This window comes from Culex quinquefasciatus, chromosome 3, assembly GCF_015732765.1.
Source record: "Culex quinquefasciatus strain JHB chromosome 3, VPISU_Cqui_1.0_pri_paternal, whole genome shotgun sequence".
NCBI classification, from domain to species: Eukaryota; Metazoa; Arthropoda; class Insecta; order Diptera; family Culicidae; genus Culex; species Culex quinquefasciatus.
Genome location: NC_051863.1, coordinates 151533232 through 151594179, shown reverse-complemented (window position 1 = coordinate 151594179; position 60948 = coordinate 151533232). Strand labels below are relative to the sequence as shown.

At 39.5% G+C, this 60948-nt stretch overlaps 7 protein-coding genes across 9 annotated transcripts; 4 read left to right on the top strand and 3 right to left on the bottom strand.

The window, feature by feature from the left end:
• The first annotated feature begins 3745 nt into the window (after window positions 1–3745).
• On the top strand, window positions 3746–5955 carry LOC6041337 (nascent polypeptide-associated complex subunit alpha). 2 transcript variants are annotated; one of them, XM_001850562.2, is made up of 3 exons: window positions 3746–3850; window positions 4299–4488; window positions 5055–5955. In XM_001850562.2, the coding sequence occupies exons 2-3, from the start codon at window positions 4350–4352 to the stop codon at window positions 5561–5563; spliced, it is 648 nt and encodes a 215-aa protein (XP_001850614.2). In that variant the 5' UTR covers window positions 3746–3850; window positions 4299–4349; the 3' UTR covers window positions 5564–5955. The 2 variants fall into 2 exon arrangements, with proteins under 2 accessions (XP_001850614.2, XP_038119666.1); XM_038263738.1 differs by lacking the exon at window positions 3746–3850 and adding an exon at window positions 3882–3899.
• Window positions 5956–16046: 10091 nt separating this feature from the next.
• Window positions 16047–16840, top strand: LOC119770516. The gene is made up of 2 exons (XM_038265519.1): window positions 16047–16189; window positions 16246–16840. Exons 1-2 carry the CDS (start codon window positions 16150–16152, stop codon window positions 16755–16757), a joined length of 552 nt encoding a protein of 183 aa, XP_038121447.1. The 5' UTR covers window positions 16047–16149; the 3' UTR covers window positions 16758–16840.
• Window positions 16841–16954: 114 nt separating this feature from the next.
• On the bottom strand, window positions 16955–18545 carry LOC6041336. Its single transcript, XM_001850561.2, is given in 4 exon segments — window positions 16955–17182; window positions 17184–17625; window positions 17700–18297; window positions 18362–18545. Coding segments are annotated over 4 exon segments (1212 nt in total). The 5' UTR covers window positions 18402–18545; the 3' UTR covers window positions 16955–17050.
• A 3707-nt stretch (window positions 18546–22252) lies between these two features.
• On the top strand, window positions 22253–25051 carry LOC6041335 (diacylglycerol kinase epsilon). The gene is made up of 4 exons (XM_001850560.2): window positions 22253–23090; window positions 23148–23692; window positions 23750–23915; window positions 23972–25051. Exons 1-4 carry the CDS (start codon window positions 22472–22474, stop codon window positions 24262–24264), a joined length of 1623 nt encoding a protein of 540 aa, XP_001850612.1. The 5' UTR covers window positions 22253–22471; the 3' UTR covers window positions 24265–25051.
• A 5104-nt stretch (window positions 25052–30155) lies between these two features.
• Window positions 30156–46265, bottom strand: LOC6041334 (NAD kinase 2, mitochondrial). Its single transcript, XM_038262713.1, has 4 exons — window positions 45504–46265; window positions 31020–31738; window positions 30560–30962; window positions 30156–30497 (listed from the first exon to the last, which is right to left on the bottom strand). Exons 1-4 carry the CDS (start codon window positions 45538–45540, stop codon window positions 30394–30396), a joined length of 1263 nt encoding a protein of 420 aa, XP_038118641.1. The 5' UTR covers window positions 45541–46265; the 3' UTR covers window positions 30156–30393.
• A 9506-nt stretch (window positions 46266–55771) lies between these two features.
• LOC6041333 (probable ATP-dependent RNA helicase Dbp45A) lies at window positions 55772–57474 on the top strand. The gene is given in 4 exon segments (XM_001850558.2): window positions 55772–56949; window positions 56951–56994; window positions 56997–57135; window positions 57137–57474. Coding segments are annotated over 4 exon segments (1542 nt in total). The 5' UTR covers window positions 55772–55903; the 3' UTR covers window positions 57450–57474.
• An 824-nt stretch (window positions 57475–58298) lies between these two features.
• Window positions 58299–59262, bottom strand: LOC6041332 (40S ribosomal protein S24). Of its 2 annotated transcripts, none has more exons than XM_001850557.2 (2): window positions 59141–59262; window positions 58299–58871 (listed from the first exon to the last, which is right to left on the bottom strand). In XM_001850557.2, exon 2 carries the CDS (start codon window positions 58859–58861, stop codon window positions 58469–58471), a length of 393 nt encoding a protein of 130 aa, XP_001850609.1. In that variant the 5' UTR covers window positions 58862–58871; window positions 59141–59262; the 3' UTR covers window positions 58299–58468. The 2 variants fall into 2 exon arrangements, with proteins under 2 accessions (XP_001850609.1, XP_038118376.1); XM_038262448.1 differs by having other exon boundaries at window positions 59138–59219.
• Between the last annotated feature and the right edge of the window lie 1686 nt (window positions 59263–60948).

Below are 60948 nucleotides of genomic sequence, written 5' to 3'. Positions count from 1 at the left end.
TTTTTTTTGTTACGAAAAAAAAGAGTTACAAATTAATTATAGCGAACGACACACTCAAATCAAGTGTGTCGAGCATGTTCAAATTGCTGCTTCACCTTTAGTACTTGCGTGCAGAAATCACGGCTTTGTACGCCCACCCCCCACGCACCTGGGCTTTTCGATTGTTCGTTCTTTTCCGTTGTAACGGGCGAGGATGACATTGATTAGATTACAGACAAACGACGACACTCTCATCAGATGCAAACCAGCGGGTCCATAATCTTATCTTTCTCTGTTTGTTAGGTAAAACATGTTATTTTTTGGACATCGGACTTTGTTTTTTGTTTCGTTTTGCTTTCGTTGTGACTCCCAGGAAACAAATGGAAATTTGGAAAAAAATTCTCGCTTGTTTTCCAACGAGTTGTTTTGGAAAACGAAATGTTGTTGCGACGAGCACGTGTTCGAAACAAGCCCCTTGAAGTGGGAAGACAAGATATTAATTTCAGTTTTTAAAATTATGTTATCATTATTTGGATTTTGGATATGATGAGGAGCATCAATGTAACAATGTAGGAAAGAGTATGTCTTAGAACAGCGAATACATCAATTTAAAAATTTAGCAATACTTTAAAAATCGATAGCTGTTAAGATTAGCATTTTTTATATTTTTTATATATTATCTTTTGGGTGCCATTTAGACAAGTCATTTAACAGTACATATTTTTATCACTTTACAAGTCCTTTTAGTAAGATCCTCTGTAATTACTCTTAATTTTAAGTAAAATGTAATTACAAAAGCCAACTCGGTCCTGATCAGGTCCCAGTACCGAAAAGACCTAATAAACATAATTTTATGAAAAAAAGTCCTTTTAATCTTTTCATCGATAAAACTTGTCGATAATAACTAATGTCGATGTTTGAAAGGTTTCTTCACTTTTCCAGACTGTTTTTGTTGTATTTATTTATTTAAATTTCCGATAAACAGAGCTGATTCGTTAATTCGAATTTCGCTACTTCGAATGTCCGCTATTCGAAATTAAAAGCACTCAACCGTCAAAACCAGTTGTAAAACTGATGTTTACGTTTCAACACTATTGTTCGATAATTTCCGAACACGTGGTGTCAAACTTTTGACAGCTGTTAGTCGTTCCAATTAGCGGTTCCGCTCTGTATATACAGCAATTCCCCACGAAAACAGCATGATTCGAAAAAAAAGTTCTCCGATCGGGCTCAAAATTTTTCAGGGGGTTCCTTGGCCAAAATATTTAGACCCGTATTATTTTGTTTGGCCATTTCCGTAATTTTTCGCAAAAATCACTTTTTTTCTAAAAATCATATCTCCGCGCCATTCAATCCGATTTTAGCGCAAAAGAAAGGGTATTAGTAAGGCTATTTGGGAAAAAAGTAAGAAGTTTCAAAATCTATCTAAACATTTGAAAAGGTCGTATGAAAACTTAAAATGCTATTTTGAAGGTCTCGGGACCAAAGAGCCTTTGTCTGAAAATATTTTTACCTGATTCCTCGGAAAATTTAGCATAACATTTCAAAAAATGGTGAAGTTATGTTTAAATTTTCTGAGATACGATTTAAAAAAAATAAAAACTAGGTTTTTCGAAGCGCCACGCTTTATGCGTAAAATGACGAAAACGGCAAAAAATCGACTTTTTTCACTAAAACTGCAATAACTTGAAAATTTCAGCGATTACCTATCCAGGTTTTTAAGCGAAGATGGCGTTCGAATTGTGAACGTCCGAAATGTCAAAATCGCTCAGTAGCACCAACATAAAAATGTGGCTGTCATGCCATGGAACACTTTTTTCGTAATGTTGGTACCACTGCATGACTTTGACATTTCGGGCGTTCACAATTTGAACGCCATCTTCGCTTAAAAATCTGGATACATGTTAGGGTTGCGTATTTCAATTACGAAAATTTTGATACCCTAACATGTATAGGTCATCGCTGAAATTTTCAAGTTATCGCATTTTTAGTGAAAAAAACCCGATTTTTCCAAGTTTTTATTTTTTTTTAAATCGTATCTCAGAAAATTGAAAACATGACATCACCATTTTTAGAAATTTTATGTAAAATTTTCCAAGGAATCAGGTAAAAATATGTTCAGACATAGGCTCTTTGGTCCCAAGACCTTCAAACAACATTTTAAGTTTTCATACGATCTTTAAAATGTTAAGCTAGATTTTTGAAACTTCTTAATATTTTCCCCAAATAGCCAAACTAATCACTTTTCTTTTGCGTCTAAGACAGCTAAAATCAGATTTAATGACGCGCAGATATGATTTTTTGAAAAAAAAAAGCAGAAAAAAGAGGTTTTTGCGAAAAATGACGAAAACGGCAGTTTTTTGGACCACTCCACCACGGCGTAGGTCACCCTAATGGCCAAACAAAATAATACGGGTCGAATTATTTTGGCCAAGGAACCCCCAGAAAAAAATTTGACTCCGATCGGAGAACTTTTTTTTCGAAAAAATAAAAAAATATAAAAATTGAAATTACAAGTCTAGGTTTCAACATTTGGATGAAAAAAGTGCTTTAAAATGCTTTTTACAGGCGAACAGTTGCTTTCCAATCATATTAGTTTTGAAAATATCGAGGTATATTGACGGATTTTTTTCCACCAAAAAAAATTTTTTTTTGTTGGACAGTAAATTGGTATTTCATGAAATTTTGAAATGTTTTCAAAGGAGTTCAAACATGCTAAATATGATTAAAAACGCGGGAAAATGCATTTTAACTGGTTTTCAGTTGGTTAAACTTTAATTTTTATTGAAATTTTGAAGTTTCGAAAAACAAATTTTTTTGCCCCCTGATTTTTCAGGCCAACTTTGAAGGAGGGGGGGGGGCGACATAACGGCCTTATTGTATGTTTAACAGAAACTTTTGATTAAAAAGCACAGTTTTCTTCATTTTTGTAGGTTAAATTAACAGGGGTCTACTTTTGGAAAAGTTTGAAATTTCGTTGGCCTATATTGGACCCCTCCAAATTTTTGATCGAAAATGAGCAGTTCTTCGCTTTATTTTAGTAAAGTTCCTTAAAATAACTTTATTTCGACTTGCTGAAGTTGAATGATCAGTCAAAAAATGATTGAATAGTTAAATCAATCATCAATCATACAATGAATGCAGTTTTGTTGTGAAAATGCTAGTGGCCACGGCTGATTTCTGATGTCGAACTCAAAACACTTATTTTGGTGAAAAGGATTCAATGTCAGTCAACATTGTTTTAAATGATGCTAAAGATGAAAGATTTGTATACGACAGCACGCTTGAAATTGTGATTTTATTGAATTTTTCATCAAAAACCCTTTCAGAGGGTCCACTGGTAGCGAAAGCACGCCAGAGAGTATAAAGAAAATCCCCAAAAATCGTTCTCCCTCTGCTGTTTTTTTGATTTCCCTTTCCTGTGGAGCTGCGTACTGGCTGTTAACGTTCCATTCAAACTTCTTTAGAAGCTGCTCTCTTTGTCCATCAGATGACGCTGCTGTCAACTTCCGTCTACACATCTAGAGAAAACCAGTCAATTTAAATTATAGTTTGTTCGCAGTTACAATTTCGCTTAATCTGCCTTTTGTTCTTTATTTATGAACGATGATTTTGACTTTATATTCAAAAGTGTTTTAAATTCATACAACGCGACACTCGAAACCGTCAAAAACCATTTAAATTGCAATAAAATTGCTTCTTTATGTTTGCCTAGCTTTTGCCCGAACGCGGTATTCGATTGAGCAATTTCCCCTCACCGTGCACAGTTTGACAGCTCGCCCGACATAGAGCAGTTTGCACGTTCTCTGTTTCCGGCATCTTGTGCTCTTGCTCGTACCGCATTTCGTTCTACTGCTTTGCAAAAAGTGGTGTAAGTTGGTGAAAAACGGCCGGCAATTTGCCGATTCTGGATGGAAAAGGTAGCCTGCGGTGTGTGGCGTCGAATTGAGCTGGAAAAAGTGGAAATTTCTCCGGGGAAGTGCGTGAAAATTACAATGTTTTCCCGGGCGCCAAAGTTCTAGTGAAAATTTTTTTGGTTCGCGGCACGGAAAAAGTGACTGAATTATAAATAGACTACTTTGATGAGGTTATGGAACGTTCTTTCGCTGAAAACAACAAAATCTGATTTTATCTCGGACGAAGATCTTGACCGCAAAACCACATCCAGAAGTTTGTTGCGGCTTGTCTTTCGCTTTGAATTGTGATTGGCCTTGAATTGCTCAATTTTACACACTCATCGCAGTCGAATAACCCCCCCTTCCAGGATCACCAAATCGATTAGTTGCCGTGACTAATTTGTGTGCTTTTTTCGCTTGCAGGAATTAAAATTGTAACAACACAATACCAAACAAACAAGCACCTGCAAGACAATGCCAGAATTGACTGAAATCACGGAATCTGCGGCCGCCGCCGTCCCGAGCACCTCCGCCGACAACACAGAGGCCAAGCTGGAGGACGCCCCGAGCGACACCGAGTCCGAGGACACAATCCCAGAGCTGGAGGATGCAGGTGAGAATCTGGGGGGGAAGACCGCGCCAAATTCGCTATTTTATGTGATGATCGCGAGCGGTTTGTTGGTAGTAGTGGTGCCGGCTCCAAAACCGGTTTTTCGTGCTTCTTCCAGCGATTATAGAGTTATCTAAGCCCGATCTCACGCACACTAGCACGCCATTTGTTTTGCTGGCGGGTACAAAATTTAACCTCACTTTTTTCCGTGTACGTACACGCAATACATGCGCACGTAGATAACTCTATTGGACTCACGTGCGTGCGCGCGTGAAGAAACGAAAAAGAAGCGCAATTTTTGATTAATTCCGGTGTAGGCAACCACATGTGAAGGAAATGCATCAGTTGAAGGTGTTTCAGTTTTACTATCAGTTGTAGATAAGGGACTGGGAATGTGTAGAAGTAATGTGCAATCTAAGTTAAATTGCTACACTGACCTACGGCAGGATTCGTTGTTGATAACTCGGAATATTGTTTTTTTTTTTGTAGCTGATCGAAGCAAAAAATTTCGATTTCATCAATAATTGACACAGAAATAATGTTTACCCTCTTTAATATTTGTTTTCCAGGAACTGGCGCCGCCCAGCTGTCCGCCGGCGGCATGCCCGACCTCGTCTCCAAGGCCAAGCAGTCCCGTGGCGAGAAGAAGGCTCGCAAGATCATGTCCAAGCTCGGCCTGAAGCCGGTGCAGGGCGTGAACCGGGTCACCATCCGCAAGTCAAAGAACATCCTGTTTGTGATAAACAACCCGGACGTGTACAAGAACCCCCACAGCGACACCTACATCATCTTCGGTGAGGCCAAGATCGAGGATCTGTCGCAGCAGGCCCAGGTCGCCGCCGCCGAGAAGTTCAAGGCCCCGGAAGCGGCCCCCACGGCTGGGGAAACGTCTGGCGCCACCACCTCCGTCGCACCGATCGCCGAAGAGGACGAGGAGGAGGTCGACGAATCCGGACTCAACGAGAAGGACATCGAACTGGTCATGCAGAACGCACAAGTACCCCGCGCCAAGGCCATCCGGGCACTCAAGGAGAACGCCTTCGACGTCGTCAACGCGATCATGGAGCTCACGATGTAAGGAGCGCGCCACCCCCAAACTGGTGGTTGCCTTCTTTCGTCACCGTGGTCGCGGCGTCACACGTTTCCCCTCCTTCTCTCCTGCTACCCCTCGGGAAATTACACACATCCATTTTTGCTTTCTTAGTAGTAAAACAAAAACAATATAATATACAGACATGGTGAAAAAACATCGCGTTTTGTTCTTACACACTCGAACGAACAACGATTTGAGCAGGAAATGACGCTGGTCTGTCTGGGTTGGAATACTTTACTCTTTATTTTTTACAACTGCCTAAGTTCTACTCCGCTATCAACACTACAAACACTCACATGTACGGATACTAAAGCTAAACATGTTTAAACCAAAAAAAAAATCTTCAAAAAAATAATAAAATGTCGAAATTGGAGAAACACTGCCTCTTTTGATTCCTTCATTAAATCCTGTGTTCGAAAAAATCCTGTATTTTGATAGAAAGATAAAAAGAATAATGCTCTTTTTTTATCGAACCCCAACAGGCCCCACTTTCACTCTGAATGCAATGAAAATTTCTGGAGTAACATTTGAAAAGGGCGGATAAGCATTTTGACAGCTGAAACTGTTTTGCATATTCCGAGACTACAGGTAACTATTTAACAAAACTTGCAGTATTGGAAGGTAGCTGTGCAGTATGCATGCCAGCTATCGATTAATACTTTCAGTTTTGTGAAAAAGTTACAATTAGCCTGAGAATTTGCAAAATAGTTCCAACTGTCAAAATGCGTATCCGCCCTTTTCTCGTGTACACCCTTACCAAAAATCATGATTTTTTGAGTTCCAAATCCCACTTTTCATACGATTTTTTGAGTTCAGGTACTGCAACCATAAAAATGGTTATATGGGTTGAACTGAAAAATTCGTATGAAAAGTGGGATTTGGAACTCAAAAAATCATGATTTTTGGTAAGGGTGTAGCTCCAGAATTTATTCATTTTCATCCAGAGCAAAAAAAAATCCAGAAATTTTGAGTGAATTTAGATTAGCGTGCACGGTTTTCAACATCCCAATCAAACCGTTTTCCGCATGACGGGTTCATTCCGCTTCGAATTCCGCTTCGAAAATTGCTTCGAAATTTTCTAAACGGAATCTCCGGTTCGACTCCGTTTAGATTCCGTTTGAGCCATTTTGGTACATTAGCGACACCTGCTGGTGTACGGCCGAACTTCAGTGACACTTCGCCGCGTTTCGCCGAAGCGGTTTTTCTTTCATTGTGTGAGTGTGGTCTGCTGAAGCAAACGTCAAACGTGCGTCAAACAAAGTGTGCGCTAGAAAATTTCGCGATCGCAGCAGTCGAAGCCCACGCGGAAGAAATCCTCTTCCAAAGGATAATTTTTAAAGTTTGAACTTGCTTTCAAGTGGAGAAATTATTATTAAAATATTAAAATTATTTTTGCTTTTGCAGAACCAAGCCAATCCAGCCAGGAGGGAAGTCTCAACGAACTTTTGCAGCACATTCTATCGGTGCTGTCGCACGGCAAGCAAAGTGAATTCGGCCTCGCCAACTCGACGTACACGCGCTTTGTGCAGCAGGTGTGCCGGGACTTTCAGCGGGAACATGCACCGGTAGTGCTAACGCCACTGCTCTACCCAATGGAATCGGAACTCCGTAATGGACACTGCCTGGGGCAGTCAGGTGATGGAGATCGGCTACACGTTGAGGGCTGCAAGAACCACCTGCTGGCGGCCGGGAGATATCGGCGCAGAATGTGGCCAAGATTATTTCGTTGATGTGCTTGACGTCGCTGTCGGAGAGTCCTCCGGGTAGAGCAGCGGCGATAGCACCACCGGTACATGTTCCCGCGGAAAGTCCCGGCACAGCTGCTGCACAAAGCGCGCGTACCTCGGGTCGTCGCCACCCGAGACGGACAATAAGGAAGTGGCTTCGTGGATGTCCCTTCACCTGGTGGACGTTCTTCTACCGGCAAGTGATGGAGATCTTCAAGTTTCCGATCCAACTCTGCCCGGACATTCTGTTTATGGCACTGCTGCAAATCATCCCGTCACGATGTCTCGCCAGGGGCTGTTCACCACATTGATTCCGATTTTCCTCGGAAATCACCCCAACTCTGGAACGATCCTGCACCACGCGAATTCTGGACGTGAGTATCTCAAGCTGGAGAAGTGGCTCGGCGACAAGATCCGCGAGCACAGAGAAGTGTTCGTGAAGACCATTATCATTTTTTTTTTGCAGCAACCGCCACCGGGAGTGCTGCACCAGCATCGTGGCATGAAAGCACCCTTTATCGCTTCTGCGATGGAGAGTCAGATCTTCCCGGGACCTTCTGTTGAATCGCTGTCCGGATTGGCCTCGAACATGGCTGGGTTGAACCTGGGAGCTCCTGGAACACTGTGTTCAGCTTTGGAAGTACCCTTGGCAATCTACTTCTATCAGTGCATGGTGCGGAACCTGGCCGCGATCCAGCGACCGGATGAAAGATCGACGATCGATGCAACGAGCACGACATGCGCTTTGTGTACTATACCATGCTGAACGACTGGAGACGCGTCGAGTGGGAAGTGTCCGCGGTTTCGCAGTACATACCACATTCTGGATTGCTGGTAGCGAATGGCGTCTTCTTTCGCCGTCTCGCGCGGTGAGTTGCGATCAGATTCTTCCGATTGGTGTCAAGTCCTCGACATCTTAAACAACTTCCGTTGGAGGAACAGCCGGAACTGACTCTGGTCTTGAGATGACCTAACAAGTTGTTTGTTTATCCATCCTCAATATAAGTGATTTTTTTTTATTTTACTCCATATTAAACAGGAAAAAAACGGATCTCTTTGAGTTGTCACCGGGTGGAGAAGACGTCCAGGTTAAGCCTCGATGCGATAACGGGGGAAATGATGAACACGACAACGACTGAAGTGACGTCGGGAGCAGATCCGGAAGAAGAGGTGGGCAAGCCGGCGCTGAAACCTACGGGGCACGTGGACCGGCTTGCCGATTTGATGGTGAAGGACGTCAAGAATGAGAAGTGCTTCCGGTTGGATCAGCTGATCAACGAACGCAACGAAGGAGCTGAAGGACGAGTGCGAGGACGCACAGGGAATCCTCGCCAATCAAAAGCGCTTGCCAGAGTTCAACCAGGAAAAGCTGCCGTTTGCCGCCGCCAGATTGGCAACTCGTTTCGTAACGAGATCTTGCCGCGTTCTGTGTTGATACGGGTGCGTGAGTTCACGATGTGCAAGATTGAGCACTTTTGCTATCCGCAACTGAAGGACCACCCCAAATTTTAAAACCTTCGGGACCTGGTGTGCTGTACACGGCCTGTAACCAGATGGACGGCAAGGTCGCAGCAAATCATGATCGGGGACAACGTGGATCAGATGTAACATCCCGTGCCGAAGACGAGCGAAGTTAAAAAGCAAGCAAAGCCCCCATTGACAAGGCATTCGAGAATGAAGCCAATGACGTCACCGAACTTCCAGCCAAACTGAGCCTGAGCGAGGTGAAAACCATCGGCGGGGGAGTACACTTAAAAACTGAACCACAATAACCCTGAAAACCCTGAAAAGCTCACCGTCAAATTCAGCTCCAAGACCGTGCACGAGGAGATCACTCTGTCGGTTATCGAACCTTGGTTCGGTGTTGGCCGCATCCTATACTCGTTCCTTGAGCACAGCTTCCGAAGCCGAGAAGGCGACGAACAGCGCAGCTACTTCTCGTTGACCCCGGTCGTGGCCCCGCTCAAGTGTTCAGTACTGCCGCTGAGCAACAACGCCGACTTCACCCCATTCAGGAAGATCTGTAAGTAATCTATCTCGCAAGCAAAACATCCTTCTATCCCAAGCTTTTTAATTCCAGCTTCATCCCTTACAAGCGTAGACATCTCGCATAAGGTGGACGACTTGAGCGGCTCGATCGGTCGACTGACGAAGCAATGGAATTCGAAGCCGTCGAGCTGGTTCAGAGTAATCCATGGCCGCCGATGTTTCCGATTGAACAGAACCACCACTGTGACGAGCGTGGCCGGCGAACCGGTCAGGTATGCGGAGATTCGTCACGAAGGAATCTACGCGGCGTCGTGCGAGAACTGCTTTTACCGGGTTGTGGTGCTGGGAAAGGTCTGGCTGGATTACTTTTACTTGTTTCTAGGGTTGGAAATAACACTCTCTTCTCTCTGTTTCAGACCGTCCGTCGTCGAAGATCTTGCGCAAGGTTCACCTGATCGATTATGGCAACGAGTTGGTCATTCCGTCAACGGAGTTGCGGCCGCCGCTGCTGTTGATGAAACCTTGGAAAAATCTGCGCGCGTTTCAGATGAAGATCGTCAAGTTGAGCCATCCGCTCGAGTTCAATGAGCGTATCCGGATTCGGATGAAGAACGCTGCGGAGGTTGATGGCCGTGAGCTGGTGGAAATCGTTCAGCCATCGGTGACGCCGTTCCTGTTCGACATGTTTCGTCCGCAGCTTACGACACCGCCCGAGCCAAATGATGTAGTTGATGAACGATGAGCTCGCATTGCCGAACCGGTCGTATCAGCAAACGCCGTTGAAATCCTCGATCTGGACAACAGCTCCATTAAAACGGTTCGCTTAGACAACATGTTCAACGACGTCAAGTTGATCGACCTGAGCATGAACCGCTCGCTGGGTGCCCTGCTGCTGGAGAACCACGACAAGAAGCTCAACGAGGCGGACGGAGCGGGAAAGTTCAAGCGCGAGCGGAGTTCGGAAAGTTCAAGGTCCCGAAGAAGGCCCAATTCGATCTGGTCATCCTAGTGGAGCTGCACGGGTTTAGCGATGGCAAGGGATCCGGAGTGTCGACCGGTGCCGCCTAGAATGACGTTGTAGGCCGCCCCGAGGGATAGTTTTTTTTGTTAAACTGGAAACAAACATTAAAAATAAAGGGACTTGGGGTTGGATCGCGTTTTATTTAAGACAAATAAATAAAAAATAGTTTTAAAATAATAAAAACCACTTGTTGAAGCAACCTTTCTGGTTGAATTCGAATCTAATTTGAACTCAACCTAGACAAAAAAAGAAAACCAGAAAGAAAATAAGAAGAAGAAGAAGCTGTCAAAGCCAACCCGTCCATTCCGTTTCGATTCCGTTTAAATCCCGCTTGAACCGATTTGCGGCGAAAACTCAAACGGAACCGGTTGTTGCGTTTGAAACGGAATACGTTTTAGAATCTAAAACGAACACTGTTTAGAATTCGAATCGAACTTTTTTCGCTCAAGCGGAATTCTAAACGGAATTCAAACGGAACGCGCTGAGTGGGAACTGTTGCACGCTTACCGACGGGTAGTGAATTTTTGAGTTGTTGTCGTGCAAAATAAGTTAGTCCTCAGATTTTAGATGTATCTGTTCCTCATTTTTAGGTGTTTTTAATTCATTTCTGAAAAGTAATTCCTGAGTTGTTAAAAAAAAATCATTTCACTAAATTTCTCCCGTGTTTGGAGGATTTTTCGCTTGAATTCATTAAGACTCGAGTAAAATACTTCACCCAAACGCAGGTAAATTTCCCAGATTTCCCCCTTTTTGAACAACATCTGACAATTTTTTTAATTTTTTTCTGTGGCACAAGCTCACTTAATTCACTATTTTTAGAATTATTTCTATTACTATTACTACTATTATTTCCACCCAAATTTCGTCAAGCGAAATCTACCCAGTCTCTCTTAAGGAGAATTTGAGCCGCAATGCCATTTAGCCTCGATCGACTCGAGGCTCAAGCCATAATTCGGTCCTAAAATTAAGCTTATATTGGGTCCTAAAATGAAGCTTAGATTGCTGATATTATTGTTCACAGCGATAAAGCTTATTTTTCTGAGTACAATGAAGAGCATAAAATGGATTTTTAAATCAATTTTGAAAAATTAACCTCGCGGTCCTTCTTGACAGAAAAGCTCCTACTTGACAGGTCGTTCCAAGGGGACCATAGTTGATCCATCGAAAAAATGTTGTCTCGTCAAAAAAAATTTTGCATTAAAATGAAAAAAGTGATCAGAAATGGTTTTTAATCGTGTTTTTTACCGTTGTACATAAAAATTGGCATAGAGCTTTAGTACCCAATTGCTGACATTATTGCTCACAACGATAAAGCTTATTTTTCAGAGTAAAATGACCCTTTGTACGACCAAAGAGGATTTAAAATTGATTTGAAATTTAATGTTGAATAATTAACTTTGCGTTCTTTCTTGGCAGAAAGCATCTTACCTGAAAGCTCGTTCCAAGAGACCATATTTGATCCATCTTCAAATTTAGATTAAATTTTCAAATCAACCTATCCGTCATGGGTTTTCTATCCAGATAGGACCTTTTGAAAAATTAATGTAGAATGTTATCTTATTTAGCAATAATTGATTTATTTATGTTGGACATTAAAATCATTAAAATGTATCAAGGTTGTTATGAACGGCGCGGATGGCGCGAATCGCGCGGATCTGGCGCGGATTTGCTGGCTAATTTTGCTCAGGCGCGGATTTCGCGCGGACAGCAATTTTGATAAACAAAATAATTGAGAACGATAGAATTTCTTTCAAATTACAAAGGAAATATTATTAGGAATTAAATAAATTCATTCTTTTTCGTTGAGTGCAAAAGAAGAAAATATTCTTCTAAAAATTATTGATTTTTTCTCTTAATACGAAACTTCGAAATAATCTTCAAGGAACGATTTTTTTTAAATGTATTGAGATTTATTATATAAATTTTACGTAACATCACAACTCACTATTTTTAAAACAACTGCTTAACAATTCATATTAAAAACAATTTTATTAAAATCAAAATAACAAAATTCGAAAAATTACAGAATTTCAAAAATTTTTAGCTATGAAACTTTTTAGATTTTCTAAGTTTTTTTTAATATAAAAATTGAAATTTTTAAATTTTTGGTTTATTGGAAAAAATAAAAATTCTGAGGCCACTCTGATTCAGGTAGAATTGATTCTTCTCCCAATTATCACAACATGACGAAACCCACTTAGCAATCTGCTAAAATCTATGTCTAAAAGCGAAATGTAATGTTAAAATTTAAAAAAAAATATACATAAAAAAATTTACATATTCAAACAATAAAAAAAATAGAATTCATAATTTTAAATTGCCAAAACTTACAGACTCAAAAACGTAAAAAAGTACGAATTATTAAATTTCTAAATTACGAAAATATTACAATTGATTTTTTTTAATTTTTTAAGAAAGTTCGTAAGTTATCAAATTATTAAATTATTAAATAATTATTTTTTTTTAATTATTAAATTATTAAACTATCAAATTATTGAAAAATTAAATAATTAATTTATTAAATTATTGAATTATTAAAGTATTAAATTATTAAACTATTAAATTATTCAATTTTATTTAATTATTAAATAATTAAATAAACAAATTATTAAATAACTAAATTATTTAATTATTAAAGTATCCAATTATTAAATTATTTAATTATGAAATTATTTAATTATTAAATTATTAAATTATTAAAGTATTAAATTATTAAATTATTTAATTGTTAAATGATTAAGTTTTTAAATTTTTTAATTAAATTATTAAATTATTAAGAGCGAGTCCACGAGCAAAGCATACCCATCTCGCATCGACCTCAAAAATCTGCCTGAAATTTTCAGGGGTTGTTTGTACATATAAAACTAACATCTGGCCAAAATATGAGCACTCTAGGTCAACGGGAAGTGGGGCAAATCGGGACACAAAGTTTGAAGGTTCAAAAACGTCAAAAAATTTTAAAAGGCTATAACTTAGGCAAAATTTTATTGGCATTTTAGTGGAAAAATTGCATAATTTTCAAACTCAAATAAAAAAGTGTTCCATCCAGATATCAACTCGGTTCGACCTGCTAAGACTGAGAACGCTTTGGGTAAGGCAGTTTAACATATTAAATAGACAATTTTACTTTTAATAATTTTTTTTATTGTAAATTTTTGCTCGGGATACTCCTTAGATTCCATTTTCTGGTGATAATTTTATCATATTCGTGTTCCTGAGACAATTTCACAATAGAAACATGCATAAAAATGTTTATTTTGATCCAAACTTTGTGTCCCGATTTGCCCCACTTCCCGTTGATCTAGAGTGCTCATATTTTGGCCAGATGTTAGTTTTATATGTACCCCTGTTTTATATGTAACCCCTGAAAATTTCAGGCAGATTGGTGAGGTCCAAACGACGTCCCATACAAAGGGGTATGCCTAGGACCACGCCTTCCGTCGGATGGGGAAGTAAATGTTGGCCGCGGTCTAACCTAAAGGGTTAGGTCGATAGCTCAAACCAGGTGTAGGAGTCATCTTCCTGGGCCTGCCTCGGTAGAGTCGCTGGTAGGCAGTTGGACTCACAATCCAAAGGTCGTCAGTTCGAATCCCGGGGTGGATGGAAGCTAAGGTGTAAAAAGAAGTTTGCAGCTGCCTCAACAACCAAACCATCGGACACCTAGTTTCGAGTAGGAATCTCGCAATCGAGAACGCCAAGCCAATGCTGTAGAGCGAATAATTTGATTTTTTTTTGTTTCAAAAATGGCTTAAAAGGTTCCACTTGGTGCAGGTAGGATATGAATCCACAACTCATCAACGGTACTGATCCAAATGCTTTCTGTAGGGGAGATGGGGGTAAGACGGCCACCCTAAGGGAGAAGTCTCATAAAATTAACACTACAGATTATTTTGATCTCAAATCAGGTACATATTGTTCTACTAATAGTCCATTATAGAAATGACATAAATTAGTTGATCTAAAAACCATTTTTTAATACTATTCAGCAATTTTAAAAAAATAATTGAAATCGGATATATATAAAACACGCGGGGTAAGACGGCCACCCATGTGGGGTAAGACGGTCAATGCTATAAATTAAGTTGATAACTTTGCTAAATCCACCCAAATACCTACATGATTGGTTGAACAGACTTCTCTGAAAATCATGACTATTTTGGTTGAAAATAACAAGTTTCAAATGTGAAGAAAAATGTTATTCAACAAATTTTATATTTTGGCTTTGTGAATTTCATATTATTGCGACCACATTTCATGAAAAACTATGAATTTTTACACGAAAATATACCCAATTTAATGCAAATTAACTGGTTTGTGTATTTCGATTAGAATTAGTAAATCATAATTATGTAAACAATATTGAATTAGCGACTTTCATTATTATCCGCGCACCACCAAACCGAAGTGCGCAACACTTCTGTTGCGCGAAAAAATCTGTTGCGCCGAACAAAAATGTAGTGGTTTGTCGTTAGCGTGTACATCAGCCTTTGGCGCAACAGCTTTGACAGGATGCGTTCGTATTTTGATTTTTGTCTGCTTTCACAATAAAAGTTTGAATGGATTTCATACTTTCAATGAATTTTGCTATAAGGCTTTCTAGTCAGAAATTTACCAATACATTCAAAGTATGTTTACATTACAGCTGGACGATTGTTTGCATCAGGTTTCCTATCTCTTTCTAGCAAAAGTTTTTTGTCAGGCGACTTCTAGCTAGTTTTTTTGACTGACCGCCCGATATGTCAGCCAACATACTTCGCAGGGCTGTGACAGCTCGAGCTCGATCATTGTTTGCATCAGGACACTGTGACGAGAAGTTCGTCATTTTTGGGTTAAATTATATTTTTTTCACTGGGCCTAGAAAGCCTTATATCACAGTAAGGAATATTGACGAACCGGCAGTTAACAGCATTTTGATAAAAAATTGATAGTTTTATCGAAAGTATGTCAAATATGTCTTAAATATGCCTTAACAGTCGAAAATCCTTCAAAAATGCAACCTTTATCTAACCAAATTTACAAATAACGGGTGGCCGTCTTACCCCCCGTGGAGGTGGCCGTCTTGCCCCCAAATTACTTATTTTATAAAATATTTTTTGCAAATACCTCAACGCATTTTTTAAACTTTTTCGAGGGACATAATCATGGGAAAACTTCAATTTAACATGAAAAAATATTTAAAGAAAGTATTACATATTGTTACCTAATCAAAATGCTTAAGTTGTAAATCATAAAAATTACATCCAGTTTCAAGTAGAAAAAATATTTGTATATTTTGAGCTATTTTTATACTATTTCAAACAATAGGTTTGGCAAAGGTGACTCCATATGCATTATTTAGCATGAGGAACAGTATTGCTTAACATTTTAGTAATATTCATTAGTATACTTAGTAAAACAGTGGGGTGGCCGTCTTACCCGCCTGGCCGTCTTACCCGCCTGGCCGTCTTACCCCCAGCTCCCCTACCTTTTAAAATAAGCGTGTATAAATATTTTTTCGATTTTTTTTTCTGTTTGCGATGTTTTTTTTTCAAGGCGACAGATCTGTGCCGTCAAATTAAAAAACACTGGCGCGGATTTTTTTTTTCGACTTTAAAAAACACATAATTAGGTTTTACAGCGTGACGTCACGAGCGCACACGCACACACATTTTTACTGTGACACACGTGCAAAAAATGTAAACAGTGCAGCCAAGCTGTCAAATTTCTAACCTCCAAATCGAGTCGGCGTAAAACCTAATTCGAATTATTCCTCTTGAAGGTCAAAGAAGTTTCATTACTAGAAGCGATCTAAATTTTTGAAAAACATTGAAAACCTACTAACCATTTGTGTAAAAATGTCCTCAAATCATCAAAAATCAGTGGATATTCCACTTGGTAAGTTTATGTTTTGTTTACCATCACGAGCACGATTGAAATAGCGAATTTTCCAGACGAGTATATCGCTAAAATGAACATAACCTCGACAACCCCAAATTCACCGGAAATATCGGAAGCAAATTCCGAACCTGCAGACAGCATTCAGCGAACGCTTCGCACCGATTCCGAGCGCAGCGAAACGCCACCCAGAAGCAGTTTGGCGCAGAGTATGAAACCGAAGGTTTCGTTCCGCAGCCGAAATCTGGACTTCCATCGTGACGAATCTGCTCGCCACCGTCTTCCCTACCAAGCTTCGGCCGATGCGCGCAATCGAATCCAGCAGCTGCGAAACCGGCGCAGACAGTTTCCGGAACTTGGGGAGGGTTCCGGCGGACCAACGCGACCCTCGATTGTACCTCCGTCTTCGATGCAGCGGCAGGCCGCTGTCACAACCGGTCCATCGTGGGAGCAGATGTTGCCCTACGAACAGCTGCAGCAGATGGCCACAACCACGTACTTCCTGAGCATGTTCTTCAACTTGCCGCCTCCGCCGCCGTTCAACGATCCGGCCCTGTTCCGTCGATGAGCAGAACCTGTCAACGTGGTTTTGTGAGCTGTGACCGCCGAATAATAAGTTTGAATTTTAACTTGACCGTTGCAATAAAAGAAGTTTAAAAGTAATATACTGTTAATTGTTATATTTATTGAAAAAAATATCAATGTTCTACATAGATAAACATTACGTAGATTAGATCAACCTACTGATAAGCAAAAACAAAGCCAGCATTTATTCCTGAGCGAATAAGTCGAAAAAGCACGCGCGCGTTTTCGAAAGCGGAAAAAAAGTCAATTCAAAAGTCAAAGAACAATCTCGCGGATTTACTTCTCGATCACGGCCGAGCTGAACCGCATGTTCATACTCAGATCGGTGGCCACCGGGCGAATCCGTTCGTCCTCGATGCCGGGCCCGTCCGTGCTGACCACGCCACTCGTGCCGTACAGCATTTTTTTTGCCCTGCAACTCGTGGATCTCCTTTTGTATGTTCATGTCGTACTTGGGGCCAAAGTTCTGCTGAACAGTCGTCAGGTGATTCAGCAGCACGTTGGCCGCCGCAAACGGTGCCATCTGCGGACAGTTGGAGGGCGCCACTCCCAGCAGTCCCGGCCGCTGCATCTGTCCGCCCTGTTGCTGCAGCTGATGGTTGCGGAATGCGTTCTGAACCGCACTCGAGAATTTGTCCCGATCCTGCGCGCTCGATTGGGCCAACGCAGCTTCGAAGGCAGCGATTTGGCCGCCGAACGGATCGATTGCCAGCGGATTTGGACCCGATAAAAGTGGACGCAGGTCATTGAGTGGACCACCGCGGTTTGGCTGCGACTGCTGCTGGAAGCGGTCCCGACTCGGGTTGAAGCTAGCCACGCTCGGTTTGCCGTTAAACTGGTTCCGGATTCGACTGAAAGAGGGAAATCAAAAAGGGGAAAGACACAAATGAAATAGAGCAGAGATTAGAAAGTGAGTGGTTCAAACTTCTGGTTCCGGAAGCGACCGCCGTTGTTTCTGCCGCCGTTATTGTGATTCTGACGACCTAGCTTCCCGAGCCGGTCCTGAATGCGAGCGCGCGACTCATCGTTGTGAAACTTGGCGTTTTCGCCCAGCGAAGCGATCAAGTTGTCCGTGTTCCGATCGAACTCGGCTCGGACCGACATTAGCGGCTGCAGCCCGGTCGGTTTCTTGAACACATTGTCATCTCTTTTGAGCCGCCACTGCTGCGAGGCCATGTGCCGAATGCCCCGTTGCTGCTCCACCGTAATAAATGTCCGCTCGACTTCTTCACCCTCGCCGCCGTCTTTTTCCAGCTTCGCCTCGTCGTCCTCGTTGCCGGAAGTAAGCTTCTCGACCGGAACCAACGGCGGTGGAGTGTCGCCCAGAATTTCGTCCTCGTCGCAATCGTCCATGGGCAAGCCGTCCGGATCATCGTCCATGTCCAGCAGATCCTCATCGTCCTCCTCTTCCTGTTCGGAACGGAGCTGCCGTTTGAAGAAGGCGGCACCCTCGTTAGTTTGCGGGACCGCGGCCGGCTTGGGACGTTCTCCCGTCTCGATGCCCTTTTCGGCGATGTAATCGTCTTGGAAGTTGAGAGAAGTTTGTTTTCAAAAAGTGAATCCAACCAGTAAACAAAGCAAACTTACCCAGCGATAGTCCAAGCGCTTGCTGCAGCTTCGAAGCCATTTTCTACCGGATGGGCGTTCCTGGTTCCTGACGGTTTTATTGTTGGTAGATAACTCTCAATATTTTCTAACTATGACGAAAAAACGATTGAAAACGTGCTTTTTACCTTCTGGCTCCGAGTAATGTACACAACAAAATGATGAAAGTATGACAAATGGCAGCCAGCATGCATGTGCGATGTTTTGTCTAAAATACATCGAAAATTTAACGAATGTTTTTTTTTTGGCACAGGGCTACACACGGTAACTTGACAGGTTTGTACACGCTAAATCCAGTTACATAGCTCTGAAAATTTCTGATTTAATCTGACAATTGGGTACTAAAGCCCTAAGTCAATTTTTATCTACACCGGTAAAAAACACGATAAAAAACCGTTCCTGATCACTTTTTTCATTTTAATGCAAAAAAAAATTACAAGGCAACATTTTTTCGATGGATCAACTATGGTCCCCTTGGAACGAGCTGTCAAGTAGGACCTTTTCTGTCAAGGGCAGTGTAGTTATTTTAAAAAATTGAATTAAGAATCCATTTTAAATCCTTTGGGGTCGTTCCACGGGACGTTCAAAGAGTCATTATACTCAGAAAAATAAGCTTTCCCAGACACGAGGATTTCTAACAGAATTGGTTCTACTAGAATCCTGCTAGAATGCATTTTCAGCGACGACACCTCCAGGAAGATCAACATTGTAATCCACCAGGGCAGCGCTAGTCTCGAGACCAGTTCCGACGCTAGGATCTCTTTCGAAGTGGCGACTCTTGTTGGCCTGTGGGGCGCTTCTGGCGATTACATTCCGGTGTTTTTCGAAGAGATTTTGTAGATTATGCGCGGGTACGGGGACTGTGCGAACCCGTTGCGGGAATGATTTTGGGGGAGATTGTGGTGCACCGGTTACTCGGGATTGTGCAGGAAGCGATAGACCACTCGTTGTGTCGGCAGGCCAGTTCGGTGCTTCCAAGAGGGACTTAGAGTATCATATATGACGAGGAATCCGACGCGAGTTGAGCGGTTGCAAAAGTAAGGGACATAGCGTTTGTAGAGAAGAAGATGAAGGATCTTAACGGGGCCGTTTTTTGCAGCTGGGATTGAATTTGAACGAGTCGGATGAGCTTTCTGCCAAAACTTTCTCAAGGGCTTGGAGAACATTCCAAAATCAATCAACTGGACATTTGATCCAGAACCTGCTCTCTATTGTATTAACAATTTCTCAAGAATCAAGAATTTTTCATGGACGGTGAACATCCGGTGGGCTTATTTTCGGCACGAGGAAACAATTGTTGTCTGGTGCATTCAGTCCAACGGCCTCTACCATGATTGTAGGACCACAACCGTTGTTCCGAGGCAACAATCTGCGGCGAATTGATGGCTAGGTAAACCTGTCCCTGTCCGAGGAATTGTCGTAGCCCACAGCCAATATTCACTAAAATCAATGCTTGCTCCGCTGATAAATGTCGGTTTTATTTAATTTTTACCGAAGAATATTTGAATAATATTAAAAACTGATAAGTCATGCAAATTTTTAAGCTCTAATGTAAACATAAACACACACAAGCACCAGAACTGTCAAAGCCAAGAAGCGTAAAGTAGCGGTGGGAATTCGTGGTTCGAATTTCGTTAGTATACTTACAAGTATATTAAAATAACGTAAGTATACTAAGATTTATTAATTATACTTGGAGTTTCCTGCCCCTTGCTAGAATGATTCTAGCAAGCATGTCAGATTTCTACTAGAATTTTGCCAAACCGCCTCCCAAATAATCTGATCCGTTTTTTTCTAGCAAAATTCGTGCAGGATTCTAGGGAGCGTTCTTTTATTACGTAACGCAGTAGGGGAGGGTCGGAGGCCGTGTTACGCTCCATACAAATTTTTAAAATTTGTATGGAAATTTTGTTACGAGGGGGGGGGGGTCTAAAAGTCCGATTTTTCGCGTTACGTAATAAAAGAACGCTCCCCTAGCAGAAATGCTTGCCAAATTCTCACAGGATTCTAACACAATGATCTGTCAGAATAGTTCTAACACAGCCTGGGAGCATGTTGACAGCTCCCATACAATTTGAGCGTACCCCGTTTTGTGGGCCCAGTGGGCCTAAGATGGCGGCCTTCGATATTATCTAGCCAAACTTTTGAAAATGGCGAGTTTAAATAAATATAGCTTTAGCCTTGTTTTGGTTTAAAAAGACAAAATAAGCAATCTGGAATCATTTTCTTCAAAACATGTTTAGAGATACTCCACGTTCAAACATTAGTCTAGAACAGTTGAAGGTGCGTGCCGCAAAAGCCGTCACGAAAAAAAAGTTTCCTATGCAAATTTTGAGTTGCGTATTTGATGGGCGGACTCCGACGAAGCCCACTTGCCATCTGTCGGTGAATACGCGCAACTCACGAAAACTGTCATCTTAGGGTCCGGTTGTTCTAACAGCATTCTTGCAGGATTATCACAGAACCGTTAATTTCGCCGGTTCCTGCTAGAACCGGTTATTGACTTTGAGCTAGAATTATCAAAGAATTCTTGAGAAAATCTAGCAGCTGCGATCATCCTGCGTTTTAGTAAGAATAATTCCGCTCTACTAGAATTCTGTAAGAACTCTACGAGAACGCCATGACTGGGAATTATCGTTGTGAATAGAGAGCCTGGAGCTTATTAGAGAACAGACATCTCAAACCAAAAGTACCAAGCACGAGAACTGTCAAACGGAGATACCAATCGAGCAAAATCCTTTGTCTTAAGCTCGATTGATACCTCCGTTTGACAGTTTTCGTGCTTCGATTGGTACTTTTGGTTTGAGATGTCCGTTCTCTAATAAACTCCATGCTCTCTAGTTGTGAACAATAATATCACAAATTTAAGCTTAATTTTAGGACCCAATTGGAAAGACTCAGCTGTCAAAAGCTTGAAACACTGAGAATTTTGGCTCGAGCCTCGAGTCAATCTGACTCAAGATCGAGCCTGAATCGAGTCGAGGCTCGAGCCAAAATTTTCAGTGGGTGTGTTCGGAAATTGTCAAACAATGGTGTTGAAACGTCAACATATGATCAGTTTGACATCTGTTGGATTTGACACTTGAGTGCGAGCTTGAGTGCTTTTTTATCCGAATACGTTTGAATTATAATTCGCTATAGCGAACGCAAACAATTAATCCAACGAACGATCAGTTTTTTTCTTTGTGCGTAGGGTCCAAAATCCATATGTAAATTTAAACCTCAGATCTAGCAAAACATTGTAAACGGGTCGATGTTGAAGTGTAAACAAAAAGTCTGTCCTGCTCGTTCCTAATATAAACATCAACTGACGTGAGCAGGATAGACTCTTTGTTTACACTTCGACATTGGCCCGTTTACAATGTTTTGTTTGAGATAACAATACATTAGGTATCCACGTGCACATGTATTGCGTGTACGTACACGAACAAGATTGAGGTCAAATTTTGTCCGGCCAGCAAAATCAAATGGTGCGGATTTTTAGACCCCCTCGTAACAAAATTTCCATCGAGATTTCCATACAAATTTTAAAAGTTTTGTATGGAGCGTAAAACGCCATTCGAACCCCCTCTTCAAAAGAAAGGGGGTCAAGAAACAGCTTTACGAACGGCCGAACAAAAGAGAGGAAATATTTTCTTGGGGCTTTTCTTCACTCTCTCTGACTTGCTTTCGCTACCGCTGCTGCCCATTTGAAATTTTTCTTGACCGATTCCTTCCGAAGTGCGTACCTTACATAATAAAAGAACGCTCACTTATTTACAAAAGTAAAAATTTCATTCGAGTCAAACAAACTTTTTTTCCGTGCGAGGTGGGGATGCACGTTCACACCTCTTTTGACGTTGTTGCTCCGTGAACGCATCCCAGCAGCGCATCAAAACGTAAACAAAGCTCGCGCGATCCATCAATTTTGCGCATCAGCTGGAAATTAATTTCCTTTTTCCTTTTTCCAAAAATCCTTGAAAAGGTCGTGGTTTTAAATTTGCATTTATTTGCGTGACGATGGAAAATTGCTAGTTTTTGAACGGTGTGCAGCGCTTTGTGTTAGAGTGGGGTGGAGGTGGTTTTCCCAGTGGGGGCACCAAAACAAGAATCATGTTTGATTGCTCGTTCAACCTGTTCCTATCCGTGTTCCTGATTCTGGGCTCGGTATGGCTCGCCGGCAGGTTTTTTCTGAAAGAACAAGTCGTGTACATTCCGGACGGCAAGCGGCGGCACGCGTGGAAGTCAATTAAGCTGCTGAATCGGTCGTGTTTCTGTTCTATCTGCGAAATTTTGATGTCCTCGAATGGGGTGTTTTGTGAGAATTGCGGGGTTTGCTCCGATAATGGGTGCGTCCGGAAGGCGGACGTGGAGTTTCGATGTAAAGAGCTGCGAATTAGAAGCAGGGCGGATGATGGGAAGGAGAGTCGGCACTTGTGGGTTAGGGGGAATCTGCCGCTGGCATCGGAATGCTGCGTTTGCGCGGAGGATGTGGACCAGATTAGCGAACCGGGGCTTTATGGTCAGCGGTGTGCCTGGTGCCAGCGGACGGCGCACGACAAGTGCTTTTCGGAGGTTTCGTCCACGCTGTGCGACTTTGGGGAGTTTAAGAGCATGATTTTCCCCCCAAAGTGCATTCTGGCGTCGAGGACGAAGGGAGCTCCGAAGGTGCATCTGACGGGAATTATTCCTCCCGAGTGGAAGGACCAGTGGCGGCCTTTGATCGTAGTTGGTGAGTACTTGATGACTTTTTCTAACATTTTAGATAACATCAAATTTCTTCTTTCAGCAAACTCAAAATCCGGCAGCAGCGGATCTCCGGAAGTGGTCGCTCAAATGCGCGGCATCCTGCACCCGTTGCAGGTGTTTGAGCTTGAATCGCACGGTCCTCAGGAAGCACTTCAGTGGGCAATTCACGCTGCGCCGGCCACTTGTCGAATTTTGGTCGCCGGAGGTGACGGAACAGTCGATTGGGTCCTGAACACGATACTGCAGATGAACGTGGATCCACTGCCGGAGGTGGCCATTCTGCCGCTGGGAACCGGGAACGATCTGTCGCGCGTTCTTGGCTGGGGCGCCGAAGGGCCGGACACGTTCAACCCGATCCAATATCTGCGCAAGATTCAGCAGGCGCGAGCTGTTAAACTGGACCGGTGGCTGATGGAAATTGACGCCCATCATCATATTCGGTTTCCGGTTCCGAGGTTTCACCAGCGGCGAAGCGTTTTCGTGTACAATTATTTTAGTGTCGGGGTGGACGCTTTGGTGACGCTTAATTTCCACAAAGCCCGGGAAAGCTCGCTGTACGTGTTTAGTAGTAGATTTATCAATAAGGTAAGATTAATTCACTTCAATTTGAATCAATTACTAATCAAATGTCTATCCCATCAGGCACTGTATCTCTGCTTCGGTACGCACCAAGTCATGCAACAGGACTGCGTAGATTTGGAAAAGAAGGTTGAGCTGTATCTTGACGACGTCAAAATAGATTTGCCCGAGCTGCAATCGATCGTCGTACTTAACATTGATTCGTGGGGCGCTGGCGTTAAACTTTGGGGTTTGTCTCTCCCTGCAAAAGATTCCAAGCTAAATCTCAAATCTCTTTTTCCCCAGAAATGAGCAAAGATTCGCCCACCCACGGGGGAATAATGCGCGAGGCGCACAGCATATCCGACGGCGTGCTGGAGGTGTTTGGCGTCGTGTCGTCGTTCCACATCGCCCAGCTGCAGGTTGGCCTCAGCAAACCGGTCCGGCTGGGGCAGGCCCGAAGCGTGCGGTTCCGCATCAACGGGACGGTGCCGGTGCAGGCCGACGGCGAGCCGTGGATGCAGGCGGCTTGCGATGTTAAAATTAACCACTGCGGCCAGGCGACGATGCTGCAGAACGTGGGCGCAGGTGCAGAGTGAGTGCCAGCGGTAGTACAGGCTCTTGGAAGCCGGTATCGTAAGGTAAGCGTAGCTAGTCACAGTCGCGGATTTTTTTTACTGTTTGTGGAAGCATAACGATTAAGGTAAAAGGTTGATGATTTTTTTGGTATTTATTTATTAAAAACCTACGTTTTCCTTACATGGAATTTGTCAATTTGAATTACTAAAATGGTAAATATATAAATCTTTAATTAGTTCCTTGGAAATTATTCGATATTTAATAATTTGATATTAATCAAGTTAGCCAACGCCTTTCTGATTATTTAATCGAATTATGCCGTTAACATAATAACTACCTATGCTTTTGTCGTTTAAAACCTTTGAAAATTAGAAAACAAAATTTTGTGTCGCGTGGTTTCGACAAAGTTGTAGAGCATTACATTTCCTATAAGAATCTCACTTTAGGAAATATTTGTATGGAAGAAGCGTACGCTGCAGACAAAATTACAAGAAATTTGGTGTTTAATACATTTCTTGGACTTTTACCATACAAACTTCACATTTGAGCAGTGTTGGAAATCGAGCGAGATGAAAGAAAGCTCGTGAGCGAGGGAGAGCACTTGTAGTCCTTTCATCTCCTCGCTCTCGTTCTCGACGTGAGCTCTTCGTGTTAGCCGTTCGTTCCAAGATAGCCATTTCTGGAGTTGTTTTTGAAAAGGTTCAATAAATCAAATTTTTGTTTATTGCTTTTTGGGTGTTTTTTAATACCTCTGACTCAATAGGGTGTAATCGATTTTCCAGCACAGCACTTTTTCAGTTCCTTTTGGGGTCCTAAATAACAATTTAATTTTCCACATGAATTTGCATGGAAAAAATATTTTTTTAAAAATTTTAATGATTAAAAAATCCAAGTTTCACGCTGTACTAAAACCGGACTCGTATTCGGATGCTCTAGAATGTGCTCTACAACTTTGCCCAAGAGAGTATGATGCTAACTTGCTCCTGAAAGAAGATATAGCGTCCTCAAAACTCGTCTAAAACGTGATTTTCGAGCAAAAACACGTTTTAGACAAGTTTTAAACACGCTGTATCTTTTTTTAGAGGCAAGCTAGCACCATACTCTCTTCAGGAAAGTTGTAGAGGACATTCCAGAGCATCCGAATATGAGTCCAGTTTTGATATAGCATGAAACGTGGATTCGATTCTTTGTTTGTATTTTTTAATCCGACTGAAACTTTTTTTGTGCCTTCGGTTTGCCCAAAGAAGCCATTTTGCATCATTAGTTTGTCCATATAATTTTCCATACAAATTTGGCAGCCTTCCATACAAAACGATGTATGAAAATTCAAAAATCTGTATCCTTGAAGGAATTTTTTGATCGATTTGGTGTCTTCGGCAAAGTTGTAGGTATATATCTATAGATAAGGACTACACTGAAAAAATGATACACGGTAAAAAATGGTGATTTTTTTATTAAACTTTTTGTCACTAAAATTTGATTTGCAAAAAAACGCTATTTTTTTTATATGTTTTAGGGGACATAAAATGCCAACTTTTCAGAAATTTTCAGGTTGTGCAAAAAATCTTTGACCGAGTTATGAATTTATGAATCAATACTGATTTTTTTCAAAAAATCAGAATATTGATCGCAAAAATTTTTCAACTTCATTTTTCGATGTAAAATCCAATTTGCAATCAAAAAGTATTTTAGTGAAATTTTGATAAAGTGCACCGTTTTCAAGTTAAGGCCATTTTAAGGTAACTTTTTTGAATATAGTCTCACTTTTTCATTTTTTAAAATTAGTGCACATGTTTGCCCACTTCTGAAAAAATATTTTTGAAAGGCTGAGAAAATTCTCTATATTTTGCTTTTTTCAACTTCGTTGATATCTGGAGTTTTTTTTGAAGAGGTTCTATAAACTAAATTTTCAATTTTTGCTTTTTGGGTGTTTTTAGAACCGCCTTGTTCAAAGTTTTGAATCGGTATTCAAAAACACCCAAAAAGCAAAAAATGAAAATTTGGTTTATAGGACCTTTTCAAAAAAAAAAAAAAAACTCCAGATATGACCCTTAGTTGCTGAGATATTGCCATGCAAAGGTTAAAAAACAGGAAAATTTATGTTTTCCATGTCTCACTCAAACAACCAACCATTTTCTAACGTCGATATCTCAGCAACTAATTGTCCGATTTACAATGTTTAAATATGAAACATTCGTGAAATTTTCCGATCTTTTCGAAAAAATATTTAAACAATTTTTAAACCAAGACATTTTAAAAGGGCGTGATATTGAATATTTGGCCTTTTTAAAATGTTAGTCTTGAGTTTTAGTGACAAAAACTTAAATAAAAAATCACCAAAATTTTTTTTTTATTTTTTTTCCAGTGTATTCTACAGTCGACTCTCTGGCTTTCGATCTTCTCGATATCAATATTGCTCCATCTATCGATGAATTCTTCAGTCCCTTCAAACTGCATACTTCGATTGGCTTTATTCCTCGATATTTTCGATGGATCTCTCCCTCGACGGTCCCTTGGATTCTGTTTGCTTTAGAAATCTCTTCCGGTTGTCAATATTGTCACTATCTCATGGCTTGCATAGACATTTTTCTTTGCGAAGCGAAGCTTTGAAGGGTGTTTGACATTAATTTGTTTTTGTTTGCTGGACGTTGACATGATTCTCTCCCATAGCTGGGTACCAAGAAAAACATATTTTCAATCGAGTCTTCATTTTGCATCGTTCTGTAAACTGATGATTCTCTTCTTCGACGGTCCCTTGGATATTGACAACCAGAGAGTCGACTGTATATCCATACCTACAACTTTTGCCGAAGACACCAAATCGATTACAAAATTCCTTCAAAAGATACAGATTTTTTAATTTTCATACATCGTTTTGTATGCAGGGTTGTTACGGACGGCGCGGATCTGGCGCGGATTTGCTGGCTAATTTTGCTCAGGCGCGGATTTCGCGCGGATGGCAATTTTGAAAATGTTTGTTTGAATTTTCTTGGTACGAAACGTCGAAAAATGAAGATAAAGATTATGTAGAAATAATTTTTTATATGTTTCTTGTCATTTCTTTACATCTCTGGCTCTGGATATTTAATTTCTTTTGAGTAATTAAAAAAATCTGAAATTTCAAAATTCAAAATTTAAGCAATCTGACATTTAAAATACCAAAAATTTGGGTAATCGGTATTGGTATGTAAAATTAAAAAGATCAAAATTTAAAAACTTAAAAATATCAAATTCAAAATAACCTATAAATTTTTTTTCAAATCTAAAATGATTTTAGTATCCTTAAGCTTATAAATTCTAAAATTCTCAAATTCTAAAATCCTAAATTCTTAAATTCCAATCTTCTAAAATTCTAAAATTCCAATCTTCTAAAATTCTAAAATTCTGAAATTCTAAAATTTTAAAATTTTAAAATTTGTTGTTTTTATTTTTAAATTCTTAGTTCTTACATTCTTGAATTCCGCAATTTTTGGAGTCCTATTTTATGTAAGAGATTTTGAAATTATGAGAAGACATTATTTTAAATATCGGAAATTAAATTTTTTTCGGAGTGAAATTGGATCAGGATTTTGGATTAAAAACTGTATAAAATATATTTTGAAGATTTCTTTTTCATGACCCTTGCCTTGACCGTCTCTTGAGGATTTTTTTAAATGGATTTATTGCTTTCATTCTTTTGGAGCCTTTAAACTTAAAACGAGTTTTTTTTAATCAAATACTTTCTGAATTAGTTTTTCTTCATTAAAATATAAAAAAATTTAAATGTTGGTCGTGATATTTTTTTATATGGCGTGGATTTTTCGCGGTTTCGGATTTCAGGTCGGCGCGGATTTGGCGCGGATTTTTTTTCGACTCTCCCGTAACAACCCTGTGTATGGACGACTGCCAAATTTGTATGGAAAATTATATGGACAAACTAATGATGCAAAATAGCTTCTTTGGGCATACCGAAGGCACCAAAATCAGTCGGATTAAAAAATACAAAAATTAAAATTCAAAAAAAGACCGATTTCGTAGAGAATTGGAGCCTAACATTTCAAAAGGACACAAAACTTTTGTAAACAATAGTGTATCCCTTTCACTCGAATGACAGTTTGCATAAGGTGTGAGAGGGATACACAAAGTTTTGTGCCCTAATGAAATGGAAAGCACGAATTGCTCAAATATCATAATCAAAAAAAAAAATGGTTTTCCCCATACAAATTTGTATGGAAAATTTAATCGCTTTGCGCAAAGTAAGGACTAAACCAATCGGTCCCAAACTTTGGGGGGTTGTTTAGGACCCCAAAAGGAACTAAAATAGTGCTGTGCTGTAAAATCGATATTGATATTACACCCTAATGGCCCAAATATGAAAAAACCTAAACTATCATATAATTTTTGTACGGTCAAAAGAATCGTTTTCCCATCATTATATAAAAACATATTTTTGTGAAAATTCAGGCCTGAAAGGGTTAAAAGTGTAATGATCCAGTAACCCTTTTATAACCGGCTCCGTGGCTTAATGGTTACGGCTTCTGCCTCAAAAGCAGAAGGTTCAGGGATCAAATCCCGGTCGGTACCTTTGAAATTTGGAATCAGGAGTTGGAACAAAAACGAAACTGAATCAGGTGGGATTCGAACTCACACCTTTGGATTGATGGTCTGGGACTCTAACCAGTCGGCCATCTGAAGGTTTATGAAACATGTTGTATTCTTCTCATATTAAATACGCTCTGATCCCTGATTTGCCTGAAGGGATTGGGAGTCTTAAGATAGATCAAGGATCCGTCTGGTGCTTGCTTCTATGTTAAGGCTGGGCCGGACAATGCCCAACGACCTCGGAATTGGGCCGCTAGGATCTCTGCCATTCTGAAATGGGTCGTTGGAAGCAGCGCGAGGGCTATCACCACCTAATACCCGGTACTGAGATAAGTTGTATCAGCATTCGGCATATACTAAGTCTGATACAAATTATACTTTCCCATAATTTCGCTACCGGTTAGCGGGTATTGGATTGGACCACACACACACACACACACACACACACACACACACACACACACACAATGATCCAGTAACCCTTTTATGAAATACAGATTATTTTTCTTGGAAATACCATATCTTTTATATATAGAATCCCTCAATCACAAGGGGTCATGGTTTGGAAATTGGTATGTTTCCACAAACAGTATAACTTCAAAGAAAGTCGAATATATAAAAATCTAAATACATGTTAATCTATGAGTCTCACCGAATGTAACCAAGCTCGAAACGAAACTTCCCAAATGAATTGATACTTTTATTGTGAATCAGATGAGAAATAAGATAAACTAATTTATAAGCATTTTGCGTCACACCTTCTTACTCTCCGCGCGTACTTTCAACAAACAATCCACCAATATAAGATGATATTATTACTCTATATAGATAAGCAACAACCTGTTGTACGTTATCCGCGGGAAATAGATTAGCATTTATAAGCGGGGCGTGGGGATATTTAAATGTGTATAATTAAATGAGAATGATGCTAGCAGGTACTCACAACACGGGTCTGTTTGAAGGGTGGGTGAAAAGAGAAATGGTTTTTAAAAGGGCTTAACAATCTTAATAATTTATATCGATAACTTTTTCCGCTGCGCAAACTAGCGGATCGCAATAAAAAAAAAAAAAAAAAAAAAAAACAAACCGAATCATTTCCTAATTGGGTGTCGTGAAAATACGTACGAATTAAGCATTTCCTAACCGCATTTTGGGCGATTGTAGACAATTGAATTGAATTTTTGTGTGTACGATGTATTTTTCACATTCAAAGCAAATAATTATCTATTTAATAAACTGTACACTGCAAGAATGCTTCGAATTTGTAGAATAATTAAATATCACATTCCCTTACGGTTTTGGACTTTCTTCAAAAATAATGGAACTAAAATCATTTTTCGATAAACATTTATTAACAGCACTTTGTTCTATATCATCGTCTGACGCGTTATAAATGCACACTTCCCCTCTGTCTACCTCTAAACTCAATTAAAAAATATCCTAGAAAATAACTTAGAAATTTGGAACATTACTTTAGTATAAAATTTTAGCTAAAGCGGCCATCTCGCGAGAGGACTCCTTGTGTTCTGCCAAATAAAAAGTTAAAACTCGTTTGCCAAAGCTTTCTTTCAGTTCATTTCGATGGTCAGCAGCGCGTCCTCGGGGTAAACCGCCAGGGACGCCTTTGCCCCGTCATTGAAATTGTACGCAATACTGCCGTCTATCACTAAGCCTGAAAAAAAAATTAATCGTTTAAAATTTGAGCCAAGAGTGAGGCCGTTTCCTAATACGCACTTGCATCGATGCACCGGGACCGGACCGAGATTTGCTTGGCGAACCCACGCGATTCCAGTCCCTTCGGGTTGGGCCAAACGCCGACGCAGATTTGCTCCCGAATCGAGTAGCACAGGCGCGGATCGTCCGGGGGAAACACCAGCTGCTGGTTGTACTCGTCGGAAATGGCCTCCGGATCGAGGCCGGCCAGCGCCGTCGCGTGGTTTGTCCGCCGCCGGATGATCTCGACCAGGTCGCGCACGTTGTCCGTCGACAGCCGGTTCATGCTGGTCAGCCACGAGGTCGAGCCGGTTCCGGTGCTGACGCACAGTCCGGAACTCTTCGTTTTCGTCACAATGTCCGACTTGTCGATCCGGAGGTGCAGGTGTGACACCCGCGCCGAGACCATTTCTCCGATGAAGACCTGTAAGAAAAAGGGTTCATTCCAATTTGAAACCAATGCACACGCCCTCCAACTCACCTCATTCAGTGCCAAATACGGCAGAATGCGGCTGCTGCTCTGCGGTTGATCGTTCCCATTCAATCCCACAATCTCTTTGTGCTCCACCGGAGATACGTTGTACTCGTGCAGATCGATCGGCGGAGGTCGTTCCGTTGTAGCTGCCCCAACCAGCGTAATCCTAATCCTGGACCGGTGCATCCAGCTGAAATCACCCGCCAAAATCCGCTTCACCGCTTCGCCCACATTTGCCGAGTAGTGCTTGGGCAGCATCAACCTGCCCTCGGACCTCCGCGGATCCGAATTGAAACCCACCACCGGAATCTTCCGCGGTTCGTCCAACATAAACGGACTCGCCCGCCCAGCCGCCAGCAAGAACGTCCCGTCACCCCCAACCGGAACCAGCACATCCGCCCACCGCAGCAACTCCTTGTTGATCGTCAACCGATTCACGACCCGCACCTCAATGCCCTGCTCCCGAAAGCACCGGATCACGTCCTCCTCGACGTCCTTGTGCAGGTGGTGGTAGTACTTCATGGCGTCGTAATCCGAGCCGCGGTCGCGGATTTTCTGCTCCAGCTTCGCATCGCTCAGCGAGGTCGCCGACTGGTCGCGGTTCTTTTCGAACTCGAGCCGCGTCAGCTTCGACACGACCAGAACGCGCCGCAGCTTCGTTTTAGGATTTGTGCCAAAGGGGCGGCGGCCGCCTCCGCCGACCTGTTGGAGGACATTTTTGCAGCCTGTAAAAGAGTAAAATAGTTAGTCTGTTTTCGAAAGTTACACCTTATTTCTTTGTTTTTTTTTTGTGCTGTTCGTGACCAGAAGAACCTTGACCTGCAAACTCGTACTAGTACAGACTGCACGTGTCAGCACAATATAGATAAGACTTGAGTTGAGATAAAACAAATCAGTGTGAAATAGTATGCCGGTTAATATTCCCCCCAGTGAGCGAAAAAACGTTTTGAAGGGATCTGACTTTGCCGAGCCAGATAGGAATCGAACCCATCACATTCCGCTTACAAGGCGAAACCCGTAAGCTCACGGCCAAAAATACGGTTCGAAATAGGTCAAGGTGTCTTTTGGGTTGAACTCATGGCCATGATGAAAATTTCTGCAAAATCGGCCGATTTCGACCATTTTTATTTTTTGTATTTTTTGATTTGACTCAAACTTTGTGGAGGCCTTCCCTATGACCAAATAAGCTATTTTGCGTCATTGGTTCACCCATACAAGTCTCCATACAATTTTGGCTGCTGTCCATACAAAAATGGTATGTAAATATTCAAACAGCTGTTACTTTTGAGTGAATTTTCTGATCAATTTTGTGTCTTCGGCAAAGTTGTAGGTATTTTCGAGATTTTATGATATGTTTTAGGGGACAAAAATCCGCATCTTTTGAGCCATAGAGAAACATGGTCAAAAAATCTGCCGCCGAGTTATGAATTTTTGAAAAAATAGTGTTTTTTGGAAAAAAAATAAGTTTCATGCAAAAACAAGTTTGACATTACTTTTTAATGCAAAATTGAATTTGCAATCAAAAAGTACTTTACAGATTTTTTGATAAAGGACTCCGTTTTCAAGAAATAGCCACCGAAAGTTTGATTTTAGCGAAATATTTGCAGTTTTTCAATTTTTAAAAATAGTGACCATGAGTGAACATTTCTAAAAATATTTTTTTTTTGAAAGGTTCAGAAAATTTGCTATAAAATTGTCAAAGAGAAATTGCAGATTGGACCTCTGGTTGCTGAGATACAGCGGCTTAAAGGAAAAGAAACACGAAAATTGAAGTTTTCTTAATCTCACCAAAACAGCCCACCATTTTCTAATGACGATATCTCAGAAACTAATGGTCCGATTTTCAATGTTAATACATAAAACAATCTTAAAATTTTCCGATCAATTCGAAAAAATTATTTTGAATTTTTTTTCAAATCAAGACTAACATTTTAAAAGGGCCAAACATTGAATATTACGCCCATTTAAAATGCGAGTCTTGATTTAAAAAAATCAAAATATTTTTTTCGAATTGATCGGAAAATTTTAAGATTGTTTTATGTATTAACATTGAAAATCGGACCATTAGTTGCTGAGATATCGTCATTAGAAAATGGTGGGCTGTTTGGGTGAGACTTAGAAAACTTCAATTTTTGTGTTTCTTTTCCTTTAAGCCGCTGTATCTCAGCAACCAGAGGTCCAATCTTCAATTTCTCTTAGACAATTTTATAGCAAATTTTCTGAACTTTTCAAAAAAAAAAAATTTTAGAAATGGTCACTCATGGTCACTATTTTTAAAATTGAAAAACTGCAAATATTTCTAAATTAAACTTTCGGTGGCTATTTCTTGAAAACGGAATCAAAAATCTGTAAAGTACTTTTCGATTGCGAATTCAATTTTGCATTAAAAGTAATGTCAAACTTGTTTTTGCATGAAACTTAATTTTTTTTCCAAAAATCACTATTTTTTCAAAAATTCATAACTCGGCGGCAGATTTTTTGACCATGTTTCTCTATGGCTCAAAAGATGCGGATTTTTGTCCCCTAAAACATATCATAAAATCTCGAAAATTAAAAAATACATATTTTGGGAAATTGAGTTTTAGTTAAAAAAAAGTTGATAAAAAAATTCTGCAATTTTTTTTCCGTGTACCTATTTTTTTTCTCAAAAGTCCTCAACAATACCTACAACTTTGCCCAAGACTCCAAATTAATCAGAAAATTCACTCAAAAGTAACAGCTGTTTGAATATTTACATACCATTTTTGTATGGACAGCTGCCAAAATTGTATGAAGACTTGTATGGGTGAACCAATGACATAAAATAGCATATTTGGTCATAGGGAAGGCCTCCACAAAGTTTGAGCCAAATAAAAAAATACAAATAAAATCCATTTCCGGTTTTGGTAGAGAATTGCTCCATGGTGAAAATTTCTGCGAAATCGGTGCTGATATGATAAACTGTAGAACAAAAATTTCCAAAACCGTGTTTTTCGTTCTACAAAATCTCCAATTCTGCACTTTTTTGCTGAAATTTTTTATGTTGAATTGAAGTTGAAATCTTATCTACACTCTTGGTACCTACTTGGAGTTCACATCTGTGTTTGGGGAATTTTTCACATTGAGGTAAGTAAGTAAGTTAATTTTTTGCGCGGAGCTGGTTCTGATGAAAATAATCAAATGATTTGTATTTGCTTATTTGAATGCCAAAAAAAATACTATCGTTTAATACATTTAAAGAATTACTTCATAAGGCCGAATATCAAAACGCAGAAAAAGTGTGAAAGAGAAAGTGTGACATTGCATGGGGTGTTCTCAAATCCAGAATATAAAAATTAAAATGAATCAATAATTCACCTGAAATACAGCTCAAAGGTTATTTAATTTTCTGTAATTTTAAATGGCGGCATTTTATAATTTTGGAATCATAGATTTTTTTTTTTCATTTAAAAATTTATTAATAATAATATAAATTTTTGTTTGCATCTCCACTCTGGTGCAATTACGTAGGTAGTTTAGCTAGAAATCAGTTTATTTAATATCAAGAAATAGCAAAAAAGTTTGAAGTTCATGTAGTTAAAAGTAAGACACTAGTGGTTGGTACTAGCAATAGTAGGGGAAATATACCGATTTTAATCACTCTAAGTCTAAACCGTTCGACCAATTCTCATCACTTTTGCTGTTTTCCGCTATTAAATCAACATTTTCAGATGTACGGTATTTGTCCCTATTTTGGGCCTAGGATCTATTTTGGGTCTATCAAACTTAATTCAACGAAATTCTACATTTCACCAAAACTGGCAGTAATCTGCCCCTTCGAAAATGATTTGTCATTATCTTCATTTAGATGGGCAAGAATAATTCAATTTGTCCTCTTATTGCGCATTTTGCACTTTACTAGAGTCTTGCGCAATTATTTTCATCACAGTATTTTTTCATCACAGTACTTTTTCTTCACAGTGATGACGAAAATATCCGTTGCCAAGGCAGGCTGTTTATGTTTATTTATTTTTCCAAAGTTCAGAAACCAATGAAGTGTCCAGTGCAGAGAATGTGACTTCGATCGGGTAGACCCAGAACCGGTGATTCAAGGAAGACAGTTACCACGGCTTGTTCCGACTAGAAAAATATGGTCTTCGGTGCCGGTATGGCGGTACTTGGTCTTCTTGCCGGATGGATCATGGACAACCAGACGGCGTTGCGGTCTGCATTGGGGACAGACGTCTTCACTTCTTGTTGAATCGTCTTTCCCAACATCCGCTAATCCGGTGCTGCCGAGAGGGTCCCTTTATGACGATGAAGATCAACGCGAGATGGACGGGTGGTCTGAGTTCCACCATTGAAGAGGGCGTTCGTTGGATATCCTTTACCTTGGAGTTTGTCCGATCTATCAATGTCATTTTACTGATATTACTGTTGACTTCCTAAAATGTGTATTTTCTTGGTTTTAGTACCAGTAGGGTAATAACGAGATGCTTAGAATTAGACTGATTATACTGAAAATATACCGATTTCTTTCGTCCACAATGTATTGTTTTATATTCAGAATATAATTGAATTTACAGCCAATTGCCCATAATTGTAATTGACCTTCACCCAGAATTGACCAGCAATCGTCCGACAAAATCATGGCCTCGACCGTTAGAATAATGGCCGAGATGACCGAGAGAATTATGCCTAGCTCATTAAAAAAAAAAATAACCCGTCAAAAAATCTCAAAAGTTCCAACTACGAGAATCGAGCCAGGAACCTTTAACAGACCATCTCAATGACTTAACTGCCTCGGCTACCACAGCTTGGTGACTAAATTGTGGTAAGAAGTCGATGCATTACACTTGTTTTGTTTTGATGGTGTGATAGAAAATCAGTTTGCCAACTGTGATGAAAATTATTCCGCAGCACTCTACTGCGGTGCAAAGTGCGCAAAGTTGACAGTTTTCAGTCCTGCAAAGCAGTGTGATGAAAAAATCTAGGCCTAGCACGATTGACACAAAACTCTAGAAATTGCTGCAAGGCGCAATAAATTATACAGATTTTTAAGCGAAGATGGCGTTACGAATGGTGGACGCCCGAAATGTCAAAATCGCGCAGTGGTAGGGGAAATATACCCTTTCTAATCAAACATCTATCTTCGTCATATGGAGAGTTTGATGCTCGATTAAAGCTCCAAAAATACTATTTAGGCTATAAACTTACCAGCAACAGCACCGCCTCAAGTAAGCACGCAAATGTATGCCACTTACTGGCCAAAAAGATCAAATTTAATGCACTTTTGATCATAATTTCTATTTTTCGAGACCATTTCTCATTATTTTGGTGGCACACACATCCACACGCAAGATGAGAGGTTAACTACTTAACGAAAGCCGCCATCAATATCTTTTCACTTGCGCTAACGATTTCAAAGCGCGATTTCAAATTGCTTCCAACTACCGGCAACATGTTCTTTTGACCATTACTTAGTCACTCACTTTAAAAATAATCCCGAAAAATGTAAATAATTAGCAAGCACCATCAGAAAAACTAACGCGCTAAGTCTTTTGACGTTTCAATTTTGAATACCGATTCCAATCGAAGGCTGAAGAAAACCGAGCGAGAAGCGAAGGCAAATAAAGAACAAAGGGTGGCCACCAACACCACCAACATGCTGGTGCAGCGCCTGTTGGAGTGAGCAAGTGCTGCCAGGAAACTTTCGCTATGAATGCTACTTTTCGTGAGTGTTCGATTAAAATTTCATCAATTTTGGCAGCACTAAGCAGACCCAAAAGAGCGTTGGAAGAAAAAAAGAACTAAGCTGAAAATAGAAAAATGGGCGTGGCCCAATGCACTCGACTGATTAGAATGCATTTTTGAAATAGTTTTTTTTAAATGCTTGTAAAAGGAATAGCATAACTTTCAATAAAAGTGAAAATAAACAGAAATGTTCACAAAAAGTTGCTCTACTCGTTGGTGTACTTGGTTTTAGTGAATTTAAAGAAACAATCCAGATTACCCAGTATCATTCAAACACGACCGCTTATTAGGCTAAAAATGGGCATATTTCCCCTACCAACATTAGAAACAAAGTGTGGCTGTCATGCCATGGCACACTTTTTTTTGTAATGCTGGTACCACTGCGTGATTTTGACATTTCGGGCGTTCATCTTCGCTTAAAAATCTGGATAAATAATGCAATAAATATTAGAGTGTAACAAAAATGACTTTTTGGCGGGCATTCAAGGGTTTGTTCCGGTGGGCATACTAAGCCCAAATCCAAAATATGAGCTTGATTGGACGTAACAGAAGCTGGCGCTTTGCACTTGAATTTTAAATGGGATTTAATGTCACTTTTTAAGGCATTTTGGCCACTGAAGCGTTTATTTTCAACATCATTGGCGTATAGGCCAGATCCTTGCGCATCTTTTGGTATACAGTAGTTGTTCGGTAACTGGGCTGAGAACGTAGCCCAGTCACCGAATGTTGCTCGTTAACTTCGCTGAACAAAAAACAACGAGGGGAGCATCGATGCATAATATTTTCCAGATGAAATATAAAAATAAAAGTTACTCAAATTTATTTACAATGCTTACTTTTCATATTACTTTAATTGAAACTTGAAATTAAACAAAAGTTTGAAAATAGTATTTTATGCAACAAGTTGCAAAAAGAGGATTTTTTTAGCACGAGTCGTACATTTATCCAACGAGTTTCACCGAGTTGGATAAATACGAAAGAGTGCTGAAAAAATCAAGTTTTGCAACGAGTTCCATACAACATTTTTTGCAATTCAAAAACACACACTGAGTGAAATTTTATGTCAAATTTTCATGTATTTTGTCAATAAATCGTTTAAATCAAAAAAATGTTGAAAAGTGTTACTTTTCAAAACAAGTGCTGAAAAGTTCAACTTTTCAGCACCCATTTGAGCGCTGAAAAGTAGAACTTCTCATCATTTATTTTGAAAAGTGTTGCTATTCGGTTCTGTTATTTTTGGTACAGAAAAGTAGGCTATTTCGTCGTTCAAGAATGGCAGGAAAAGTAGGGGAAATTTTCGTATGTTTGGCAGGTTAATCTCTCGCTCCCAACTCCATCCAATTTGCTGATTTTCACTATTTAAAGAACTAATTTAGCAAAACTTTCGATAGAAACTTGCTTGCTCACTTCCTATTGAGCTATTTATCACTCGATTTCAGTCGAAAACGCTTTTAATAAGCTGTAATTGAATGTCAAAGTACTGATATGACAACATTAGAGGCACGCTGGAATTAGATGCTGTTCCCCTAAGTAGTTTCACGACGGAATTGCAAAAATGTTTTTTTTTTTATTTATTGAATATGATTTTTGCATCCATTAACCCCTCGGTCATTTTGGGTTGTTTTGGTTTTTTGACGTTTGTCTGCTTTTTAACTGGGCTACGGCCCAATTATCGAGCGCCCAGTTAAAAAGCAGTCCAGTTAAAGAACGCCAAGTTACCGAACAACTACTGTTTATAACATTGAACATTGGTGCACCCTGGAGCTCGGTACAGACCTTCAAAGTTTGGATTTTTTTGGAAAAATCGGCCCGGCAAAAACAAAAGGCGTCTAGGGCGTCGCAAGACGCGACGCAAATCTTTTTTGCCGGGACCGATTTTTCGAAAAAAATCGTTTTTTTTTTTGGGAAATCCAGCGTTTACCGAAACTACCATTCAATTCTTGCATATCTCGATAAGCCAAACTATCATGAACTAACGCTAATCCGGTTATTTTATAACTGAATTATTTTGATTAAAGTTGAAGTTGAATAATTATGCCATTGTTGAAAGTTTGATAGAAAATTGCTGATAAAATTTTAAGTCGAATGATGCATTAATCAATACGGAAATACAAGCGTCTGAAGTCAGAATAATAGAAAAAAGAACAGCGCTCTTTCCACATTACTAGAAAAGTTGAATGCAAACAAATGTGTTTCGCAGTCCTTTTTCAAACTTCTGCTGTCACTAGCAGTCGTGCTCGCGAGTGCTTCAAGTGAAATTTTCGATTCTCGAGTTGCGTTGTCGAAAGTCGTTGCACGTGTTTTCGCGTCTTGGGATTTCGATTTTTTTTTTTGGGTGTTTTTTTGACGACTTGGTACGCCGTTGCGTGTCGGAAGTTTCGTCGGAGTGCCCGCGCGTAGAGTGAGGTGGCGTCCGTCCGACGGCGGTTCCGTTTCGAGGGAGATCGTTAACGGGCGTGGGTGGAGTGACTCGCGGGCGGAGAATTGGAGCGAAAAGAAGAGGAGTACCCGGCATTTACGCGTTGCGGGCTGTTAAGCAGTGCGGTCGGCGACGGCCGGGTGCCGGAAAAGTGTCGTTACGGTTCGGTCTGGCCACGGCATGGCGTTGCGGGAGAATCATTAGAGTGGAAGAAGAGTAAAATTACAAAGAAGAAGTAAAAAAGAAAAAAGAAGAAGAGTAAAAGGTGCTGTGATGCCTCAAAGAAGGTTGCAAGTACGGTGAAAAAGGAGCGGAGAAGGTGGTGGAGAAACCTACCGGGAAGAAAAACCAGCGGTTGTTGAAAGTCCGACAGCAAACTCGGGCGGAAAGAAGAAGGTGGATGGGACGGCTCGGTCCAGTTCGGCTCAGACAGGAGCAGCGGGTTCTCAAACAAGCGAAGCGGGTTCACAGACGTGTGCGTTGCTGGAAGAAGGAGAGGGATCTCAGTCATGCGTGACGGCGATTACGGCGGTACCGGAACAAGCCCCGGTGGAAGAAGGGAAGTCTGTGTTCCTGGAGGTGTGCGACTACGAGAAGCCCTTTCCGAAGCATGCGCTAGAGCTGGGAAAAGCTTTGCACGCCGCGGGATTTATCAGGAGCAAGGAGCTGACGAAGGTTGGAAGGTTCCGGTACAAGGTCGAGCTGCACGAAGCCAAAGACCGGCTGGACCTGTCAAGAATCAACCTGTCCTCCCTCAATCTGAAACTTTTCACACCAACAGCAAAGAAGCAGATGATATGTTTCATCCGAGGAGTTCCGTTGGATTTCTCCGAAGACGAAATCCAGGAGATTCAGTGTGAGGCACAGGTTGTCAAGGTCGAACGTATCAAGCGTAGAGGAGAGGGGGAAGAGCTGGTGAACACACCCAACCTCAAGGTAACGGTGCAAGGAACCGCCGTACCGAGAATGGTCCGAATCTTCGGAGTCAGTTTCAGAGCGGAGCAGTATATTTTTCCCGTCAAGCAATGCAGAACATGCTGGAGGTTCGGGCATTCGAGCAAAGTGTGTTTCGGGAATCCCAGATGTCAAGCTTGCGGCAGGGTTCATGTCACGGCCGGAGAATGCAAGGAGAAGGTCTGCTGCAGAAACTGTCGGGGTAACCATGAAGCCTCGGATAAGAACTGTCCGGAACGCAAACGACGAGCAGACATCTTCAGGACAATGGCGAAGAAAAACGTTCCGTACGCAGAAGCGGAGAAGGATCATCCCAAAGAGTCCAACAGATTTGGTCTGCTGGAGGAGGATGATGGCACAGGAGAGGGAACTTCCGGTTCTGGTTTCAGCTACGCGAAAGTGGCAAGGCAACGGCGGGCAGACAGGAGAAATAGTGCTGAAACGGGTGCGTCGCAGGAGGAGTGGGTGCCAAACCAACGGGAGAGGAATCGCATGCCTGCAGATTCGGCGACCGCGATGGGCTCGCAATTCGAAGGAAATACCTACAGGGCTACGGACTTCGAGGCGTTCATGGCACAAATGCGGATCCTCTTTCGTAACCAGCTACAAAGTTTCGGGTGGCTGGGCCCAATCAAGAACCTTCGGAACAAACTTGTAGATCGCCTGAAGCAGGACCGGACGGACATCGAAACAGATCAAATTTTGATTGGAGTGTGCACTGATCTAACGAACATTATAGAAGGCGCCGAACAAGGACACGTCCCAAGCAGAATAAACCCTAGTAGCGACAATGGCCAATAAACCCTTAAGGATTCTCCAGAACAACATACAGAGCATTAGGCCAATCGATACGCGAGAATCTCTGTACACTAGTTTCACGAAAAATATGATCAGTGCCGCAATTCTCCAGGAGATTTGGTTGAAGGAAGGTGAAAGTTTCTGCTTTAAGAGCTTTAAACTAATCTCAAAAGACGGAAAGAAGGGTGGGGCGGTGTAGGAGTGCTGCTCAAAAGCGAAGCGGAGTACAAACAGCTGGAATTCGCCGAGTACACCCACGTGGAGGTCGTGGGCGTGGAGGTTTTGTCTTACGGGGATCCTGTCAAGCTGGTCTCCATCTATGTCCCTCCGGGAAGGCTCCCGGTTCAGCAGGTAAGAACAGAGCTGACGGACCTCTTCGGGGAACTAAACCAGCTCACAGGAAAAGTTGTAATCGGTGGAGACTTCAACGCACATCACCCGGAATGGAGTCCGCTTTCCAAGTCCTGTCCCAGAGGTGCCCATTTGAGTGAGCTGATCGCGGACTCCAAGTTCTGTCTGATGAACAAAGGAGAATCAACGACCATCGCCCTACCTGATGAACGAGACTCGGCCATTGACCTGACCTTGGTATCTGCGGACCTAGCTCCGAAGGTCAGCTGGAGAGTTCAGGACGAAGAATTTGGAAGCAAACACCTGGCGATCTGGATAGACATCAATTCAGCGATACCTGTAGCGGAAATCACAACAAAAGGATCAGCGAGGAAAGGTTTTTAGAGTTCTTCAGAGGAATCACGCCGCAGTACATCTACGACCCCCAAGAAATGCAAGATGTTCTTGAACAAGCAATCGAGCACGCTTCTTTCATCGTGAGGAACAAGAAAGCGAACTTCCTTAAGCCGTGGTGGACGGAAGAAATTGACAAGCTGTACGAAAGGAAGAAGGCCGCGCTCAAAATGTACAACCAGGTCAAGTCTAGGTCGAACTACATTCTCCTCCAAAAGGAACGGGCCATCTTCAAGGGACATGCCAGACGGGCGAAGAGGGAGTATAATCTGGAACTGTCCGAGAAGATCGACGAAGGGACTCCGGCGAGGCAGCTCTGGAACATTGTTCGGGGCATAGACACCGCCCTAACTGATAACTGCCGCAAGCGGACATCCATCTCACTGGAGAAAGGTAAACAGTTCATGAGCTACTACTACGACAACAAACTCCAGGAGGTCCCTCTCCCGATCGCGATCGCGGATCCAGAAATGGAACTCTTCGATGCCCCGCTTTCGGTCGATGAACTGCTCGAAAACCTTCACAAGAAAAATCGTATTCCGCACCTGGTGTTAACCGGATCTCGTACAAACTGCTGCAAAAAATGGACTTCAACTTCCAAGTGAAAATCTGTGAGATGCTGTCCAAGGTATACCAGGCGAAGGTGTTGCCCGACACATGGAGGCTGACGGAAGTCAGACCGATTCCGAAGAAGGGTGCGGATCCGGACAGGCCAAACTCCAGAAGGCCGATAGCGCTGATGAACGTGGAGCTCAAGCTGATCAACGCCGTAGTGAAGGATCGTCTCAACCAAATTGCTGAGGCCAAGAAGATCATCCCGGATCGCTCTTTCGGATTCAGGAAACGGATGTCATCTACTACATGCGTCAACTACGTGGTGAACGCGATCAAAGAGGTGCAGGATAGCGGGCGGGAGGTGATGGTCGCATTCTTGGACGTAAGCATGGCCTATGACTCTGTAAGAACCGATCTGCTGCTGGAGACGCTAGCCCGCTATAAAGTCCCGCAGCAGATTCTGACGTGGCTACACGAGTATCTACGGAAAAGGACCATCACACTCAACACGACGGAGGGGGAAATCACGGTAGAGGTTAGTGAAGGGCTGCCCCAAGGATGTCCAGCAGCGCCAACTTGTTTCAACTACTATACGGCACCGCTTCACGAACTCTCCAACGAGCGATGTGAACTGGTTCAGTACGCGGATGACTTTGCGGTGATCGCCTCCGGTCGTTCCGTGGAAGAAGCCGCAGAAAATCTCGCGTCCTTTCTCAACGTGCTGGTCGACAAACTTGGTGAGCTGAATCTACGAGTGAGTAGCCAGAAATCAGCGGTAATCCCATTTACTAGGAAAAGAGTGGACCACATCAAGATCAAAGTAAAAGGGAACTTGATTGAGATGGTCAACACTCACATGTACTTAGGGTACACGCTGGATCGAGTGCTGAGCCACAGAAAGCACATCATGAACGTGAGGCACAAAGCGAGTGAGAAGCTCGGTCTAGTCAAGATGCTGGCCAGGAAGTCAGGACGTGCACATCCAGCCACGATCATCAAAATTGGGAATGCTATTATCCGTAGCAGGATGGAATACGGATGTACAATATACGGAAACGCCGCCAAGACGAACCTCTCGAAGCTCCAAACACTACAAAACTCCTACATCCGGATTGCCATGAACTATCTACGCAGCACACCAATCCAGATCATCTTGGCAGACAGCGGGCAAATCCCTATGTGTCTGAGGTTTGAGGCGCTGGCAAAGAGGAGCTCGTACGCAGTGTGTACTTTAGAACACCGTTGTTGAAGTTCATAAGCAGCTCGCTGGACAAGGAAATCCCGAACGGCTCATACATCACCGAGATCGCGGACAAGCATGCGGACCTGGTGTACTTGGTGCACCCCTCGGACAAGAACCGAGCGCGGGAAATGTACCTATCTGCAGGTGTTGAGTTTGAGCACATCGTCAGACCGGAACTGGGAGGGAAAAGCGACAAGAAGGAAAAGATCAATCCTGCGGTTTGGAGAGCAGTTTGTGCAGAGGAGTTGAACAACCGATACAAATATTTCGTAAAAATATACACGGACGCTTCCAAAACATCGACGGGGACAGCAATAGCAGTTTACGACCAACAAGATGAAGAGATCCTAGCAGAAAAGATTAACGACAACTCGTGCATCTCCAACGCGGAACTTCTGGGGCTTCTCAAGGCCTTGGAAATGATTAAGAGAAAGAAGTACAAGAAAGCGGTGATCCTCACCGACAGCCGAAGTGCCTGTCTGCTTCTGCTGAACAAGAAGAACCTCGAGGAGAATTACGTGGCCTGGGAAATCTACAAAGAACTCAAAAGTGCAGCAGGACAAAACATTAAAATCCAATGGATTCCAAGTCACTGCGGCATACCTGGAAACGAAACAGCTGACTTGGCAGCAAAACAAAAAACGGTAGGCCCACAAACATTCCCAACCGGGATCACACTTGGAGACTGTATCATCCTGAGCAAAAAAGAAATCTGGTGCGAATGGACAGCGAAGTACAAAGAAGAGTCAAAAGAAAAGGGAAAATGGCACTACGTATTCCAGAAGAACCCTGGACGTCAAATTTGGACCAGCAACCTGAACCTAAACCCGGAACAAATAAGGATCCTCAGCCGAGTCAGGAGCGGCCACACACTCACCAAGGAAAGAAGGAAGCTTTGGGCTCTGGAAGAAGACGAACTCTGCGAATTCTGCGAGGAAGTAGAAAATCTGAAGCATGTGCTGTACGATTGCCCCAAGTACAACAACATAAGATCAAAATACAACGCGCTGGAATACATGAAACCACTTGCACAAATCTTCGAAGAAGACTGTGAGCAAAGCATGAAAGAAGTAGTGAGATTCATCAAAGAAGCCAACATCCAAGTCTGAAAGCAAACACCGCCCGAAACAACCAACAACAACAATAGCGAAGGCTACGGTGGCAAGATGGACCAACTATGGTCTTAGCCGTCAGTGCTCTGACATAGCAAAGGAAAAAAAAAAAAAAATGTGTTTCGTAAGCTACATTTGATTAGACGCTATTGTTTGACAAGCATTAATCGTTCTTCTTGAACAAAACAAAAACTCTCTCCCCCTCAAAATGTATAAATACCGAAATGCTAAAAACAACTTCAAATTTTGGGGTGTGTGCTGTCTTTCTGAGCGCAGAAAAAAAAAGAAGTGAAACGCAAAAACAATTCGCTTACGCAGACACAGCATATTCTAGAGCGCTTGCAAAAACAGCCACCACAGAAGAGGGCAGCAAACGTGAAGGGGTGTGCGCGGTTTATTTTTGCCATTTTTAAGTCTCTTTTTGGTCGTCGTCGCCGTCCCCCCTGCGGTGCTCGATTAAAATCGAACGCAAAACAACAAAACTGAATTGTTGCGAGATATCTTGTAATATCTCATATTTTGCCACGAGCGTTATCAGCTACGTCATTTCGTCACTTTTTGTTTTCTGGAAAGTGACACTTTTTGCGACTCGTTTTAATTATCGTCGCCGCGAGAGAAGAAGCTCGTGATTAGAAGCGGCTCAACGTCCGTCATCATCATCATCATATGGTGATGATGAGGCGAATTTCATCCGTAATCACGGGATGCAGATGTGTATAAAGCCATGCTTTCACCAGCTGTGGCTGCTGCAGCGATTAATCTTGCTGCAACAAATTGCAGCCAGACGATGCTCGCGAAGCAAGAAAACGAAAACCTCGCTCGACTAACCGGTTCTCGATGCCATTTTCCCAGATTCTAGGTCAACCTCTGATACGGCTGCAGCTATTTCTGCCTGCACTTACGTACTAAAGCTTTCTACCCTCTTCACATCCCGTCGTCCCACGCCGACCTACCTGCGATCGTCCGTCCAAAATGGGCCGTCTTCAACATTGGGGCCTTATCCTTGGGTTATATTTAGCTCTGTATCCGAATTCCTCCTATCCGTCAAAGTCACTGTCCTCTGGAACCGTTCCGTGCCGTTACCACTCAACAGAGAAGATCACTTTGAGACCAATTCAAGCCCCGAAACCTGCTCTCCACCCAGATGAACGACGACTGATAAGAGGCAAAGGTTTCAGCTTGGCAAACTGATACGGAACTCTCGGGCTCGCCAGTAGTGATTAGATTACATTTTCCGTACCCACACGGGCGATGGGAAGGCACACACGGTGAAGACTGATAAGAACACTGTGTGACCGCAGCAGCAGCAGCAGCGAATGAACATACGAGAGGATACCACGACGATCCGATCCCGGCGAATTGCTTGACAAGACTGGCGAACTCTCTGATGATGATGATGTAGCTGTGTGCCGTCGTGCGTCCGACCTCTCGGTACTGCCTCCACCGTGTTATCACTAACCGCGGGGCCGGTTCTTTCGGCTGGCTGTGTGTGTGTTGTTGTTTGATCTGAGGTTCTGTTGCTGTGTGCGCGAATGATATCGCGGACACCGTGGAAGATTTTCACCGTCGCCGGGCTATGACTCAGCCGGGTTTTAACTTTTTTTTACGTAATTTTCTAACACAAATTCGCTTAAATTACTGAAATCACTACAGATAGACGAAAAAGTTTGAATTTTGGCAGGTAAATAAATCGTCGATTGACGGGATTTAAATTTGACAGATCTTTTTAATCCGATTGGGACACGTTCACAGATACAACATAGGGTTTCCTCATTTCATTTCAGACAGGGCCCCGGCGATGGCCTGCACACACGCAAAACGGACATTAGGTATAAATTCCTAATTTTTAGTATTTTTTGAACTTATGTTCTAGCTTGTCAAATTATACCTAAAAATTAGTATTTTTTTCTTCCTAAAATTTAGGATTTTTTTAGAACACTGAAGTACTTCTTAAAAATTCCTAAATTTTAGTATTTTTTTTAGTTCAAAAATTGCGATTCACGTTTTGACAAGTCAAAACAAAATAATTTCGTGGCTGTGAGTTGGTGTTCCGCGGTGCTGCTGAAAACTTCGGAACTTTTTGCAAGGTAAGTGTGCAGAAGAAAAGTGGTTCTCCGGTTCTGCACGGAGAACGGAACCCGGAGCATCCTTATTAGAGGAAGTGTGGCTCGCGTGCTTGTGGTAGAGGAGGAGGAGGAGGACGGAACCTTCAACTCCCGGCGGAATTAAAAAAACCGCCTCTTCCCTCTCGTGCTCTGGAGGACGGATCTCGGTACGGATATTTGCGGAAGAGCTGGAAAGGGGAAGTATAAACGGACCCCAACCGTGGGGATTGTGCGACCGTGGCGATTGTGTGAATGAAATCTATCTTTTTGTGATTTGGTTGGACGTTGCAGGTGTGTGTATGTATGCGTTTGTGAAAGTGAAGTGTTCGTGTGTGTGTGTGTGTGTGTGTGTGTGTGTGTGTGTGTGTGTGTGTGTGCTCGTGTGTGTATGAGAGACTGAAAGTGAGAGGGTGGGGGTAGAGGAAGAGAAAGAGAGAAAGAAAGAGAAAGTGGGTGAGAGAAGAGGAGAGGGAGAGAAAAAGTGGGAGAGAAGAGGGAGTGAAAGAGAGCGAAAATGGGAAAGGGAGAGAGAAAGTAGAAAAGGGAGAGAAAGGGGGAGTTTGTGAGAGAATGCTGGGGTGAGGGTAGAGGAAGAGAGAGATAGAAAGTGGGAGTGAGAGGGGCAAAGATGAAGAAAGAGAGAGATAAGAGATAAAGTTGGAGAGAGAGTAGGAGATGGAGAGATAGTAGGAGAGGGAGAGATAGTAGGAAAGGGAGAGAGATAGTAGGAGAGGGGAGAGAGTAAGAGAGGTAGAGAGAAAGTGAGAAAGAGAGAGGTGAGAAAATATGGGAGAGAAAGAAAGGGAGAGAGGGTAGAAGAGAAAGAAAAAAGTTGAATTGAGAGGAAGAGAAGAGAGAGATAGCAGGGAACAGGAAGAGCGAGAAAATAGAAAGAGAGGGAGAGAGAAAATTTTAAAAATCTCTAATTCCAAACTTTAAAAACTCCAAAAAATCCAATCTTATATTCTACAATTCCAAATATTTAAAGATTAAAATGTTGAAGTTGTAAAAATAATAAAATATTAAAATAATAACTGATGTTTAAAATAAATAAATATTAAAATATTAAAGAACTAACATATTATAAAATATTACACAAAATAATAATGTTAAAATATTCAAATCATTAAATATTTATTTTAGGTAAGTACATTTATGAAAAAAATGTGTTTTAAGTAAATAAAAAAAATTATATAATTTAAAAAAAAAATATTCTTCCTGCATAGCTCTTGGAAAATACCTAATTTAAAAGTTAAAATATTGAAATTTAAAAATATTAAAATATTAAAACATAAAAATGTTAAAATATTAAAATATTAAAATATTAAAATATTAAAATATTAAAATATTAAAATATTAAAATATTAAAATATTAAAATATTAAAATATTAAAATATTAAAATATTAAAATATTAAAATATTAAAATATTAAAATATTAAAATATTAAAATATTAAAATATTAAAATATTAAAATATTAAAATATTAAAATATTAAAATATTAAAATATTAAAATATTAAAATATTAAAATATTAAAATATTAAAATATTAAAATATTAAAATATTAAAATATTAAAATATTAAAATATTAAAATATTAAAATATTAAAATATTAAAATATTAAAATATTAAAATATTAAAATATTAAAATATTAAAATATTAAAATATTAAAATATTAAAATATTAAAATATTAAAATATTAAAATATTAAAATATTAAAATATTAAAATATTAAAATATTAAAATATTAAAATATTAAAATATTAAAATATTAAAATATTAAAATATTAAAATATTAAAATTTTAAAATATTAAAATATTAAAATTTTAAAATATTAAAATATTAAAATATTTAAATATTTAAATATTTAAATATTAAAATATTAAAATATTAAAATATTAAAATATTAAAATATTAAAATATTAAAATATTAAAATATTAAAATATTAAAATATTAAAATATTAAAATATTAAAATATTAATATATTTAAATATTAATATATTTAAATATTAATATATTTAAATATTTAAATATTTAAATATTTAAATATTTAAATATTTAAATATTTAAATATAAAAATATTAAAATATTAAAATATTAAAATATTAAAATATTAAAATATTAAAATATTAAAATATTAATATATTAATATATTAAAATATTAAAATATTAAAATATTAAAATATTAAAATATTAAAATATTAAAATATTAAAATATTAAAATATTAAAATATTAAAATATTAAAATGTTCAAATATTAAAATATTAAAATATTAAAATAGTAAAATATTAAAATATTAAAATATTAAAATATTAAAATATTAAAATATTAAATTATTAAAATATTAAAATATTAAAATATTAAAATATTAAAATATTAAAATATTAAAAAATTAAAATATTAAAATATTAAAATATTAAAATATTAAAATATTAAAATATTAAAATAATAAAATATTTAAATATTAAAATATTAAAATACTAAAATACTCAACTATAAAAAATTAAAACATAAAAAAAACAAAATATAAAAAATTGATAAATTTAATATTAAAAATTTAGATACATTTAAAAATTAAAATTTAATTTAAATTTTAATATTTATTTTTAGGTGTGAACATTTATGAAATAGTTAAGTTTGATGTAAATAAAAATATTAATATCATATAAACCATTGTTTTCTTCTGCCTGCATATATCTTGGATAATACTTAATACCTAATTTGATCTTTGATTATTCTTCAATATAAGTAATTTTGGATCATTCACTTTTTCTGAAAATACCTCAAATTTAGGTATTTATTCCTAGAAATAAGGAATAATCATGGTCCGCCATCTTGGATTATACCTAAATATTAGTAATTGTGGATCCCTCACTTTTTTTCTAAAAAACTCAAATTTAAGTATTTATGCCTAAAAATTAGGAATAATCATGGTCCGCCATCTTGGATTATACCTGAATATAAGTAATTTTGGATCTCTCACTTTTCCAGAAAATACCTCAAATTTAGGTTTTTATACCTAGAAATAAGGAATAATCATGGTCCGCCATCTTGGATTATACCTAAATATTAGTTATTTTGGATCCCTCACTTTTCCAGAAAATACCTCAAATTTAGGTATTTATACCTAGAAATTAGGAATAATAATGGTCCGCCATCTTGGATTATACCTAAATATTAGTTATTTTGGTTGCCTCACTTTTCCAGAAAATACCTAAAATTTAGGTATTTGGGTTCTACAATTATACCTAAAATATAGGAATTCTCGTACTAAAACGCTATTAGTAATTTTATTACTAATAGCCGATTAGTAATAAAATACCTTATTGCAGTCAGGTTCGATTATACCTAAAAATTAGGAATTTATACCTAATGTCCGTTTTGCGTGTGATATAAGCTACCGAACAACATTGGCAATATGGCGTCGTTTGTTTACCAACATGAGATTGTTTGTGGACGAACCAAAAAATATCATTATTTGTAAAATTTTCTATAACCGTTCTGTACTAATTTTGAAGTCATACATAATGAATAAAATTTCGTTAAATTTCTGGAACAGAAAAAAAATATATGATTTTTTTGGATTTAAACCCTGGGTGCTGAAAAGACAGAATGCGTAACGTGATTTTCGAAAGCTCCCCACTGCTCCCCACTAATACAACAGCACTACAGCTGTAAACATAAACAAAGTAGAAGGCTATGTTCAAGCTCAAGCGTGACATATTTTTTGCTGCTGAAGTGAATTTTTTGAAACTTTTTGGATCTGTTGATGTTGATGTTTTCGATGAAAAAATAAGTGCATCCCACTTTTTCTTCTAAACGATGGGCGGCCAAAAGAGCCCTTTTTTGTTTTCCACGTGATGGAAAATTGTGTCAAAAGTGGGTGGAATTTCATGAATCAGAAGAGCAACCGAATGGAAGTTCCGAGATTATGTATCTTTGATGTGCAGTGATAATATCGGAGTAAGATTATCCAATATTATTAGGCAGGTACCATTCATAATTATTGATAATTCGTCGCTAACATTTCAACAAGCGTCATAAACATAGGTTTTGCGTGAGACATAGCAATTTTGAAATGTTAGCAACGAATCATGCCAATCTCCATTTCAACCCTCTTCTTAAGATGTTTTGACTTCGAATACCTTAATAGCTCGACGCCATCGACTTTTTATATTCATGACAAAATAAATTATATGATCGATCACAATACTTGCCACTTCTTGGTATTATTTTGCGAACAGTAAATTGGTTCCGCTTTGACAGTTCTAAATTGAGGCCGCTTTGCGGACAACTATTCTGCACCCAGTTTAAACCGCTTTCATCGTGATTCTAAGCAAGATTACGCAACAAATCATTGTGCCTTTAGGTTATCTTTAGTTTCCAACCCGGTTTGCTTTAGATTGTTGTTTAAATTTTGAAATTTAGCATAAATTAAAATAAGTTGCAAAATTTCCATCTTCAGCCTTGTGCAACAATTTCCATTTCACCCGTGCGGGAAACCGATAATGGGGTAATTCATGCGTTCCAAACTGTCAAAATTCCAAAACGTCACGCGAATCTTCGGTTCGCCGCTTTTGTTCCTGTATGACGTTTCGAGGCGAGGCCCTGATTTCAGATTAATTAATTTAAATATGGTACTTCTTCGGTAACTGAACTGAAAACGTAGTCAAGTTACCGAATCCCAGTCACGACGTTCCAGCAGGATTCTAGCAGAGTTCTCACAGAGCTGGATCTTACAGCATTCTAGCAGAAATGTTCCACCGTTCTAGCAAGATTCTGGCAGAACCAGCTCTGCTAGAATATTTCGTGACTGGGATGCTGCTCGTCCGATATGTTCCTGATTAAAGGCTGGTATGCTGATCGGAAGGAACGCAAAACTCCATATAAAAAAACGCCCAAGAAACGGTCAAGGAAAGGGTCACGAAAAGATTTTTCTTAAGCGGTACGCAGCTGAAAAGTAACAGAAACGGAAAGATTGCGTTTGACGTTTCTTCGCGCGGTGCTTATTTGCAACATGTTTTGATGAAAAAATCAAAGAATTGCCTTTTCTTTTTTAAATGCGACTGATAACTACAAACGTTTAAATAATTTTGTAAAGGATATATTGTCTGTGATATAATAATATTTAAAATTCCCGCCGAATCTCAAAATGATGTAATGAATATTGAAATTTAAAGGACAGATTTAGTTTTTTGGTCGAAATGGAGTAAAAAAAAGAAGTTATCTTTATAGATGTCGGCCATCGTGTCACCAACTATTTATTGCTAGTACCCACCAGTACTCTATATTACGAGTCCCCTGCGCGGGACCAAAATGCAGTAAATCAGAGTAAAATTAAACTTGACAATAATCATACAAATGTCTATGTTCTTACTGGAAATACAATAATAATCTGAAATTTTGAAATCCAACCTAACAACAAATTCAAAAATTTTAAAAATCAAAAAAAGAAATTTCAAAAAAATTTTTTAAATAAAAATATGCAGAATTTAATAATTTTAATAATAATGTTTATAAAATAGCTCAGAAATCGGAACGAATGTAAAGTCGAAATTTCAAATTTAAGGAATTTCGTCAACAATTTATGAAAACCTCGAAATTATAACAATCAAAAACTCTATTTCTTCCAAAATTAAAAAAATCTAGAATGAAAAATTAAGAATTTAAGAATTTGAGAATTTAAGAATTTAAGAATTTAAGAATTTAAGAATTTAAGAATTTAAGAATTTAAGAATTTAAGAATTTAAGAATTTAAGAATTTAAGAATTTAAGAATTTAAGAATTTAAGAATTTAAGAATTTAAGAATTTAAGAATTTAAGAATTTAAGAATTTGAATTTAAGAATTTAAGAATTTAAGAATTTAAGAATTTAAGAATTTAAGAATTTAAGAATTTAAGAATTTAAGAATTTAAGAATTTAAGAATTTAAGAATTTAAGAATTTAAGAATTTAAGAATTTAAGAATTTAAGAATTTAAGAATTTAAGAATTTAAGAATATAAGAATTTAAGAATTTAAGAATTTAAGAATTTAAGAATTTAAGAATTTAAGAATTTAAGAATTTAAGAATTTAAGAATTTAAGAATTTAAGAATTTAAGAATTTAAGAATTTAAGAATTTAAGAATTTAAGAATTTAAGAATTTAAGAATTTAAGAATTTAAGAATTTAAGAATTAAGAATTTAAGAATTAAAGAATTAAAGAATTAAAGAATTAAAGAATTAAAGAATTAAAGAATTAAAGAATTAAAGAATTAAAGAATTAAAGAATTAAAGAATTAAAGAATTAAAGAATTAAAGAATTAAAGAATTAAAGAATTAAAGAATTAAAGAATTAAAGAATTAAAGAATTAAAGAATTAAAGAATTAAAGAATTAAAGAATTAAAGAATTAAAGAATTAAAGAATTAAAGAATTAAAGAATTAAAGAATTAAAGAATTAAAGAATTAAAGAATTAAAGAATTAAAGAATTAAAGAATTAAAGAATTAAAGAATTAAAGAATCAGAATTAGAATTTCAGAATTTCAGAATTTCAGAATTTGAATTTCAGAATTTAGAATTTAAGAATTTAAGAATTTAAATTTAAGAATTTAAGAATTTAAGAATTTAAGAATTTAAGAATTTAAGAATTTAAGAATTTAAGAATTTAAGAATTTAAGAATTTAAGAATTTAAGAATTTAAGAATTTAAGAATTAAGAATTTAAGAATTTAAGAATTTAAGAATTTAAGAATTTAAGAATTTAAGAATTTAAGAATTTAAGAATTTAATTTAAGAATTTAAGAATTTAAATTAAGAATTTAAGAATTTAAGAATTTAAGAATTTAAGAATTTAATATTTAAGAATTTAAGAATTTAAATTTAAGAATTTAAGAATTTAAGAATTTAAGAATTTAAGAATTTAAGAATTTAAGAATTTAAGAATTTAAGAATTTAAGAATTTAAGAATTTAAGAATTTAAGAATTTAAGAATTTAAGAATTTAAAATTTAAGAATTTAAGAATTTAAGAATTTAAGAATTTAAGAATTTAAGAATTTAAGAATTTAAGAATTTAAGAATTTAAGAATTTAAGAATTTAAGAATTTAAGAATTTAAGAATTTAAGAATTTAAGAATTTAAGAATTTAAGAATTTAAGAATTTAAGAATTTAAGAATTTAAGAATTTAAGAATTTAAGAATTTAAGAATTTAAGAATTTAAGAATTTAAGAATTTAAGAATTTAAGAATTTAAGAATTTAAGAATTTAAGAATTTAAGAATTTAAGAATTTAAGAATTTAAGAATTTAAGAATTTAAGAATTTAAGAATTTAAGAATTTAAGAATTTAAGAATTTAAGAATTTAAGAATTTAAGAATTTAAGAATTTAAGAATTTAAGAATTTAAGAATTTAAGAATTTAAGAATTTAAGAATTTAAGAATTTAAGAATTTAAGAATTTAAGAATTTAAGAATTTAAGAATTTAAGAATTTAAGAATTTAAGAATTTAAGAATTTAAGAATTTAAGAATTTAAGAATTTAAGAATTTAAGAACTTAAGAACTTAAGAACTTAAGAACTTAAGAACTTAAGAATTTAAGAATTTAAGAAAAAACCATTTGTACCAGCTTTGTTTATTAATTTCCAAATTTACTAACTTCCTAATTTCCTAGTTTCCAAATATCCTTATTTCCTGATTTCCTAATTTACATATTTCCAAATTTCTTAACTTCTCAACTTCCTATACTCCTAATTTCCTAGTTTCCTAATTTCCTGATTTCCTTATTTCCTAACTTCTTAATTTCCTAACTTCCTAACTTCTTAATTTCCAGATTTCCTAGTTTCCTGATATCCTAATTTCCCAATTTTCTAACTTACACACTTCCTAATATCCTAATTTCCTAACTTCCTAATTTCCTAGTTTCCTAATTTAAAAATTTCCTAACTTCCTAATTTCCTCATTTCCAAATTTCCTAACTTCCTAACATCCTAATTTCCTTTCATATTAATTTCGTAATTTCTTAATTTCCTAATTTCTTAATTTCCTTGTTTCCTTGTATCATAATTTCTTAATTTTATTATTTTCTATATTTTACTAATTTGCTAATATCATAATTTCCAAATTTCCTAATTCCCTGGTTTCCTAATTTCCTAATTTTTTTATTTCCTTATTTGATTACGTTATTTTTTGATTTCCTTATTTCACAATAACATTTTTTTTAATTTTAGTTTTTCTGGTTTCAAAATTTAAGACTTCCTAATTTTTTGTTTTTTTTTTTAAAGAAATTTTCAATTATTGATTTCTTAATTTTGTTCATAATTGTTGTTAAAAGTTTTTTGAATAAACATTTTGAATCTATTTAATTCCGATTTAATTTGAACTTTTGAATATTTTTAATCTTTTTATTTTTTCCTCGAAAGAACCTCAAGCGCGCACACCGACAATCGCGCTCATACCGAACTGTCAACATTTCTTGGGGGGGGTCACGAAAAGAACACGCAACATTTCTTGACCGCGTTCCTTCCGATCAGCATACCGTACTTTAAGGCTAATATGCAGATCGGAAGGAAAGGGGTCAAGAAACATCTTTACGAACAGCAGAACAAAAGAGAGGGAGCGATATCTTGGGGCTTTTCTTCACGCTCTCTGACTTGTTTGCGCTGCCGTAGCAGCCCGTTTGATTTTTTTCTTGACCGGTTCCTTCCGAAGTGCGTATACCGTTGAAACGAAAACTTAACACGTAGCCTTACGTGTGGGACTTTTACATTGCGTTTTTCAGTTTGCTGTTTTTTTTATATATAGGACATTTTTGCCAGCATTGATTTTATTTTCTAATTTCAATGCAAAAAAAAAACAAGAAAACATTTTACCAATAGATCTACAGTCACTATGGTCTCTTCGGAACGAAGCAGGGTCGTGAAATTGAATTTTTCAAAATTGATTAAACAATCAATTTTAACCCTTTGTGGTCGTACAAAGTGTAATTCTGCTAATATGTTTTAGTCCTTTTTTAATAAAAAAAAACTCTAGAAATTTATTTTTCACAAATCTTATCCAAAACAGGACCATTCACCTTATCGCCTGCGAACGTGCTCCACTTACTACAATCAGGTGGTGTGAACGCAACCCTTTTCACTGACAGAGCGCAACCAAATCATAACAACAACAAACTCGAATCAGCACGTGCAGCTCTGTTCGCGAGCGAAAATCGTTGAAATTTCTGGAAAACTAACTTATTTCACGGATATCCTTGTAATGCCAAGCTGAAATGGCACAGAAAACGGACCAGAAGTTTGCCGATCTCGGCCTCAAACCATGGATAACGAAACAGTTGGAGAAGCTGGGTCTTCGCCGTCCCACGCCCATCCAGCAGGCCTGTATACCGCGCATTCTGAACGGCGAGGACTGCATCGGAGCGGCCAAAACGGGTTCGGGAAAGACGTTCGCCTTTGCGCTTCCCATCCTGCAGCGGCTGAGCGAGGAACCGACGAGCAATTTCGCGCTCATCCTGACTCCAACGCACGAGCTGGCCTACCAGATAGCGGAACAGTTTTCGGTGGCCGGTCAACCGATGGGGGTGAAGGTTTGCGTGGTCACCGGCGGGACGGACCAGCTGCTGGAGGCGCAACGGTTACAGGCGCGGCCGCACATTGTGGTGGCGATGCCGGGGCGGTTGGCGGCCCATTTGACTGGGTGCAACACGTACTCGTTCCGGGCGCTGCAGTTTCTGGTGGTGGACGAGGCGGACCGGGTGTTGAGCGGGAGTTTCGACGAGGATTTGGAGGCGATTAGGCGGTTTCTGCCGGAGAAGCGACAGAATTTGTTCTTTTCGGCGACTTTGAAGGAGTTTATGAGGGAGAGTAGCGTGTTTCCGATTCCGGGGGGTGCGTTTGAGTGGTCGGAGGAGAGTGAGGTGGCCACGGTGGAGACGCTGGACCAGAGGTACATTTTGTGTGCGGACTATGATCGGGACATGGTGCTGATTGAAACGCTGAGGAAGTTTAAGGAGGAGAAGGAGGATGCGAATGTGATCATTTTTACAAATTCGAAGAAGGATTGCCAGGTTTTGTCGTTGACGTTGAACAAGATCGGGTTCGATAACGTTTGCTTGCATGGGTTTCTGCGGCAGAAGGAACGAGTGGCGGCGTTGAATCGGTTCAAATCGAAGCACGTGAGAATCTTGATTGCCACGGATGTGGCAAGTCGTGGCTTGGACATCCCGAATGTTCAGCTAGTGTTGAACCACCGATTGCCCAAGGTTCCAAACGAGTACATTCACCGGGTCGGTCGCACGGCACGAGCTGGTCGGAAAGGTTGCGATTTCGATCTTCCGATTCCCGCGCGATCTGGAATTTTTGGGGAAATTGAAGCGCTTATCAACACGAAGCTAACGGAACATCCGGTGGACCAGCGCCTCGTCGAGCGTATCTTTATGCAGGTCAGCGTGGCCCGGCGCGAAGCGGAAATGAACCTGGACAACAAGGACTTTGACGAGCGGGCACAACTACCGGCGCAAGAAGTGGCTCGAGCAGGGCCTGGATCCGGACGAGATGGACGCCAAGTGGAAGCGCGAACAGGAGCAGCGGAAGGTTGAGCGGAAGGAGCGTCTGCGGAGGGAGAACGAGATGCGGAAAGAACACGGCGAAAGGCTCGGGTTCGTGGTGAAAGATGACCGGTTCAAGGATGCGGTTGAGAGTAAAAAGTTTAAGAAGCGAAAGTTTGTCGAGACGGAAAAGCTGGACGAGTTGGTGCAGAAGAAGAAAGTGGATGGGATGGTTGTTAAAAAGGGTAAACTGAAGAATGTTAAGAAATAAAGTTGGAACTGTTTCTCACAGCGAATTTATTGCTCTCTAGCAGAATGACTCCCCTTCGTCGTACAGATTGTGCTTGATTTCCAGCATCTCTTCTGTGGACGCGAACCGCGGGTTGGAATCCTCAATCGCCTCAACGTACACTTCCTGTTCCGAGCCGGACTGCTCCCCGTAACGGCTTTGCTTCATCGCTAGCAGTTCTTCCGTCGTTACAATCTTCGGATTACAGCGGAGCAGCTCGGGTTCGGAAATTCGTAGCAAACTTGTCTTGCTGTGGCGTTTGGAGCGACGACGCTTCTGGCTAAGAACCTGCTGCTTGACCAGCAGGGCGTCGAACAGTTTCGCCTTGCGGAACAGCGTTTCCCACTCCCGGATCATCTCCTGGTTCACAATCAGCACCGGATTGGGCTGACGGTTTGCGGTGAACCAGCGAACTGCGTGCGATTTAAGATTTTTGAAATTTACGTTGATGTACCCCAAAAACACGACAAAGCCGAAAAAGGCCAGCAGGGAAACGGCCAGCGAGGTGGCGGATTGTTCTTCGCAGAAATCTTGCCGCTTTCGGGTGGCCTCCAGCAGGGTGTTCATCTGGGTGAAGGACGAGTTGATTTCGACCAGGCCGGATAGGAAGGCCGTGAGGGCTTCGTGGAACAGGGTTTCCATTTTCGAGGTTGCTTCGAAGGAAGTGGCCATTTTTTTTGAGCGGCGAGAAAAGCCTTTACGTCCGGAATTTGGAAATTTTAAAACGAAAGTGACAAGTTGACGTTGGTGGAGGGCACGGATTGCTGCGATTTGCTACGAGAGCCTTCCATGATGTGATATCTCGATGAAAGCATTTTGATAAACATTCAATAGACTGTACTGTATCTTAAACCATTAAAGTGTTTTTGTATTTTCTCGTTTGATGGAATATTCTAGTTCCCACACAAGCAAGAAAGCATCCCCTTGCAGCTGTCTCCCGGAACAAGGGGACAACAACAACGACAGCCACCCAGCAGCATCCGCACCCAAGCAGAGAGCGCTTACTTCTTGACGGCCTGTCCGACCTTGGCCTTCTTGGTTCCGCGCACCTTCTTCATACGGTTCTTGCGTTCCTTGCGCTGCTTGCGGGTCATCTTCTTCTTCTCGTACAGTCCGTGGCGGCCCAGTCGGTGCTTGGGTTCGAACTTCTTGGCATTGTCCAGGGTGTCGTAGATGAGCCCGAAGCCGGTCGACTTGCCGCCGCCAAAGTTGTTCTTGAAGCCGAACACGAACACCACATCCGGGGTGACCTTGTACATGGCGGCCAGCTTGTCGCGGATCTCCTTCTTCGAGACCGAGGCCAGACCCGGGTGCAGCACGTCGCAGATCATCTGCTTGCGGCACAGCAGCCGGTTGGTCATGAAACGGCGGGTACGAATCGTCGCGGTCGACATCTTGGCGGTCCTGAAATCAAATCAGCAAAAACACAAAGCCGGAAGTTAGTCCCGAAACAAATCCAATCGATTCCAACTTTCAAAACACTGCGGGTAAACAAAGCTGCCCCCAGGAAGTCATAACCTCACTTTTCCCCGTTCCTCAAAGTGTGCCCTTTTCCGGCGCTAAAATCACCCAACCCGCAAACGATTTCCACCGAATTCACACCCCGCCGGAAGCAGCGCGCTCTAATCTACCCAAACAGCACAAATTCACCGCAAATTGGCCAAAATAACCACCTTTTTAGCAGACAGAGGAAAAAATCCACACGTCCTGGCACGGCACTTTAGCGTAAAAGAAACGGCATGTAGAAAAGTGACAGCTGGCGCACGCGTCAGGTTGGCAGCGCTGCGGGAGCGTGTGTGAGCGAGGCGTGTGGGATTTTTTACAGCAGGGATATCGTGCGAGAGTCGAGAAGAGCATAACTGCAGGCGCATCAAGTGAGGGGCAAGTTGCATAGATCGCAAGATTTGTTTTTTCAAAATAACCCGAATTTATTTGTCCAGTTATCGTTCACCTCCTTGAGAAGAAGAAACCGTAAACAATTCTCTGAGATTTCGGTCATTCGATTTTTTTTGTGATTTTTTAATCCGGCTAAATCTTTGGTATGCCCAAAAAAGCCATTTTGCATCATTAATTTGTTCATATAATTTTCCGTACAAATTTGGCAGCTGCCCATACAAAAATGAAATATGAACAAAATCTGTTTCTTTTGAAGGAACTTTTTGATCGATTTGGTGTCTTCGGCAAAGTTTTAGGTATGGATAAGGACTACACTGGAAAAAATGATACACGATAAAAAAAATGGTAATTTTAATTTTACTTTTTGTCACTAATAGCAAAAAACACATTTTTTTTTTTATTTTTTGATATGTTTTAGGGGACATAAATTTCCATAAAATGCAAAAAATCTTTGACCGAGTTATGAATTTTGAATCAATACTTGTTTTTACAAAAAAAGAAATATTGGTCGCAACATTTTCTCAACTTGATTTTTCGATGTAAAATCAAATTTGCAGTCAAAACGTACTTTAGTGAAATTTTGATAAAGTGCACTGTTTTCAAGTTTTTTTTGAAAATAGTCGCAGCTTTTCATTTTTTTAAATTAGTGCTCATGTTTGCCCACTATTGAAAAAAAAGAGTTTTGAGAACCTGAGAAAAATCCCTATATTTTTTCGCTTTTTTAAACTTTGTTGATACGACCTTTAGTTGCTGAGATATTGCCATGCAAAGATTTAAAAACAGGAAAATTTATGTTTTCTAAGTCTCACCCGAAAACCCTTCATTTTCTAATGTCGATGTATTACCAATAATGGTCCGATTTTCAATGTTAAATATAAAACATTCGTGAAATTTTCCGATCTTTTCGAAAACAATATTTTTTTATTTTTTTAAATCATGACTAACATTTTAAATGGGCGTAATATTGAATTTGTAGCCCTTTTGAAATGTTATTCTTGATTTTAAAAAATGAAAAAATATTGTTTTCCAAAATATCTGGCACTAATTTTAAAAAATGAATAACTGCGACTATTTTCAAAAAAGTTACCTGAAAATGGCTATAACTTGAAAACGGTGCACTTTATCAAAATTTCACAAAAGTAATTTTTGATTGCTAATTTGATTTTACATCGAAAATTTTTTTTTGCAGAAACCATTATTGGTTCAAAAAATCATAACTCGGTCAAAGACAAGGGGTAGGACAGAGAGTAATATTGAGAAAGTTTGAATAATTTTGAGTAACATTGAGCCACTCAAAGTTTTTCAATCCTTCCAAACGACGTAACGAACTTTGACACTGACATTTGGCTCCAGAGAGAGACGACTGATTTTGACAGACACAAAACTAAGCCCAAATAGAAACACGTGGAGCGGAAAAAATGATCCCGTTCCCGTTTTATTTCTTGCAGCTATTTACGGCGTCGATTCTACCCAAGGCTGTATATCATGGAATCTACCTCTTGCAGGACCAGATCCTTAGAAAAATCCGGAATCGGAATGTAATATTGTGTTTTGGGTGTTTTGCGCCGAGCAGTTTCATGACGTC

What these genes read in the sequence shown, in the direction of transcription:
- LOC119770516 (XM_038265519.1), top strand. Translation starts at nt 16,150, where the DNA reads ATGTCCTCAAATCATCAAAAATCAGTGGATATTCCACTTG. An exon ending in ATCAGTGGATATTCCACTTG is followed by an intron (nt 16,190 to 16,245) that starts GTAAGTTTATGT and finishes CGAATTTTCCAG; the next exon opens with ACGAGTATATCGCTAAAATG.
- LOC6041335 (XM_001850560.2), top strand. Translation starts at nt 22,472, where the DNA reads ATGTTTGATTGCTCGTTCAACCTGTTCCTATCCGTGTTCCTGATTCTG. An exon ending in GCGGCCTTTGATCGTAGTTG is followed by an intron (nt 23,091 to 23,147) that starts GTGAGTACTTGA and finishes TTCTTCTTTCAG; the next exon opens with CAAACTCAAAATCCGGCAGC. An exon ending in CGCTGGCGTTAAACTTTGGG is followed by an intron (nt 23,916 to 23,971) that starts GTTTGTCTCTCC and finishes CTTTTTCCCCAG; the next exon opens with AAATGAGCAAAGATTCGCCC.
- LOC6041332 (XM_001850557.2), bottom strand. Translation starts at nt 58,861, where the DNA reads ATGTCGACCGCGACGATTCGTACCCGCCGTTTCATGACCAACCGGCTG.
- LOC6041334 (XM_038262713.1), bottom strand. Translation starts at nt 45,540, where the DNA reads ATGTTGAAGACGGCCCATTTTGGACGGACGATCGCAG. An exon ending in TTTTGGACGGACGATCGCAG is followed by an intron (nt 31,739 to 45,503) that starts GTAGGTCGGCGT and finishes ACTCTTTTACAG; the next exon opens with GCTGCAAAAATGTCCTCCAA. An exon ending in CGTATTTGGCACTGAATGAG is followed by an intron (nt 30,963 to 31,019) that starts GTGAGTTGGAGG and finishes TTTTTCTTACAG; the next exon opens with GTCTTCATCGGAGAAATGGT.
- LOC6041337 (XM_001850562.2), top strand. Translation starts at nt 4,350, where the DNA reads ATGCCAGAATTGACTGAAATCACGGAATCTGCGGCCGCCGCCGTCCCG. An exon ending in CCCAGAGCTGGAGGATGCAG is followed by an intron (nt 4,489 to 5,054) that starts GTGAGAATCTGG and finishes TTTGTTTTCCAG; the next exon opens with GAACTGGCGCCGCCCAGCTG.